This window comes from Bos indicus x Bos taurus, chromosome 5, assembly GCF_003369695.1.
Source record: "Bos indicus x Bos taurus breed Angus x Brahman F1 hybrid chromosome 5, Bos_hybrid_MaternalHap_v2.0, whole genome shotgun sequence".
NCBI classification, from domain to species: Eukaryota; Metazoa; Chordata; class Mammalia; order Artiodactyla; family Bovidae; genus Bos; species Bos indicus x Bos taurus.
The window spans coordinates 44,274,240-44,343,563 of NC_040080.1; the positions used below are offsets into that span (position 1 = coordinate 44,274,240).

The window sequence follows — 69,324 nt, forward strand, 5'->3', positions numbered from 1 at the left end:
GAGGGGCTTCCCAGGTGGCGCTAGTGGTAAAGAACCTGCCTGCCATTGCAGGAGACCTAAGAAACACGAGTTCGATCCCTCGGTGGGGAAGATCCTCTGGAGGACGACATAGCAACCCGTTTCAGTATTCTTGCCTGGAGAATCCCATGGACAGAGGGGCCTGGTGGGCTACAGTCCATAGGCTCGCACAGTCAGACAACGACCGAAGCCATTTAACACACACGGGGGCACGAGTCTCAGAGAGGGGTGTGACTTGTCCTTTGGCAGAGGACTAGGAAAGTCACGCAAACTGAACCAGAACAGACTGTTTTGCTGCCTTGTATTCCTTGGAATCATTGCTGAGGTTCTTGGGCCGGAGCAGAGTTGGTTGACCTCCTCCAGCGCCCGCCTCTGGCAGGCCTCTGCACCGCAGAGCCTCAGCCATAGGGGTAGATTGGGGAGCTTTCTGCTGTTGCTCCCTAGATCCACCAGAGGGCGCAGAGGCTGTTGTGCGTCCGCCTGAGGTGGGCGGTGCGGTGCGCGAGTCGTACCTTCTAGCAAGGACTCTCGGCTGGGACCCTGCTTCTCGCCCAGCCCTGTGCAGGGCCATATGGTCCATATGGTCCCTGACCTCTAGGAGACCTCAGTTTAGAGGGCAGAGACAACGTAATGGCTTGTTTGGGTCTGCAGCAAGGGGCCTTGAAGGGTGGATAGGAGTGTGCCAGCCAGCTTGGAGTGCAGTTGTGGAGGGCAGAAGTGGGACACCCAACAGTTTTGCTCCTACTCAAAGAAACCGTGACCTCGGTGGCCTAATTCTCAGAGCTTGTCTGCCCTCCATGCCTGGACCTGCTTTTCGGTTCTCAGTTGACCAAATAGAGGAATTTCTGAACAGATTCTTTATGCTCTAGTAACACCTAAACTCCGAGGAGTTCCTCGCACACACCAGGTGGTCTCATGCCTCTGTGCCCTTACACATGATGTTCCCGCAGTCTGGGACATCCTCCTCCACCTTCTTCAGTTGACCAGCTCCTACTCATCCGTTGATTCAGCTCAGGCAATGGCTTTTTCCAGAGAGTCTCTTCCATTCCTGGCCCGGATGAGATGCTTCTTCTGGGAGTTCCTGCAGCCCATTTTGCTGTGCACGACTTGAGGGCTGGCATTAGCGCATGCGGCCCCATAAAAGTGATTGAGACGCCTAAGGCCTGTCCCTAGCCGGGCTTCAGCCAGTAGGTTTGCGGGCCCCAGGGGCCAAGGAGGGGGCTGTTTCTTTCTGCACGGGAGGGACATAAGCCAAATCTTCTCACTGGGTGCTTGTGTGCCCAAGTGTGTGTGTGTGTGTGTATGTGTGTAGGGTGGGGGGTTATAGGCCCCTCATGCCAGAGATTCCTCCTGCATCTCCTCCCTCTGTGTTTATGTGGGGGACGGTGGGTGGCTAGGGAGAGGCTAGGGCTCCAAAGCCTTAGGAAGCATCTCTGGGCTGCAGCAGAGCACAATGAACATACTTCGCGAGGGCTGGGGAAAGGTAGTGAGCACCGCTCAGAGTCTTGGTTCAAGGACAGACAGACCTGGAGTCTAGTAGTACTGTCTCTGCTACCAAGCTGGCTTCTAACCTTGGGGGACTCCCTGCACTCCTCAAGCCTCAGTTGTCTTGCCTGTAAAATGGGAACACAGCAGCCACACTCCTCCAGTTGCCAGGGGTTGACCACAGGACTAGCGATCGGGGAGCGGGCTGCTGGGGATGGGGTGTGGGGGCGGTGGGTCCACTGCTGGGGAGGGGGAAGTCCAGGGGCTGCAGGTGTCTTCGGGCGGGCGCTGGGGGGCGCCGCGCACCTAGGGCGGCTCGCCCCGCCGTAAGTTTGCCTCCAGCTGTTGAATGCGCCGGGGGCCGGCGGTGGGACCGGGTCCCCGCAGGGTCAGCGGGGCCGGGGGCCAGGGCGTGATCGGGACTTGGTCGTCTGCGGGGCCTCGGCTGGCAGCGGCGGAGCCCGGCGCGGCCCCGGCCCAGCGGGCGTGTGTCTGTGAGCGTGCGTGTGTCCGCGGCGGCATCGAGCCTGGAGAGGGGGCGGGAGGGGTCTCGCTGCGGCGAGGCCTGCGGAGGGCGCGGGCGCGGGCGGCGAGGGCGGCGGACAGCCCGCGGCCGCGGCCCCTGACGCACGCTGCGCTCCAACCCCCTCCCGGGCGCGGGCCCCGGCGGGGCAGAGGCGCGAGGCGGGCGGCGGGGTCTGCGCGCACCCGGCGGCGGCTCGCAGACACACCGGCCGCGCCACAGACACACGCCACGCACCAAGCCCGCCGGGCGCCGAGCGCATCGCCCCGCTCTCGCACTCACTCTCGTGCGCAGGCCCCGCAGCCGCCGCGATCGGAGGCGGTGCTCGGCCAGGAGCCCGGCAGGGGCCGGAGGTGAGTGAATTCCTTCGGATCTGAGAGCCCACGGCCGACCCAGACGGTGGGAGTGGGCGCTGGGACCGGAGGACACCCGCTCCGCCATGGGGGTGGGGCTTGGAGGAGAACTCAGCCGGGGGAGGTTTAGACGGGGAAAGCCACCCCCGGCACCTCCTGGGTCGCGGGATCCCCTTGAGACGCCCCCCTCCCTCCTCGGGGAGGACCACCCTGTGCAGGGCTGGGGATGGTGGACGGAGGCGGGGTGGGAGGACAAGGACGGTCGGTGAGGTGAGCAGTTTCGGGGGGTGGTGCAGAGGTTTGATGGTGGACGGTCGTGCCAGCCAGTACAACAGCGCGCCTCTCTGCCCGCATCTTTGCCATTCGGGGGCCCTCACACCCCTCTTTCAGGGAGTGGTGCGGGGGTCAAGGAATTCATCTTCTAGCTGGTAAGGGGGAGTTGATTTGTGCGGGATGACAGCTGAGGTGGGGGGGTGGGAGCTAGGGTGGGGCTTTACTCCCCTTCCCCGCAGGAGGGCGATGGTTTGGTAAGAGGACCAGAATTGGGGAGTGGGGGCTCCCAAGGGGTGGGGACCTTTGCGAAGGCTTTGCCCCTTCCTCTGATGGCGCTGGTGTGGGGCAAGCAGGGAGGCAGCAGAAATCGGCAGACTGCAGCTCTGGCAGGGCCAAGGCCAATGCTGGTTTGGTGTGTGTGTGTGTGTGTGTGTGTGTTCCAACAACTGGCAGAAGAGGGGGGCAACAAGGGGTGGGTGTGTTGGTTGGTAAGATGATGTGTACACGTGGGAAAGGATGTGTGTTCTGTGTGCGCACACAAGGCTGTGTGCAGGGATGGACTCTGCTCTGTCTGTACACACACACACACACACGCACACACACACACACACACTCTCTGTCCGTGGTCCAGCAGAATATTTGGAGGGGAGAAGGCTGTGTGTTTGTCTATGTGTGCACTGGGGGAGCTTGTGTCCAGGACAGAGGTGGCCAGATTGTGGTGTGTCAGGCGTGCCCAAGAAGCGAGATGACTGGGATGGTGGTGCTGACCCTTGCTGGGTTCGGCTCCGGAGAAACGTGGTACGTGGTACTTGAAGGCACTTTCTGCAGCTCTGGGCTCCCTGCTGTGTCCCTTCCACCTGGACCCCTCCCACCCCAGTGCCTGCCTTTGGAGGGCGCTTGGATCCCCTTGCCGAGACACAGGTGTTGGACTGGAGAGTGTGTGTGTGTGTGAGTGTGTGTCTGGGCTGCGGCTGTTGCTGTCAGCAGGCCAGGCTGTCGGAGGAGAGAAGGGGGGAGGAGGGGGTGCTGGCAGCACCTGGAGGGATGTGGTGGAAGCTGCAGGCCCCAGGCTATCAGATTTAGTTACGGAGGAGGGACATTTTCATCTGGAGAGCGGCCTGGGGGGAGAGTATTTGCATGTGTCTATGTGTGTGTGCCTGGCTCACACACCTGTTCTCAGAGCCTGTGGGCACCTGTGGGACGTGTCATGTCTAGGCCATCAGCAGGGCATGTGCGTCCACATATATGTGTAAACATGTGTCCGGGGAGAGTAAGGTCTGTGCCTGCACACACACACACACACAGGTGCTGTCTGTAAATGCCTGTTCTGAGTGAGCTGTGTACACCAGCGGGAACTCTGGGCCATTGAACCCAGGGCAGGAAAGAAGCAGAGTAACTGAAGGGGGGTCTCAGGGAGAAGTGTGTTTGTGTGACGTCAGTGAGGATCTCTGGGTGTGACGTCAGCTCCAGGTTGCCAGTGACGTCACTGGGACAGCGGTGTGAGAGGTCACCCCCAAGGACCGGGATGATGTCAGTGGGCAGGTGAGGGAGGTGTCACCGTAAGGGTATGTGGTTCAACGGGGTCACATCCCTGTGTTTTGAGAGGTGAGAAGGGGAGAGGGGTGGAGCTTTGGAGTGAGCAGTCCTTCCCAAGAAGCCCCATTTCCTGAGTGGATGTGGACCCATTTCCATAAGGCCTGCCCCTCCCCCCCAAGTGGCACATCTCTGCTGCCTCCGCCTACCCATGTCCCCTCTCGCCCCTCTGCCTGGGACCCTGCCAGTCCCTTTTCTCCACCCCATCCTAGTCAGGCCTCACAGACCCTCAGATGAGTGTGTTCTGGTGGGTGAACATGTGTGTGTGTGTGTGTGTGTGTGTGTGTTAGTGCAGATGACAACAGAAAACAGCCACAGTGAGGGAGCCGGAGACCTTTGGCTCTCACTCCATGTTGCCACTCTGTGTTTTGTGATATCGACATTCTTGTCATCTCTCTGGGCCTCCAGTTCTCATCTGTCACCTGGGAGATGGTTAGGGACTTGAGGGGGGAATTACAGGAGGCAGTGGGCTTCTGGGGGGCCAGATGTCCAGCCCATGGTAGAAGTGAGCCCCATCCCTTGGCCTTCTGTGCCCCCCTGCCCCACCTAGAGCAGGTGTTCCCCTGTTTTGCTTTAAGTCGAACTTTGTCAAGAGCTTTCTTTTCTCTCCTTGGATCCTATGGCAGTCCTGTGAGGCTGGCAGGCCGGCTATTATGTGGCCATTTGACAGATGAGCAAACTGAGGTCCAGAGGGCAAAGTAAGCTATTGTTTCATTCCTTAGTAAGAACTCCCCTGCTGGTGGGTGTGGGGAGACCCCCATTTGATTGGCAGGGCACCTGCATTTAACAGAGGGACAGAGAGCTCTCTGCAGTGGGGCGAGGATTGGGAAGTGTCAGGGTGAGGAGCCCAAGGCCAAGGAGCTCAGTGGCGGCAGTAGACGCCTCCTGACTCCAGTCCAGTGCCTGCTTGTTCTGGGGCCCCAGGAGATTCCGAGGTGGCCCGACTGATAGGAACGGCTGCATCCAGCGCCAAGCCTTTTGTAGTGGGGTCGGCCTGGGGTGCTCATCGGGGGCTCTGAGACTGCTCCCCAGGCTGGTTCCCTGTCCCCTGAGGTCTGGCAAGGTGCCTGCTGTGGACACAGTCCTCGTTCCAGTGACACCTCTGCTCTGTCCTGGCTGTGTGTGACGCAGGGATCAGCCTCCCCGTCTGTCTCCGAGGTGGTGGCTGCTTGCCTCCGAGGCTTACTGCTGAGCAGGAGAGAGTGGCACCTCCCTGGGCAGTCGGGATGGTACCCATCATAGCTACTCTCACCACTTCAGCTCCAGTGCCCCCAAGCCAGGTCCTCCATCCTGCCACCCCACCCCCATGTCCCCCGCTCCAAAACTGCTGTGACAGCGTGCTGTGCAGACCCAACAGCCAGGAAGCAGATTGCCTTGAACCCCAAGTCTCCTTAACAAGTCAGGCCTCTTTAGGGAAAGCTTTAATAGTCCAGGTTAACTCAATCCTCTGCCTCCTGCTGTCTCAGCCCAATCCCCTATTAAATTTACCTTCTCCTGGCTCAATGAGCACCTGGGGCAGAGGCGCTGTCACTAGTACTGGGGATGGTGTCTGGGAGGGTTGGAATAATAGAATCCCCTCCTCCCCGCCACCTCCAGCTCTGCAGACAGCCCCCAGAGAGGCCCTAGAGAGCCCCTGAGGACTGGGGAACCACCTGGGAAAGCTTACACCCGGGGTGCCAGGGAAAGGGCGCTGGCTGCACGGTGCTGCTGACAGCAATAATTATAGTGATAATAATAATGATATTAGCTGATATTCATCGAGCCTGTACTGAGAGCCAGCCCTGGTGGGAAGCTCTTTATAGGCGTACTCGTTTAATCCCACCAAGCCTTCTGCAGTACAGTTGTTATTATTCCTTATTTCCCAGACAAGAAACAGAGAGGTTACTGACCAGCTCTGACCACACAGCAGCAGAACCAGGACTGGAAGACCCATGAGTGTACTCTTTGCATTGTTAACCATTAACTGATGAAGCCTTTTGCTAGGGGACCTGGGGCATCTCGGGGTTCCCCTCTCTCTGAGGGACCTCTCAGGGCCTCACTTTGCTTGTCTGGAAATGGGGGCAGTGACCCTACTGTAGGGAAGCAGTGGGTGTGGCTGCAGGGACAGAAGGGCAGTAAGGCTCCTGGGTCTCAGCCCCTGCGCCCCCTCCCTTTGTATTGACCTGTGACATTCTGGAAGGCAGGCCTTGCTCCCAGATTCTCCCACAGTGCCTAGCACAGTGCTGGCTGCACAGTGGGTGCTCCGTAGGGGCTCCCCTAGGTAATGTAGGGGATGACGCTCTAGGATTATCATCTTCCTCAGGCCTGAGGCTGTCAAAGCCTCAGCTGGGGCCCCCCAGACCACTCCTCCTCCCTCTCCCTGTCTGACTTGTCGAAGAGCAGGAACTCAGGGCCCCCATTCTGCCTCTTTGTCTCCTTGATGTGTGTCCCAGGAAAGAGAATTCACTTCCAGAAGGTTCTGTCTCTCAATGTAAAGTGGGGGTAGTGGTACTGAATTCCTAACTCGGGTTGGTTACATAAGGGAATGACAAGCATGTAGCATTGTGTCTGGCACATAGTAGGTGTCAATTAGATGATTTCCCTCCCCCTTCCCATCTGTCTCCTTTATTCATTCCTGGTTCCCTGGAATGGGGCTTGGGCTATGTGTGTGTGTGTGTGTGTCCATCCTTCTCTCTTTTCAGCCTGTAGTTTCATTCCCTGAAATGCATAGAAATTGTTTTCTAGAGCCAGGCTGGGATAGCCCGAGGAAGCATGAGAAGAACCCGGGAGCAGCATACCTCCCAGTGGAGTGTATAGAGGGGCTGGGAGGGGAGCAGGGCATGTTTTTGTGGGTGTGTCTCTGTGTGTGTGCGCGCACACTGGTCAGCACCTCTCTTGGGCAAGCAGGGAGCCATTCCCAAGGGCCCTGCCTCAAGGCTGACTCAGTTTCCCTTCTTGGCCTGTCTCTATCACCTCTCTTCCCCTACAGTTCTCCTTGGATGTGGGGGGAGACACAGGCTGTGGGGTCAGCCTGCCTGCCGCCCTCCCTTCCCCGCCCTTGTCATTACCTGGAGTGGGTTGGGGGGAGGTCTCCTGTTCCCACAGTGTGTCAGCACCAAACAGGCAGAGACTAGCAGGCCCTCAAAAGGTACTTGTTGAACAACTTTCTTTCATCTACCAGCTACTGAGAATGGGCTGATGTATTTTGTATTCAGTTCACACACACACACACACACACACACACACACACACACACATATATTACAAGGATGTCTCGCTCAAGTATAACTGCTGTGTGCCTGGGACTCAGACAGGAACTCCCAGAGATGAGTTCCTGTCCTGAGGAGACACGAGACACCCGGATTGTCTGCCAGGCGCCTGGCATGGGGCCTGCACACAGTAGGGCTTGCTTGACGGGCGGTCCCTGTTAGTCTGTGACCCGGCAGACCGTGGACTGGTGCTGAGCCAGCCTTGGAAGCAGAGCTGGAGAGGTGGTGATGGCTTCCGCTTTGGGCACTGCAGAGTCCCCAGGATTGCATACCCACTACGAGCCAGGCTCAGGGCAAAATACTGTCTATTATCTTGTTTAATTTTGGCTGGAGGATTGTGGAAGAGGTCCAGCTGGCCTCTGGGGTGGGGGCATGCCAGGTGGAGACCATGTGAGCTGAGGCCTGGAGGTAGGAAAGCCCGGAGTGGAATTTGGGACAATGAGTCTGGACATGAAGTTTGGAGATCAACCACACAACAACCTAAATAACCCTAAAATCAGAGCTAAGAAATCCAGCATTATCCTTTCTGTCAGAGAGGATCAGAGTCTGTGGGTACTTATTTAGATGCAGATCCTCAGGCCCTGCTGGCAGAGATTTGAATTCAGTAGGGTTGATGGGGAGCCCAGGAACCTGCATTTTTTAGTGCATTTCCAGAAGATGAATTCACCCTGTTTGTGGGGTGGATGGCAGCTGAGGGGGCTGCTGCCTCTTCCAGGGAATCTTCCGGACTCCTCCCACGACAACCTGGTAGGCATCAAAGCCATATCCGATATCCAAAGGGGGCCTGAACACAGAGAAGCTAGGCGCCCTCCCTTGAGTGACACGACATTAAGACCCAGGCCGATACTGACTAACACTGATTAGTAACCTTCGTGTTCACTGACTGCTGTTCTAAGCCTGCTCAAGGAATCCTTCGTCAAACCCTCAGAACGACCCTCTGCATCCTCGCTGTTGCACAGAGGAGAGATGGAGGCAGAGTGTGGGTCACGGTTCAAGGCCTCACTGCTGGTAAAGAACTGAAGTGCGGTGGGGTGGGGAGGAAGTGAGGCTGGAGAGGGCCTGCCCCAGCATCTTGGAAGGAGCGATGCCCTCCCGTCTCCCTGCCTTTGGTGCGAGGACGCGGGTGGAGCTGAGCCTGCGGCTGTGCCTGTGAGCAGAGGCCAGAGGCGGGGGTGGAGTGCGGAACTGAGCAGCCGGGAGGAGGAGGATGGAGAGCCAGGAAGGCGTCCAGGAGGAGGCGGCGACGCAGAGTCGCGTAGCGGCGGCCGGAGGCTGTTCATCCGGTGGGCACGCTGGCCGAGGCAGATCCGGGGCCTGGCGGGCGGCGGGGTGTCTCCGCCCAGGGGGCGAGTCCCAGGCTGGCCCACGCGGTGTACCCGGGCCTCCTACTGGGCACGTGCGCGGCGGCGGGGCCGGAGCCAGAGCCGGAGGGGCGGGGGAGGAGGACGGAGGAGGCAGGAGAGCCCATACGGCCTCCGCCGCCCCGCCGCCAGCGCGGCAGCCGGGACTCCGCGGGGCCCCATCCCGGCCGCCTGCCGCTCTGCGGAGCCCCAGCCCCGCGCTGCCGGCCCGGCCGCGTTGGCCGGGTTTCCACCTTACTTCCCTGTGCTTAGAATTTGCAGCCGCATCTCCCGGCGCTCGAAGCCAATTTCACGGCCTCTGGGCTCGGCGCGGTGTGCGCGATCATAAACCGGCCCGCGCCCACGGAAACAGCGCCGAGGGGGCGGCCGAAATGAGGACCCGCCGATGCCCCGTGTTTTCGATGGGGTGTGTGGGTCAAGTGGGTGTGGGCCGGATGGGGGGCGCCTCTGTGAACTGCCCTGGGAGAGATGGGCGCGGATGCAGGCGTGGCTATGCGTGTGCAGAGTGGCCCCCCAGAGTGAGCCAGCTTGGGGATGCACGTATGTGTTGGCCTGTGTGTGCCTACAGGGGCCCCTGTGGGCTTGTTTGTTTGGGTGTGCATGGGGTATGGTCCGCAGTGAGCAGGGGCCGATGTGTTTCTGTGAGTGTGTTGACCTGTGTCTGTGCAGTGTCTCAGGTATGTTGACACATGTGCCAGTCGCCAAGTTAGGGCAGACGCCCCAGTGTCTGGTTCTGTGGGCAGCTGGGTCCAGTACCTCAGGGTCTGTGTGTACACGTGTCTGAGGGAGAGTGAAATTCTGGGGGGTTGGTTGCTGTCTGGGTGTGCCCCATGGGTGCCAGTGTGTGTGTGAGGTTATAGTGTGTAGCCCATCCCTGCAGGGTGCGTCCCATCCCTGCTGGCCACTGGGTGCAGGGTCAAGTGTGAGCCCGGTAGCTAGAGGGAAGAGCGTCCCTCCGGACCTGGAGCTGGAGCTAGCTGGCTGCTTCCTTAGCTGCTCTGGCTGGGGGTGGTGGATTTGAGGCATCACGGGGAGGGCGAATGGGAGAGGGGTGGCGGAGTGTGTGTTTCTGTTTCATTGCTGCCGCTGGCTGTCAGCATGCGGTGGGTCTACAATATGTTTGTGAATGGCCGTGTCGAGGGGGCCGAGGTGTGAGCCCCTGCCTGCGGGGGAGGGCCAGGAGGACCATCTGGGCTGATGAGGTGTGGGGCCAGGCAGAGAGGGGCCTCCGCGGGACGGGATGAGTGTATGCATGTGCACGTGTGCGCACAGATGGAGGGCAGATTCGGCATGTCTGTCGGGGGTTTGTGAGTCTCTGCAGGTGGAGGTCAGACAGGTACGTTGCTCTAAGGGTGTGTGAGCAGCGGGGCAGAGACACTACACCTGGCAGAGCACAGGTGGGGGGCCACAGGGGTGGGTGCCAGTCCTCGCAAAGTTCTGAACAAGAGATGTGCTGGGGTAGGGGAGGGGTGCTTGTTCCCTGCAGCAGAGAGGAAGAGGCCCAGCTGTAGAAGGGGGTGGGCCCAGTCAGTGTTGGGGTGACTAAGAAGAGGGCGGTGTGGTTGGAGGGGTGTGCGTGGGTACTGGGCATCAGGTCAGTGCGGGGTGCGTGTGGCCATCCCCACTTGGGTGTGTCTGTGATGGAAGTGAGGTGTGGGGCTGGGACCATGACTTGGGAGGACCCTCCAGGCTGTGGGCCCAGCTAGGAGTGAAGGACATGGGAAGGGATGAGGTGGGTGGGAATGGGGGCCCTTCAGCTCCCAGAAAATCTCTCCATCTGTTGTTTGCACCTCCTGCCCAGGGGCCATGGAGAGATTGGAAGAAGCCTTGTGGCCCCCACCCCTCCCCTCTTCTCACCCCTGCAACTTGTGGGGTAGGGTTGGGAGTCCCCTTCCTCCGTCTGGGTCTCGAGCCCCTTCCCCTCCCTGTCTCTTGCCCCATCATCTTTCTGTCTCCATCTCTCTGCTCTCATCACCCCATCTCTCTGCCTCCATCTCTCTCCATCTCTGCCTCCATCTCCTTCCACTCCTTCCCTCCCTCTTCTCACACTGATATTCATTTGTGGTATATTCGGTTGCCATGGGAAACCTAAGAAAGAAGTGAGTGTACCCTTCAAGACTTCAGCATTTTTCCCTCCTCCCTCCCTCCTGCTGTCCCCCACTCCTCTCCTCTCCCTCCCTCCCCTTTCTCCCCTTGCCTCCTCCTCCTCCTCCTCACAGAAGGAGAGGACTTGGGTGAAGAGCTGCCGCAGCACCTGAGACTCCGCTGCTGCCACCGCCGCTGCTGTTACCGTGGGGACCTGCCTGAGACCAGGCCAGGGACAGAGCTTCACTGGTCAGAGGGGCTCCTTCCACCTGCAGAGATCTGGTAAGAACAGGGTCCTTCTCACGGTGTGTGAGTGTGTAGCTGTGTGTGATCACGGCTCACATGACCTGGCCTTGAAAACCCGTGATGTAGCCCGGCCTCTGCCTCCTGTTCCCTCGCCCCTGCCCCCAGCTGCAGGCACCCCCACTCTGCTCCTCCCCAGCTTCCCTTCCACAGGGCCTGTGAGGCAGCTGGCAGAACGGTGGGTCTTTGAGGGGCTGGGCCAGTCCACTGGGGAGGGTGGGGAGGAAGCCCCTGCTGGCTCAGAGATCCCACTCCTGCCCTGTAGCCCAGCTGAGAGCCTGAGCTGGGCCTGGCTGAGCCCCAGCAGGGCCGGGGACATCTGTACCCCAGCTGGGGGTGGAAGGACTGGCTTCCAGGGGATGGCCTGGGAGATCATGGCCTCTTCTGCCTCGGGTGGGGGCCTTTCCATGTAGACAGGGGAAGACTGAGGGGCTGGGAGTGAGCTGGGAGCAGAGAAGTGCCGGCAGCATCAGAACCAGGCCAGATCCAGTGTCATTGAACTTGTAAGGAGGCAGGAGAGCAGTCTCACACTAGGAGGCCACAGGCAGGGAAGCTGGCAAGAGCTGTCCCAGCTGGGGCTGGTGGCGGCCCTTGAGAGGAGAGAGGCCAAGACTGTCACTGTCACTGTGGCTGTGTTGGTGGTGGCCACGTGGAGGGAGTTGTTGTCCAGGTCGGGTGCTGTGGCAAGGGAGCTGCCTTTGTGGCATTGTGGTCTCCATGGAGAGAGGAGGAGACAGAGGGAGGAGGCTGGCTGTCTGGGCTTGGTGTTGGTGGTTGCTAAGGAGAGGGAGATGTTGTCTCTAAGATGCGGTGGTCCTCATGTGGAGGGGCTGTGGCTGGGCCAGGAGTTGGGGTTCCCCAGGGGAGGGCTGGTGTTGGGTGCTCTGGAAGAGGCTTGTGCAGGGAGGGAGTGGGGGTGGCTGCTCCATGGAGGACCAGAGGAGGGGACGATGTGGGAAGGGCTGCTGCTCTGGTCTTGGTGTTGCTGGCACAGGCTGAAGGAGGGTTCTTTGGGGGCGGGAGTGAGGCACCCTGGGCAGGCCTGAGCTGTGCTCCCCGCTCCCATTGCTCGTCCTGTCTTGTCCAGACCAGACTGCGGCCCCTGCTACACCCCTGGCCTCCCTTCTCCCATGGCCTCCTCTTGCCAGGCCTCCTGCCCACCTCGTGGCCCAGTGCTCCTGCCTCTGCTCCTTGAGCCCTCTCCCTCTTCAGGGCCTCACTCATCCCTCATCTGGACACGTCCTCCCTGTGTGTCCCCAGATGACTTTGCCCCTGTCCTTCGTGTTTGCTGAGCTCTGGGAAGCCCAGCACTGATGCTTGCCTTTGAGGTATCAGAGAGGGGAAGAGACTCGCCCAAGGTCACACAGAACAGATGCCCTGGAACTGGGGTTCATCCTGGGTGCCTGCCTCCCCAAAGGCCCAACTTTTCAGGCCTAACTCCTTCCTCCAGAGCCTCTCCACCCCATTCAGAGTTGTCTCTCTTCCCTCAGTCCCCAGATATTCTCCAGAAGCACACATTCCATTTAAATGTCACTAAGAGGCAACAAGAAAGAGCACAGAGTTTAAATCCTGACTCTGTTGCTTATAGCTGTTTGAGTCTGTGGCTCAGTTTCCCCTTCTGTAAGATGGAGATGAGGCATGTGCCTCTCAGGGTTGCTGTCACTTGAGATAACTTCTGGGATGCCCTGGTTCCTGGCATGCAGTAGACTCTGAGAAAGTAGTTGCTACCACCATTATCGTAATGCCTTTAAAGAGTGACTTTTGAATGGTTTTCTTACTTGCCTGGGGTGGACAGGGTGACTTCTCACCAGAGATCTGGCTCATTTTGTCCTTCTCTGTGCTCCTTGAGCAGCGGAGGTGCTGACCTGACATCAAGGAAGCAGGAGGCGGGGCCTGGTTGTCAAGTCAGGATGGAAGCTGACTCCCTGTCCGGTGCTCCAGGCTGACTCCCTGTCTGGTGCTCCCTGTCAGGTACTCCCTGCCTGCTCGCTCCAGGGGCCTGGGCGTGCACTTTAGTCATGTGGGCCTTGTACCCCTAGCTGTGCCGGGGTACCGCAGCCCCTTGGCTTCCTCCTCAGGGCCCGGGGTTCTGAGCCAGCTCAGCCACCCCTGGCTGGTGGTACCCTGGAAGTATCAGGGGAAAGCTGTCCTGTTAACCTTCTTGGCACCACCAGAGGACAAGCCAGGCAAGGGACTGAAAAAGATATACAAAGAGGGACATCTGAGGGGTCTGGGAAGTGACCAGCAGGATGTCTTTCCAGTGACAGAGATCTGAGTTCAGATCCTGCCTCTGCCACTGTCTAGGTGGGTGGGCCTGGCAACTTTTCTCTGCCTTTCTGGACCTCAATTTCTTCATCTGTGTAATGGGCATAGTGAGAGTCGTTAGATCACCTTGACTATGTGAGGCAGGGGAATGAAGTTAAAACATACAGGGAAGTGTTTCCTGGAGTGGCAGCTGCTCTTTCTAGAACCTGTCAACCTTCTTCACTTTTCAGGCTGAGTTGGGTAAGAGGGGAGAGAGTGGTCCTGGATGGCCCCAAATAACAGAAGTGGGCCCAACCAGGTACAGACCTCTGTTAGTCACAGGAGACTTTGTAACAGTCAGACCTGTCTTCGGATGGGGTGGAGGAGGAACCGAGTGCTCTAAGTGCAGTGGGACCACAGAAGACCGGCAGGGGCAAGAGCTGAGGGTTACAAGACCCAGGTTCATATCCTAATGTTGCCCTTTATGGGCTGTGGGATCTCAGGAGCCTCAGTTTCCCCACCTGCAAGATGGGAGGAATAATAATGGAACAAGGGTTCTGTTAAATGAGTTCGGATACATGGAAGAGATCTAGAAGTCCCTTGAATCCGCATGGCATCTCATTTTCCAGAAGCAGAAAGAAAGCAAGGTTCAAGAAGCTTAAAGGGTTCATAGCAGTAATACTGACATCTGCTCTCTACCGATTTTCTGCTGTGTGCCAGGCATTTTCCCACATGCTCCAGGTCTCATTGAATTCCCCAGCCTTTGCACTTGCTGTTCCTTCTACAGGAGTGACTGTTCCTTCTCTGCCCATTGCTGCTCCTCAGGCTTCTGGTGTGGCCATCTCCTGTTCTGGCTCATTGTCTACTCCTCAGGGAGCTCCCCCCACCCCCTACTGCTCTGTTCATTGTTCTGGTTCTTTCTCTCTGTTTCCTTATAACCCCTAATGCAGCTTATGCTATTTTGTTTATTTGCTTGTTTATTATCCTTGGGGCTCCTCCAATGGCTCAGCGATAAAGAATCCTCCTGCAGTGCAGGAGACGCAGGAGATGTGAGTTCAATCCCTGGGTCTGGAAGACCCCCTGAAGGAAGGCATGGCAACCCACTCCAGTATTCTTGCTTGAAAAATCCCATGGATAGAGGAGCCTGGCAGGCTACCGTCCAAAGGGTCACAGAGTCTGATATGACTGAGCTACTGAGCACTTACTATCCACCCTCCTACTGTGGCAGAGTATCAGCTCCATGAAGGTGGGAGCTTTTTCTGTCTTGTTCCCTGCTCTGTCCTTAGGGCCTTGAATGGGGCCTGGCACACAGTAGATGTTCAATCAATACATGGTGACAGCATGAATGCGTAACCTGCCGGCTACCCTGGAGGGTCCATCTCATCATCCCCATTTTACACATGAGGAAAGTGGCTCTAGGGAAGGTTGGTAGTTGCCCATGGACACACAACCGAAAGTAGGTGGACGACCTGGCACTTGACCCCAGATTGGGCTGATTCCAGGTCAAGTCCTTTTCCTGCTATACCACACCTCCTTGCTGTGGGGAGCTTTGCATTTTTTAGGCTATAGAGTTTAGACTTTACTCCGAACACAGAGGCAGAATCACAGAAAGGCCTTTAAGTAGGGACGTCTCCTGCCGGAAGGAAAATATTTTAGTAGCATCCAGAATTGTCAAAAGAAATCAGTTCAGCTGCCTGCTAGCTGTGTGGCCTTAGGCAAATTAATCACTCTGTGTTTCAGTTTACTTGTCCATAAAATGGGGATACTATCTTGGCTGATCTCAGCTGGCTTCTGGGAGGCAGTGGGCTTTGAGCTTTGGTTTGCAGACTTGCCTCCACGGTCCCCTCCCTAGGGTGGGAAAACAGCATCTGCTGAATCACTCCAGTCCCCAGAGGCCCTGTTGCCAGCCCTGAGGGGTATGAGGTTTTGAGTTCCGAACAGAGGACTTTTTCTGTGTTGGGACAGGCCATTTTCTGCCCTAGCAGCCTGGTCTCTCTGGTCCCACTCCACCCCTACTGCCCTCAGAAAATGAGAGAGAAGATCAGAGAGGAGAGAGGTTTTAATTGAGCACCTACTATGCGCCGGGCCATTCCTGTATGTATCCCCTTTCACAGTCGCAGCAGCCTCTGCAGAGCAGGTTTGTTATACGCATTTTCCGAATGCCCAGACTCAGGCTTGGGGAAGTCTTCCAGAGGGCAAGAGCAGGGATTTGAACCTAGGCTCGGAGGCTTCTGTCTCCTCTGTGTTGGAGGAGGGGAGAGAGTGATGAAAGTGTCTGGGGTGGGTCTGCTCTGGGGTTCCCTGGGGAGGGCTGTTGGTATCAGCCCTCCAGGATGGGAGCTTAGAGTGGCCCTGATTCCAGAGGCTGGACCTCAAGGGGTTGTGGATGGGCAGACCGCTCCCACCAACCCAACTCCCCCCCACGGAGTGCTGGCAGCCTCACTCACCCCGAGAATAGATCTAGCCTTGTGTGTGGTTATCCCAGTGTCTCACTCAAGACCCCATTTGTTTGGGGAGGAGAAAGGGGGGTCTGTGGTACCCAACAGAGGTGGGATTCATGGACAAGACAGGGGAGGGGGTAGCCTGCCTGGTACGGGCCAGGCCTGAACGAGTGCCAGGAGGGAGTGAGAGGAGGGGGCGTGGGCATGGTCTGAGGTCCTGCTTGGGGCAGAGCCTTGGGCCGGGGGCTCTGTGGATGGAAGTGCAGAAGGAGGGGTTGGGAGTCTCACTCTCATGACTCCTGGTCTGAAGGAAGGAGAGTGTGGTGGCCCTGTCCTCTGGGAGCCTCAGGTCTTAGGGGAGGTGGGGAGAGGCCAAGCCACCAGGATCCTTGTCTGAGGGAGACACAGCCCCAGTCTGAGGGTGGAAGCACTGTGGGTGTTTCTGGAACCATCTGCTTTCTGAGTGCAGGAAGAGAGGACGGTCCAAATGAGTAGAGTCTCCCTGAATTCTGGGAAGACTTCCTGGAAGAGGCGGTCCCTGAGGACTGAGAAGGGGTTGGATTCAAGGCGGGGCCTACAAGAGGGCCTGTTTTGTGGTTGGAAGCAAGGCCTGGTGGGTTAGGTCCTGATTCTGAGTGGTCATGTGTGCCTGAGTCTCAGTTTGCTTGTCTGTGAAATGGGGACATTGCCGGGCTCCTGGAGGGGATGGAATGAAATGGGGCTGGAGGGAGAAGCACAGAGTAGGCCCACAGGGCTGTTGGGAGTTGAGTGAAGAGTTCCAGAAGCTGCCAAAAGCCCATTCCCCCACCTTCTGCCTCCACCCGTGGTCACAGCTCTGCTAACCCAGCTTCGATCTTTGCAGGCATAAGAGGGAGGGCAGAGTCTAGGCTGAGCTCTTAGGTGGAGACAGGGCTCCTTCTTGCCTCTGACTTGCTGTGTGACTCTGCCTGGTCCTTCACTCTTTCTGGACCTCGAGGGTAGAGTTGGGGCCAGCCGAGGACCCTAAGCATCCTAGCAGGAGACAGACCACAGAAAAGGGTTGGCAGAACAGAGCAGGTACCCCAGGCCTTGGTGGCTCAGGGCCCCTGGAGCTCAGCAGAGCCTGGGGGAGCAAGGCCTTTCTTGCATTTGCCAGACACTCTGGGGTTCTGGCCTAGGGACAGCAGATCAGAACAGAGAAACTCCTGGGGCTGTAAAGAGGGGTGACACAGTGGTCCTGCATGTGGGTTCAGGTTTTGGGTCTCCCCCGATTCTCCCCATAAGTGCCTCAGTATTCTCACCTATAGAATGGAAATAAATATAGTAACCACCTCATAAGGTTGATGCTATAAAGTGCTTAGCCCTGTGCCTGGCATACAGTGAGTAGTCAATAAATGCTAGCTCTGCTTCTTGGGTTTCCTGGGAGCAGGCAGGCAAGGGCTTCACGGCCGTTCCAGCCACAACCTTTCAGGCTGTTGAGGACAGGCGGTGGCTTGTGGAATCCCAAAGCCTGGGATGCCAGGGCAGGAAATGTGGGGGTGTCTGCCACTGTAGCTCCTCCCACTCTCCCCAGTGCCTGCGGAGCAAGATGCTGTGGAAAGAGATAATGAGTTTTGGAGTAGGCAGCATGGGTTCCATCCTGGCTCATTCATCCGCTTGCTGGCTGCCTGGCTCTGGGTGGATCATTTTCTGAACCTTAGTGTCTCCATCTGTAAAATGGGATCAAAGGCTTTTATGAGGATTAAAAGGCAGCACCCATCCAGTCCTGTGCCGATGCTGTTGATACCTACTGCCTCCCATCCTCCTCCTCCTCCTCTTCTGCTTACTGATTTGGTGCTGAAGTTGCTGGCAGGTGAGGGGCTTTGGAGATGGAACTTCCATCTTGGTTGAGATGGCATCTGACCCAGAAATTCTGTCCTGGACTCGGGAGGGAGCTTAAGGGAGACCATCTGGGTCTCTAAGGCAGCTGCAGATGCTGAGGGCCCTGGGGACAATGGGGAGGTGGGATTTGATGGGAAATCAGGACCCTAGAACTCTGGAGGTTTCCAACTAGAGGATCTGCACGAACACCTGCATCCATGGGCAGGCTGATGACCACAGAGGTACTGGGCCAGGGTCACCCTGCCCTGAGTGGCCGGGCTTGAAGGTAGAACGTGGTCTGGCAACTTCTAGCTTGGGCACTTTCATTTTCCACGGCACCTCTGGGTCAGGCTGAAATGGCTGCAGGTGGAACAGGGTCACCCAGGGCCTGGGCTGAGCTTTCTTAGCTCGGCCTCTGTCTCCTCTGTCAGCATCTGCCCACCGTCTGGCCTGCACCAACCCCCAACAGCCTGACCTTCCCTGTCTGTTTGGGGCAGCCCTCGTATCCTTCCCTCAGCCACCTGAGAGAGATGGATGCACTAGAGCCGGGCGTGCGTGGGTGTGAGCACATGCACCCAGAGTGTTTTCGTGTGTTTGCAATGTGTTGGAGTGTGTGCATGTAAAAGGGCACGTGAGTGTGTGCACCCTCTTTCTAACTAGGGGCCTGACACGTGCTCTGGGACAGCTGCTGCCCCCACATCACTGGGGACCTTGCCCATATTTCTGGGTACCTATAGATACTTGAACACCAGCGTTTTACCCATGGGGTTCGACTTGCTGTCTCTACTCAGGAGGCCGTGACTGCGCGCTCCAGGCATCTCCCCTCGGGCACAGTGGGACCCATCCTGATCCACCTTGGCCTGGGGTCCCCTCACACGGCTGTCCATGTTATGGGTGACTGGGTCAATTACAGTTTTTCCACTTTCAGTAATAGTGCATGACTTCAAATCCTCACCTCTCTCACCCAGCCGGCTGCCCTGTGACAGCCGGCTTCCCTATGCCCTCGTTTGTGAGGGTCTGCTGCCAGCGCTGAATGTGACTGGCTGTGCTCCACTGTGGGCTGAGGGTTTTAGGCAGGACCCCCATTCTGAATGGGTTTCCTTCCTGCAGGGCCCACCAGAGCCTGGGGAGCAGTGGGGTGTAGGGGTCCCAAGCCAGGAAGTCCCTGGCTGTCCCTAGAGCAGGATGCCCAGATCAAGATGGCTGTAGCCATGCTGGGGACCAAGCCACCCCTTGCCATCCCCACCTGCTGGGTCCCAGGACCAAGGGAAGCTGCTTTATGACCTGGCTGCCCAGGTCCCCTGAGTAGTCACAAGAGTGCCCGAAGCCTTCTGGAGCTGGGGGAAGGGCAGGTGGGTGAGTCCCAGCCCCCAGGAGGAGATTCAGGAGGTGCGTACAGGGTCTAGAGGCTTGACCCCCAGGCTGCACTCTCACCCCCAGGGACCTGAGTCTGGTCAGTCCCAGAACTTCTTTGTTCTCTTGACTGAGCTGGAGACACCTCAGTGCTGTCAGGAGACAGCTGGGCCCAGGGTTTGAGTGTTGGCTGTACCCCGACCCTCAGTGGGAACCAATTCTCAGGCTGCCCGTGGAATCAAAGCGAGTCATTTATGCCTTTTATTTAACAATATCCATATAACATTTGGAGCTTCCCAGGTAGCATTAGTGGTAAATAACTCGTTTGCAGGTTCTTATGCAGGAGACAGAAGAGAAGCAGGTTTGATCCCTGGGTTGGGAAAATCCCCTGGAGGAGGATATGGCAACCCACCCCAGTATTCTTGCCTCAGAAATCTCCTTGACAGAGGGGCTTGGTGGGCTACAGTCCATGGGACTGCAAAGAGTCGGACAGGACTGAGTGAGCACACAGACACACGTATAACATTTACCTTGTGCAGGCACTGTTTGAAGAACTTTATAAAAATTAAAATCTCACAACAATCCAGCAAAATACCATTATCCCCATTTTACAAATGGGGAAATCAAGGCCCCAAGAGGTTAAGGATTCTGCCTATGGTCACACAGGGAGTCAGTGGTGCGACTGGGATTTGAGCCTGGGCCATCCGGCTTCCGGGGCTGTCCCAACCGCTTTGCTGTGTTGCATGCCCTCGGTAGTCTGTAGAGGGCAGTGCTTGAACTGGCTCCTAGGCCAGCCTGGTCCCCTGGTCTGAGCATTGACAGTGGTCCAGGAAGGTGGTCTTGGCACCCAGTAGTTGTGGCAGCTTGGGATCAGGCCAGATTTGAGTGTCTAGTATATCATTTACTGAGTAAGGCACTTGCCCTAGCCGAGCCTCAGTTGCCCCATATGTAAAACAGGGTAACAGTATCTACTTGGCAGGGCTGTTAGAATTTGGTGCAATGCGGTGTGGGGGGTACTCAGCACGTGGTGGCAGCTGTGATGGCGCCTTGACAGGCTGAGAGGGAGGTAGCTTCAGGGGTGCCCTGTGCCAGGAGAGGGGAGTGTGTGCCCTTGGGAGCCTGGGATTAGGAGAGGATGGGTCTGAGGGGATGGACCGCCAGTCCCTGTCATCACTGGGGGCACCTCCCACCTGGTGCAGCCGGCCCTCGGGGGCTGGGACACACACAGACACACCCACCGTGGAGACACAATGGAGCGTCCTCTCCTGTGAGGGCTGGGGTGAACCCTGGACACCCTCTGGTCCTGCTCCCTCGTTGTTGCAAGTGGGAAACTGAGGCCCAGAACAGAGAAGGGATTTGTACTGGGACCCACAGACAGTTCAGATTATCTGAAGTCATTGCTGAGCAGGGCCTTTTCTAAGGAATGCAGCAGCAACCCTTCCTACAGTAGCCCTGTCTTGGCCACACTGGTTCACCTTCTGCAGGGTCTATGCTCTGTAGGGGATTTTTCTCCAGCCTGCACTCTGTGGCTCTTCCCTGCTCGTCCACCACAACGGGAGCCCTGAGCACAGGGACCTTGTAGGTCTGTTCACAGCTGAGCCTGTATCCCTAGCACAGTGGTGCATACGCAGTAGATGCTCAGTAAGCAATGGTTGAGGAATAAGCGACCTTAGGAGTGATCCCTCCAGCACTGTCTCCTGGGAGAGTCTGAATTTCAGCGGGCGGCGGAGAGTTGCCCAGGGCCAAGCTGGTAACTGCAGCCAGGCCTCCTGGCTCCCATCCTGAGCCCTCTGTGCATTCGTAAACAGATGCAACACACACACACACACACACACACACACACACACTCCAAAATGCACACATACTCTATGCCATGATTCAAAAGCTTCACGCTGATCATTGCTCAATTTTCTAGCTTTTCAGCTTTAAAGTGTCCATCTGTCCATCTCTCTGCCAAGGCCGTGGGCTGGACACCTACTGAGGCATCTGCTCTGGGGCCTCCCCCACAGCCTGAGGCTGTCCCAGGAAGGGGCAGGGGTCCTGGAAGGGGGCCCTGGGAGGGTGTGATCTGTCCAAGTCACACCCCCCGCCCAAGGTACATTCCCTGCTGTGAACCCAGTGAATTCTCTGGGTCCCCTTCTTCCAACCCCACCTTGAAGGCCCACCTGCCCAAGTCTTCTTGTCCCTGCACCCCAACACTGAGCTGTCTTAGGCTTTGGGGGAAGGGGTGTCATTCCTGGGGACCAGACTCCCCCTCTGCCTCCCCCAGGAAGTCTGCCCTAATGCCCGGGAGGATGGTAATTAGTATGAGGCAGGCTGATTAGCTCAGAAATTAAGTCTTTGTTTTCTTCACTCCCCAGTTTCCCTAATTGAGCAGATGCAGAGCGGGGGAGGGGGAGGGACTGCGGGGTTGGTCACGGGGCTGGGTGGGAGCACGCGTGGCTATGTGCTTGCTGCAGGGGTGGCAGGGGTGGAGGTGGGTGTGGCTGGCGGGCACGGTGGACTGGGGTGGCCTGGTGGAGGAATGCCAGGGCGGGTGTGCCTGTGGGTGGGTGCCCAGGCTGCAACCCCCTGGTGGTTGCATGGCCCTGGGAGGGCATCACACCTGGGACCCCCTCTGTCAGAGTTCGTCTATATTCATTCCTTCCTTCAGGTCTTCACATCCAAAAATTAATCATAACTGCTGCTTTTATTGAGCACCTACTGAGTACATTCCCTCGGCTAGATGCCTTTTGTGTATTTCCTTGCTCTATCCTCAGATGACTGTGCAGGTAGGGGACCCTCATTTCTTCAGGCTCAGAATCTAAGGCTCAGGGAGGTGAGGTGACTAATCTAAGGTCACACAGCTCGGAGCAGCCAGGGCAGGGTTCATACCCAGGCGGTCTCATGTGGCCCTGCCCTGGGCTGGGGGAGAGAGGATCCTCTGACCAGTTGGTGGCTGGTCCAGGTCCTGGACACTATGGTGGGTGAGGCCTTTGTCCTTCTCAGTTAGATGGGGGCCAGTCCATCTACCTTCTTGGGTTGTGGGGAAGAGCAGTAACAGCAGCTGTATTGATGACAACTAAGCTAAGTCGCTTCAGTCGTGTCCGACTCTGTGTGATCCCATAGACGGCAACCCACCAGGCTCCCCCATCCCTGGGATTCTCCAGGCAAGAACACTGGAGTGGGTTGCCATTTCCTTCTCCAATGCAGGAAAGTGAAAAAGTGAAAGTGAAGTCGCTCAGTCCTGTCCAACTCTTCGCGACCCCATGGACTGCAGCCTACCAGGCTCCTCCGTCCATGGGAGTTTCCAGGCAAGAGTACTGGAATAGGGAGCAATTGCCTTCTCCGATTGATGACAACTAAGTGATGATTTATGTAGTGCTTTCTGGGTGCCAGGCAGGTGACAAATGCTTTACATGTTTTCACATTCCATGCTCACAGTGATCCCAGGAACCATGGCAGACAACCTAATTACCCTATTTCACAGTCTCAAAAGCCAAAGTCCAGGGAGGCGAGGGGCCTCTCCTGGTCCCAGTTAGTAAGTAGGGGACCCAGGATTTAGCCAGGTGCCATCTGACTCCAGGCCCTTCCTCCTTGATTGTGGCTGTGTGTGATCTAAAACCCCTGTTAGGTGCCCTGTGCCTGGCAGGTGCTCAGCAAAGGTCAGTGGTCTCTACCCTCCCTGAAAGGGCTGGTTCCTAGAGAGCCTGTGTCTCTGGGGCTCAGCCTAAGGGTCCAGGGCGATGGCCCTCCTCATAATATCCTATGGGGTAGGTATTACTTTTATTTCCATTTTACAGATGGGGAAGTTGAGGCTCAGAGAGGTGAAATGACTTGCCCAGGCTCTCACAGATGGTGAGGGGAAGGGTCTGGGATTTGAACCTGGTTAGTCTGGGTCCTGGTGCAGCCGTGTGGCAGGCTCCCAAGCATGAGTGTCAGCTCCCACCTGTGTCCATCCCTGAGGGCTGATCCTGCCTGCCTGGTCTCTGGGCGATCCCTCTGCTTCCCTGGTGCCTCTTAACAGCCGTGTACAGGGGATGCCCAGGTCTCATCCTTCTCTGTGCCCTGCCTCTGGCTGTTGGGCAATGGATGTGGCTACCTGCTGACTGGACATGTCTTTTGGGGTGTCCCTCTGGCCCCCAAAGCTCAGCTTGTCCGATGCAGGCTCTTCCTCTCTCCTCCTGCCTTCTGGCCCGTTAGCTCCTTCTCTGAAGTTCCCTATTCCAGTGTGGGCATTGCCAGCATTCAGCCAGCCACTTCAGCTAGCCACCTGGACCTGGAAGTCGTCTCTGAACTTCACCCCTGGCCTCCCAGCCTGTCGGTCACCAAGTCCTGCACTCCGATTATCCCATTGCCTGTCCTCCCTGCTACCTTTATCTGCATTGAGTCACCATCATGAGTCTAGACTATCACAGCAGCCTCCTCAAAGGCCAACTCTCATTTTCCCCAATTCATCCTGCACTCTTCTGTTGGCCTGGGCTCTCTAGCATGTCACTGGTTTCCTGTTGTCCTGGGCTTAAGTCTAGGTTCCTTAGCCTAGCTTTTGAGACCTGCTGGACTTGGCGCAGCCACAGGGCTCCTGCCTCTGGGCTCCCTCTCCCTCTCCTATCTTGTCTCCTGGCTTCATTCCAGTTTCTCAGAAGTGCTACTGGGTAGCACTTCCTACAAACTGGGTAAGCAATTTGATGGCCAGGATCACCCTCAGAAGAACATTCTCTCCCCTGCACTGGGGACATCCTTCTAATTCTAAGAGCCCTTTGCAGGGAGCAGTGTTGCCCATTTTGCAGATGGGGAAGCTGAGACTCAGAAAGCTAAGCTGGCATCTGAACCCACGTCTCTTGCTGTGGAGCCTGTGTTCTCCCCAATCTGTGTCCGTGTGTGTGTGCACACACACGTGTGTCCGTGCACGTGTGTGCATACAGCAGGCACTGCTGTCTGCCCTATGAGCCAGCTGTGTTTGGGCTAGGATGAGCGCTACCTCCCTGGGAGGAGGTCTGAGATTGTCTCTGGAGGCCGGAACCTGTCTCTTCCTGTTGGGGTTGGAGATGCTATATGTGAGCGTTGTGGGGGTGTCAGCCCCTACTAGCCCCCGAGACCACAGCCTCCCAGCTCCTCCCACTTCTCTCCCCTTCCTTCAAAATAAACACCCGCGAGCCCAAACCACCCATCCAGCCAAGGCACAGATGGAACCAGAGTTGGAATTAATTAGTTCTGTTGCCAAGGTAACTGGGATCCAGTCTTCTCTCTCCGGCCTGCCCCTACCTCCTAGGCCCCGCCCCTGGCTCTCTCGGCCCCGCCCCTCAAGGCCCTGGCCCCACCCTCTTCCCCAGCAGCAGCTGGTGGCCTTGTGCCCTTGGAGACTCGAGGAGGGAGAGGATAGGTGTATCGAAGAGCTGGGTTCACGTCCCCACTCGGTCACTCTTGGCTTGGTGGGAGCTTGGGCAAGGTCCTGAATCACTGGGAACCACGCTATGACTCGACCTACCTGGGGAAGGGTACCCTGGAATGGATTTGAGAGACTGGTAAGAAAGGAAGAATGAAAGTGGTCTGAACTGGTGATACCATTGAGACTAGCAGTGGGCATGTGGACTGCAGCAGCAGGTGTCCAGGGTCGGGAGCTGTTAGAGCTACAGCTGGCAGCAGCTATGGGGCCCCCTACCCTGGCCACAGGTTCTGACTCAGCTCTGCCTCCTCCATCCCAACCTTCCTGGCATCCTCTAAGCCTGCATCTTGCTGACCGGACACCAACAGCCAGGGGTGTGTTCTCCATCTTTTCTCTGTTGGTCTGTCCACCAGTCTACTCTGCACTGTCTCTTCCTGGGTGACCCTGAGCAAGTTATTTAGCTTCTCTGTGCTTCCACTTGTCTGGAAAATGGGCATAACAGCATCCACCTAGTGAGTATGAAAAGCCCCCAGCATGGTATTAATACCACGCTGTGCTAACCACTTGTTGCTTCTGTGCCTCTGCTGGCTGCGGGCCAGGGGGTGCCCTGTGAGAGGGGTTGTGAGGAACACAGGGGACAGTGGTCCCACCTTCTTCTTGGGGAAGTTGAGGATGGTGATCACGGCCACACTGTTGAGTTATTGAGGCTCCCAGCCTTACCTCTCTGCTCTCTAGGACGGGCTCACTGTGTCCCGTCACACTGCAGATGGGAAAATCAAGGCCAGCAGGGGTAGGGGACCGGGGAGGCAGTTGTAGCTGGTGCCTCAGGGGCTGTCCCTTTCAGTGTTGGCCCTGCTTCCTGGATCTTGCTAGTTGATGCTGGCTGGAGGGTGGGACAAGCCAGGTCTTCAAAAGCCAGGGCTTGAGTCTCCCTCATTGTGACCATAGGGAATGTTCTTCTCCTGCCTGGGTCTCAGTTTTCTCTTCTGCGAAATGGGAGCTTATGGGGCTGTAGCTGGTGGTAACTGATTGGAGCTGGCTGGGGCCATGGCTATTTAGGCTTTGTGCCAGCAGAAGGGGGCCAGTGTGGGCAAAAGAGGTGCACTGTCTGGCTAGGGCCGTTCCTGGAAGTGCCCAGGAACTTAGATGTTATAGAGGGGACCTGGGAAGAAAGGGCAGCTTTGGCACCCAGGCCCCATCTTTTGGAGGCCCCTGTGCTGGGTTCTGCTAGGCTTGCCATCGTCTGGCTAATAGGCCATTTGCTCTTCCAGGGAAGCCACCAGGGAGGTGGCTCTTAAACTGGCATGGTGAGGCAGTGGCTCTGGAAAGAAAACAGGCCAGGACTGGAGAGGGAACTCTCCTTGGTTCCACAGCCCCTCCCTCAGGGACTGTGGGTAAGTCCCTGCCCATCCGTGAGCCTGTTTCCTCATCTGTGAGTTGGGCCTAATGATGCAATCAATGACCCACTGGAAAAGCTTTTGAGAGGCATAAACTAGGGGTAGCTAACTCAGATGCCCACGGGGGCTTCGTCACAAAATGTGAGCATCCGGGCCGAGGAAGGCAGTAGGGTGTGGTGGGGCCTATGGTAAAGGCTCTGCCTCATAGCATCAAACCCAGATTTGCATCAGCTCTGAGTCCACCAACAAAACCTATCCATGGGCAGCCAGCTGGCCCAGAAGGCAAACTCTACAGATGGATTAACTGGAAGGGAGCTATTTAACTCTTCTTTACATAATAACAAGGTCTGACATTTATTGAGGGCTTGTTCTGCGCCTGGAGCAGACTCAGCACTTCACTAGGATTACCATGTTTGATCCTCACACTGACCCAGAGGCCAGCTGAGGGCAAGCGTGCTTCCTACTTGGTAACTGAGCCAGTTAAACCAGAGAGGTTGAGTCAGAGCCCAAGATCACACAGCTGTGGTGGAGAGAGCAGGGCCCATTCCCGGGACTTTGGTTTCCTATCTGGGGGGCAGAATGGGGGAGGGGGAAGGACAGACCCACTTGGCAGGGAAAGCCCCAAAGATGTGGTTTTTCGTTTCTGTTGGAGAGGAGGCTGGGAGAAGGAAGAAAAACAAAATTAAACAAACGCAGGGTGTTGTGGAGCTGAGGAAGAATAACTTATTTTTTATGAGCTTGTTAGCATTTGTGAAGTTAAGTAAGTAGAAATTTATGCCATTCATTTGCATGCATTCAAGGAAGGGCTCCCTGGGCCCAGTGTGGTACCTGGACCCTCACCAGCCCCGAGGGCAGCTGCCCCTCAGCTCACAGGAAGCAGCTGTTTTCTGGGATTTCTTCAGATCCGTTTCCTGATGGCCCCTGTGTGTCTGGCACCAACAGCTGTGGCTGGAAGCAGCTGACCTGGATGCCATCAGAGTGGCGTGTCCCTTGGTTCAGAGGTTGAATGTTCTAAACATGGTTTCCAGTCTCTCCAGGGGCCTCAGAAGGTGCAGGAGGCCCAGAGACCACCAGCTTGGCTGCCCAAGAGCTGGGGGACCTGAGACATGTGGTTTCAGTTCTCTGGGCCTCAATTTTTCTCACCTGTAAAATGGGGACAGTAGTAGTAGTACATGTTCATCTGAGATGATATTGGCTTGAGGGGCTGGCCTGCCTGTATTCCTAGTTAACCTGGCTGTTTGGGTCCCTTTCTTTCTGGTGGAGCAGGATGATCTGAGAACTGGCAGACCCCTTTTCTAGGAGGCCTTCCTGGAACCCCTACTGGGCCTCAGCCACTTCGTCTTGAAGCCCCATGGCTCTCTGACCTTCTCCCTGAGATGCCTGGTCTCCTGCACTCCTGCCTTTGAGCTGTGAATGTCCGCAGGGCAGAACCACTGTGTCCAGAGCACTGGGAGGCCCTGCTCCTGGCCCAGGGCTTGAGAAATGGTACTAAATGAATGAGTCTGTGAAGTACCTAACCTCAGCCTCGTTTTCACTGCTTTGGAATGAATAGTCCCTCCCAGGTGTGTAGTGACGTGTGGTTTTACAACACTTTCAGGTGCTGCTGTCATTTGATCTCCACCTTTGATCCCCACATCCCTTGTGCTCCCCTCACCCCCCAGCCTTGGAGAAGGGAGGTCAAGGACTGCAATGAGGAAACAGGCCCAGGCAGCAGCGTCAGGATTTGAGTCCAGCACTCATTCATTTGTTTTTGTTGCTGGGAAAGATTGAGGGCAGGAGGAGAAGGGGATGACAGAAGATGAGATGGTTGGATGGCATCACTGACTCAATGGACATGAGTTTGAGCAAGCTTCGGGAGTTGGTGATGGATAGGGAAGCCTGGAGTGCTGCAGTCCTTGGGGTCGCAGAGAGTCAGACACGACTGAGCGATTAAACAACCAGAGTTTGTTTATTTGGCTGAGTCAGGTCTTAGTTGCAAAACGTGGGATCTTCGTTGTGATGCACAGACTCTCTAGTTGTGGCGTGTGGGCTCCAGGGTGCATGGGCTTCAGGCTTTAGTAGTTGCTGTGCATGGATGTAGTTGCTTGTGGATATGTGGATCTTGTTCCCTGACCAGGGATCGAAACCCAGGCCCCTGAATCACAAGGCAAATTCTTAACCACTGGACCACCAGGGAAGTCCCTCATTTATTTGTTCATGGAAACTTTTGAACTCCTGCTCTGTGCTGGGTATTGGGGATCTTGGGAAGAGTAAGCCATGTCCTGCCCTTCAGAGGCTTAGAGGCTGCACTCAAAAAACAGGCGCAATGAGGGTCGAGGGTTAGGAAGCTGCAAACTCTCATTATTTCATTCACCCAGAGGAGCAAGGCGGCCTTCCCTGGGGCTGGAGCACACGAGTGAGGAGAGAGGTGAAGACAGGAAGTCAGGGAGGGCTGTGGAGGTTCTTCAGGCCTGATGGGAGTCAGTAGGTAGGTGGGGGTGGCTGTAGGGAGGAAGGTGAGGGCCACAGGAGTAGTTCACGTGAGCCATTGGAGGCTGGTGGAGGTGGGGAGAAGTGGGTGGATTTACATTGGTCATGGTTGGCTAATGGAACTTGTTCCCTCTGCCTCCGGGAGCTCAAGGGGGAAGCAGCATGTTTATTCGGCAGACAGTTCTCCAGCGTCTGGTGTGGGCTGAGCATCATACAGGGTTCTGGGGAATTGGGGGGTGAATGAGAACAGTCCCTGCCATTAGGAATCCCACAGCCAAGTGGAAGGCAGATGAGGCTGACTGATGCCTGGGTGGGCTGGAGGACTTCCTGTGGGAGGTGGCTTTGAGTCTGAGGAGTAGCAGGCAGGAGGTGGGAGTGGGACATGCCAGGTTGTGGCCATTTCAAGGGGAAAGGCCAAAAGGTGTTGGGTGAGAAGGGTAAGAAGCTCCCACGTGAGGACTTTGGAGTGGGAAAGGAGGGTGCGGGAGTCTCGGCAGGCCCTGTGAGCCCCAGGCAGGCCAGAGGAGTCCAGAATGTGTAGTCTTCCCCAAGAGGGAGCCCGCCACTGGCTTTGAGAAACAGTATTGCGGATGATGCAGATCAGGATGGAAGGAGTGGGAAGAGCTGAGGAGTTGGGGAGGGGAGTTCCAAGGTGCTCTTCTGGGGTCAGGCTGAGGAGTGGGAGGCTGGTGTGGTAGAGGGGGGCTCAAGGGAGAGTCCCAAGTAGGAGTCAGGCAGGTTGTGGTGGAGGCACGTGTGCACAGGCATGTGTGTGTACAGGCATGTTTGTGCACAGGCATGTGTGTGCACAGGCATGTGTGTGTAGGTGTGTGTATGTGCAGGCATGTGTGTGTGCAGGCGTGGGTGTGGGAGGCACGTGTGCATAGGTATGTGTGTGCGCAAGCATGTGTGTGGGAGGCACGTGTGCATAGGCATGTGTGTGCACAGGCATGTGTGTGTGGAGGCATTTGTGTGCAGAGTGGGGTGCCGTTTCTCTGGACAGTAGCCTCATTGCAGGAGGGGTGCTGGAGGGCAGAGTTGCAGAGATGGGACCAAGCCCGATCTTAACTGTGGCGATAAGGGCCTGGGAGGCCCCAGAGGCGTCCGAGCAGAGAGGTGCTCCATGAACCTGCCTATGCTTCAAGAAGTTTCTTCAGGCAGCTGTGCAGGGACTGGGCAGAGGCAGGGTCTTCGAGGTGTCTGTTTGCCATCCAGGGAACTTTAGCAGGTGGCGATGGAGAGGACAGGGGGTGGTGGAGCTCAGGAAAGGCTCAGGGGAGAAGTGGTGTTTGATCCAGGCCACTGAGGGCGAGAGGGTTCGCTCTGTGAAGGTGGAAGGAGGACCCAGCAGGTGGTTCCAGTGGAGATGGGAGAGGCCAGCTTATTCTGGATGTCTTTGAAGGATTAAAGGGAAGGTCTGAGCTGGAAAGGAATATCATTAGTGAGGACCCAACCCATGCTGATCATTCTCTGCCCAGCGCTGCATGCCCAGCTCCACACTTATAGCTGCAAGGCTTTGGAAAGATCCTTTGTGCCTTCATTTTGTTGTCTGTAAAATGGGGATATTGTAAGAATTTGCCTCTTGTGGGGCCACTTGAGGGAGTTAACCTACCTGTAGCCCAGCCTGGGAGATTCTCTGTAGTTATTGGCTGTGGTCATTTCTGTCTCCTTTAGCACTCAGGGCAGGCCTGCAGGGCAGCCTCCCATCCTCAGGGACAGATGAGGAATCGGCTCAGAGAAGCTGTTCAGGCTCCCTGAGACCACACAGCTGGCAGGGGTATGTCTGAATTCAGCAAGTGTCTGAATTGAGGGTGTGCAGGACCCCAGTCTTAGCGCTCTGTCCTCAGTGCCTGTGGCCTCCTGGAATGCCTGGACTCGGGGTGAACAAGTCCCCTCCTTTGATTTTGAAAGCTACCGGATCTAGTGCAAGGAGAGTGGGCAGGAGTCTGGTGGGCAGGTTCGAATCCCTGGCTTGGCCCTCACTGGCCATGAGGCTCCAGATTAGCTGCTTGCCCTTGGTCAGAGCCTCAGTCTCCTCATCTGTAAACAGAAGCCCTGCGTGCCCAGATAAGAGCTGCTGGGTCTTCTTCAAGGTCAGCTACGTCAGCCCCCTGGCCCAGGTGAGGCTCCCAGCAGGGGCTCTGTCCACCTTCTCCCCATTCCTCTGTTCCTCTGCCCCTGCCTGACCATGCTGCCCCAAGCAGGCTGGGACCATGGTGTACACAGGAGCCGCAGCACTGGTTGAGGCCTGAGTGGTCATAATAATAATGATAAGGAGCTGAGAGGCCATGTTGTCATCAATAGTAAAAGCAGGTCCACTCAGCGAGTGGGGAGGTGGGCAGGTGGATAGAGACAGAGGCCAGCTGGGAAGGACATGCCTGGGGGCCATGTAGTTCTTGTGCTTTTTCAGTCCCCGTGCCCCACTTCCTCCGTGCCAGGCCCCTTGATGGCACTGAAGGGACACGCTGTGTTGCCTTGGCTCTCAGGAAGGGAAATGGTGACTGTCCGGGGGGTTACCACTTGTAGCTTGTGAGCCCAGGGATGCTGTGGAATGGTGAGGCCAGGCTTAGGGTTCAGGGCAGGCTTCCTGGAGGAGGTGGTGCCTGAGCTGAAGCTGGTAGGGGTTCACAGTACTGGGGGCAAGTGGCAGGGACAGGAAAGGGCCTTTGTCAGTCAGGGAGCTGGGCCAGGAAAGTGAGTAGGGGCTGGGGCAGGAGGTGAGGAAGGTATGGATTCCCCTCATGGAAGCTTCACATGCCAGGAAGGAACTTGGCCCCTGTCCTCGGGGCTGCAGGGAACTCCCAGAAAGATTCTGAGGAAGAGAGACAGTGTCAGGGCTGCCCTGTGCAAGACTCCCCCTGGCTGCCATGAGGGAGGGGCTGGAGAAAAACGGGGCCATGATGGGCAAGGGGGCGAGTGATGATGGCGGTAGGCCCTGGTGAGGTGGGGAGCAGAGGACACATGGGGGAGATGTTTCGAGGATGAAGCTGGTGGCTGGTCTCACTATTCTTTTCCGGCAGGGGCAGGAGGAGTTTGTGATGGTGGGATCTGTGGTCTGAGCAGGCAGGCAGGGTGGTGGTGACCTTGACCAAGAGGAAACGTGCGCAGAAGTGGCTTGGGTGAAAAGATGACCTGGGCTGAGCCTGGGGCCTTTCAGGGCACCTGGGGAGACATCCGACAAGCTAAAGTCTAGGATCTGGGGAACCAAAGGCATGCCTGAGGTCACCCTAGAGTGGGGGGCACACATAGGTGGGTGGAGACAGAGCCTGGAGGGGCAGCAGCCTTTGGGAAGCTGAGGCAGGAAGCAGGGGCCTGAAGGAGAAAGGATGTGGCTGCCAGTCTTGGGCAAGACTCTCACCCACTCTGGACTCAGTTCCCTCACCTGTTACATGTCAGGAGCCCAGATGTGCTGAGGGGGCTGCCAGCTCTGACCTTCTCTCAAGTACCCCAGAGGGTCTGAAAGTGGATGAGGGAGGTGACCGGGGTCAGGGGGGTTCCCCACACACAGTAGTTTTGATACAGGGCCCTGGAAATGATGCACTAACAGTTTGGCCAGAATTACTGAGCATCTTTTGTGTGCCAAACCCCCAAGTTGCGGCCTGGGGCAGAAAGGGACCTGTCTATGGTCCCTACCCTCAGCACTCACAGTGGGAGTACAGTGAGGAAGTACCCAGAAATCTACTGATGTTACCCCACTTTTAGCAACCCCAATCTGTGAAAATTCAGATTCTCTCTTAAGAGAAATTAGAGGCTGGTTTGCTTCCTGGAGGTTCAGATGGTAAAGCATCTGACTACAATGCAGAAGACCCGGGTTTGATCCCTGGGTTGGGAAGATCCCCTGGAGAAAGGAATGGCAAACCCACTCCAGTATCCTTGCCTGCAGAATAACATAGAGGAGCCTGGTGGGCTACAGTCCGTGGGGTCACAGAGTTGGACATGACTGAGCGACTAACACTTTCTCTATTCTACAGATAGAAATAGAAAACCATAATGGAAAACCCTGAATGAACATTTTGGCCAACCCAATAACCCGCAGGAGGGTTTTCTTAAATAGCCAAGATCCCAGGGCCTGAGTGCTGGTTCTCCTCTTGCCCGAATTCCCTCCTGGCCAGAGATTTCCTTGCCCATCTTTGTTTCCTCTGCCCTAGTCCAGCCCCGCAGCAGGGGCTCATTAGCTGTGGACTGTCTAGTTGGCAGGGTGCAGTCCCTTCTGGGGATGCCTGGCCCCCTTGGGTCCTGGGCGGCAGGTCTTCAGAGGTGCCAAGCCCCCCAGTTAACCATCATCTTCTCTTCTGTCCTCCTGTTGGCTTCATGTTGCTCTTGATGACAGCAGGCAGGCACCTTAACCCTGTTGCCCCCAAACCCTGAATGAGACCCCTGCCCCTTCCCACCCAGGGTCCCTCACCCCCTGGTGATCCCCTGTGGACCAGAGACTTGTTTTGCCAGTCTGGGGCCTAGTGTGTTGTAGGCTTTAGGTGTGGGGATCATATGCTGCTGGTGAAGGGCTCCTGGTCGGCCTGTTACCCTCTTCCAGATGATGGATCCGGGGGCTCGAAAGGAAGGACATGGCTCCAGTCCTTGCTGCCATGGAGCTGGGGCTGGTGAGGGAGCCACAGTGGAGATGCTTCTCACCCAGGGCAGCCCTGGCAGCAGAGGCCTGGGGAGACTTGAGCAGAGCTGGGAGGACAGACTAGCTCCACGGCTACAGCTCGGTGTATTGTCCCAGACTATTTCACCTCTTCACTGTGTGCCCTTGGATGAGTGGCTTCACTGCTCTGGGCCTGTTTCTTTATCTCTCAAATGGGTGGAATAATTGTGCCCATCTCCCAGGGCTATGGAGAGGCTTGAATGAGTTAATGTAAAACCTCACTGAGGTCTGGCATGTAGTTAGTGCTCGGTGCCTGGAGCCCAGGCAGTAAGGCTTGGTCCCAGCCCCACCACTGACTAGTGGCGACCTGGGAGCCCACTTTATCTTTCTGAACCTCTCACTTGAGAAATAGGTCCGATGACCTTTACCTTGTTACCCTGTTGACAAAGTAACAGGGGGACTGTGTAACTGGGGGCTGTGTCTGCATGCAGATGAAGAATGGCAAGGCCTTCACAGGGTCTGCTGGGTTCCTTGTTGGCACAATGCAGCCCTGTGGGTTTGCTCTCTGGACTTGACAGAGGCATTGGTTCAGGCCACAGCACTGCCAGGCTGACTGTGCCAGGGACTGGAGCTGCAGTGGAGAACACCCTGTGCTCGATGGCTGGGCGATGTGGGAGGGACAGATGCCATCAGGGGGTCAGACAAGAGCCAGGAGCGTCTCCATGGGAGAGGAGAGAGCTGCCTTAAGGGAGGATGCAGGAGAGGGGTCTGGAGTGGGTGGTTGGGCCAGGCCTCATAGGGCCTTGACCTTCAGAAGGACTTCTAGCTTCAGCCTGGAGCCACAGAAGATTCTAGAAGGGCTTTAAGAGAGGAGTCCTCAGCGGGTACACAGTAAACAGGCTATTTTGAGAGGCTCTCTGGCATCTGAGCCAAGGGTTTAGGGGAGGCACCCAGGGGACACCTGGAGTTGCTAGGAGCCAGTGCTCCCTTCCAGACAAGGGCCATCAGTGACTTGAACACTCAGGTATGTGGCCTGGGCAGGTGACAGGATGGATTGGAGATGAGGGATGAGGCAGGCGGTGGAGTCAGGTGTGATTCAGATAAAGCGGCCGAGGCACAGAGAGGTTTGGTAATGGGCCCATAGTCACACAGCCAGAGAATGAAGCCTCGGGCCCAGCACTGGTATGAGGCGGCAGCCTGGCCCTTCTGCTGTTGGCAGCCCAGCAGCCCTGTGAGCAGCCCCACACAGAGCTGCTCGAGGAGCGGAGCGGGAGGGCAGCAGAGCCAGCAGGGGTGACATAGGGAGCAGCATCCTCACGCTTTGTTCATGGGCTCTGCTCTGTGCCAGACATAAGGGGATCGATCAGGGAGTGGGGGCCCATTCTGTGTTGCCTGAAACCCCCCATTAGGTAGGGTCGGTGTACAGAGGACCCAGTCAGGAAAGGATGGAGCCAGGGCAGGGTGCTGACCGAGGGTCCCACCTCCAACCGAAGTGTGTGATGGTGATGAGCTGGGGATCCCAAGTGAGATGGGGAAATGGCCTTGACCTCACTGGGCTTGGTTTCCCCATCTGTAAAGTGGACGTGGTTCTGAGAAGGCTGAGACAGTGCAGGACTTTGCCCAAGGCCTGGGGCCTGGTATGTGCTCAGGAAATGCTGGGCGCACTTGTGATTATTATTGTTGTCGTCATCGTTGTTGTTGTGTGGCAGACGGAGTCCACCCTTGCTGGCCACGGGAGGCAGTTGGCCTCTGTGATCTGGGATATGTTCTGGTCTGCCAAGCCAGCTTAGCTCAGGATACATGATGCTGGCTGCAAAGCCCAGGCTCAGGCCCAGATGTGGATGGAGGCCACTGGTGGGAGAGGATCAGGAAAACAGCAGGGACAACTGGCTCCTGTTTTATGGAGAACAAAGGGTCGTGTGAGCCCAGGAAAGCCTTGTAAGTGCAGGGAAGGGTTGAAGGAGCCTGCGGAAGGATGGGACAGGGCCAGTCTCGACAAGCCCAGGCAGTGTTTAGAGACTGTCCTTTGCCTCATTTTATCAGGTAAACATTCGGGAGGCCCAGAGAAGGTGAGGGCCTGGCTCAAGGTCACACAGCAGCTGGTGCAGACCTACTAGCTTGGGGGCCTGGGCGCTGCCCCACTCTGTGAAGGACGGATGTGATCATTTATCAGAGGAGTTTAATAATGAATGAAGTCGAAGTATCTTTAATGCAGGCAGCAGGCCCGAAGTAATAAGGGGCCCTGTATTAATTCGTAAGTTAATGAATATGCAGGTGTGTCTGAATGATTAATGGGGCTCCCGAAGGCCTCAGAGAAGGGTGCGTGAGCTGCTGCTGATGGAAATATGAATATTGCATACATCTGGGAAGTTGGATAAACCAGGGAACAGGTGGGCATTAATGAACTGGAGGACTCTAGTGGCCCCAAAGGGCTGAATATACAGATACTTGAAAGCAGATGTACAGGGTCATGGCTAAGTGCTCTCATTTCTTGCTGTGTGATCTTGAGAAAGTCACATCACTTCTCTGAACCTCCATGTCCTCATCTGCAGAATGGGCATAAAAATAGTAAATGATCCCTACGATCCTTGGGATGAAATTCATGACAACCCCTTAGCACCAGAGGTAGGCGTAGTGCGGGCATCTGATAGAAACTGTCATAGCCTTGTTAGAAAGAAGGGCAGAGAAGTGGTTGAGGAAGGAAAGTGTAACAGTAGTGATTAAATTCCCTTCAATATCACTAGCACTTTACAGTTTGTAAGGGGGTTGATCTTTCCTCTGTGGCTTCCCAGGTGGCACTAGTGGTAAAGAACCTGCTTTCTAATGCAGGAAATACAAGAGATGAGGGTTCGATCCCTGGGTCGGGAAGATCCCCTGGAGGAGGGCATGGCAATTCACTCCAGTATTCTTGCCTGGAGAATCCCATGGACAGAGGAGCCTGGCAGGTACAGTTCACAGGATCGCAAAGAGTCGGAGACGACTGAAGTGACTGATCGTCCATGCATGCTCTTTCCTCTGCTCCTTGAAGCAGCTGCGTGGGGCAGAGGAGATGGCTCTTGGGAAAGCTGAGGCTCAAAGAGGGCTGGTCCCTGCCCGAGTCACCCAGTCGGCAGAGGCAGATTCAGGCCCGGGCCCAGGTCTGCACCCCGTGCTGGTGAATTTCAGAGGGGATGGAGGTGGAACCGCCAGTCAGCAGGAGAGTCCCACTGAGGTACTGACCAAGAAGGGCCTGGGGTTGGGGAATCCTACACCCTCTCCCAGAGCCCCGGTTTTTCTGTCTGTGGTATGAGGGTCTATCTGCCACCCAGAGCTGTTTTGAGGCTTTGGAGAGAAGATGGGATACTGCACCCTCACCTGTACTCAGCGTTTTGAGGAGTCTCAGACCTGCAAACATTACCCCTCTGATGCTTGAAGCAGCTGTACCTGGAATTTATATGTACCAGCCTATCTTGTATCTGGGGAGCTGCGGGTCCTGCGCCATTCTTGTAGCTTTGAGGTCCTTGGGCACATCCCCTAGCCTCTTTCAGTCTCAGTTTCTCCATCCTTCAAGTGGGCAAATTGTGTATTAATTGTGTGGGCTCCTTCCTGCTCCCCCACCCCACCCCTGCCATGCCATGGCCTTGTGTATGGGCGCCCTTTCTTTTAAGCTCCAAGACATTTTTTCATTCTTCGGTCCTTTTGTGAATATTAATGGAGTGCTTCCTGGTGCCGGGTTGGGCTCTGGGTCTACAACAGGAGCGAGATTGCCCTCCCCGTCCTTGGCCTTGACAAGGTACTGGTCCAGACACACGCAGGTGTGAATCTAGTGTCAGGTGATGCAGTCTGGGATGGGGCACGGAGCCTGAGGTCGGCCTCTGCACTGCCGTGCTTGTTTGTCTTGCTGTCTTCCTCACTGGAGCATCTACCTGAGGCTGTGCCTTTTGGCAATGAATCCTCGGCTCCCCCAGCAGGAGATCCTCAGAGAATGGCTGTTGGAATGAATGAGAAAGTGAAGGAGTGAATGGCTGGCATCCTAGGCCCCTTTCCCTGCCTCTCCCGGGCTCCAGGCCAGGGAGCAGAGGCCCAGCCAAGCCCTCCCTTGGTTGTCCCAGGTAGACCAGGGCAGCCTCTCTTGCATCCTTTTTAATTCCTCCTGGGACTCTAGCCTGGGCCCTGAGGTCCCCCTGCCAGCCTGACTGGGTCAGGGAACTCGAGGTTGTTGGATAAAGAACCTGTCATGATCGTGTTGTAGCCTGCTCTTGACAGATAGGGAACGGAGGCCCAAGGAGGAGGGGGCCAGGGTTCGAGCCCCTGCTGGGCTGCTCCATGGGCTTGGCCCTGCAATACCTGGCCTGGCCAAGTATTTATAGTCTCTGCTGATCTATATTAACATCAGGGCCTGCCCAGGCCTTTGCAGCCTCTGGATCTGAAAGGCTTTAAACCTTCACAGCCGTGGGGCTCATGCTGGGCCCTGTGCCTGGAGTTCTTTCTTCAGCCCAGGCCTGGGCTCCAGCCACCTTTTGGTGGGTTCAGCGTCTTTGGGGTTTTTTTTTTTTTTTTTTTTTTTTTATGCCTTGCTTTCCTCCCTTCTCTGCAGGGAGACTGTGTGTACAGCATGGGATCAAGCACGCGGGCTGTGCGGCCTCAGGGGAGAAGCCTCCCCGCCTCCCTGAGCCTCAGTCTCCTCGTCTGTAGAATGGGCCATCATTTCCACCTGACTTGATATTTCAGGCACTGAGGGCTCAGTGTGAGCGGGAGTCACTGTTTACCCTCCTCACATCTCTTCTGGTCCTCATCACAAGCCGTCCTCACAGCCCCTAGGGACTGGAGTGTCCTCTCCAATGGCCAGAGGAGGCCACTGAGGCCCCAGGGGCGGTATGACTTGTCAGGGCTGTGCTGCCTGTTGGAGCAGAATTTCAGACTCCTCTAAGTCTGAATGTTCCAGCTTCCCAGACCCTCTCCTTTCCAGGGCCCTCGGGGTCCTTGGGGCAGGCTGCCCTCCCACCCCACCAGCTTGGTTCCCACCCCCGTCGCCATGGGAACGGCTCCACTAACTCTATGCTTCTCTTACAGAGCAGAGACGACTGGCCGCCCTGAGCGCAATTCAATTCAACAGACATTTACTGAGTGCCTACTATGCGCCAGGCCTTAGGCTAGGCACTGGGGTGGGGGCGCAGAGAGGAAGATGGAGTCCCATCCTCAGGTAGCTCTGAGCTGGGGGGTGAGGAGAAGACAAGCAAGGTCTGAACAAGGACATCTCAGCTCCAGGAGAGAAGCTGCCTGTAGGCTTGGTAGCAGCAGATACCTGGGTACAAGCACATCCCTGGAGAGCTGCTGTCCCTTGCCTGTGCCTCAGTTTCCCCATCTGTAAAACAAATGGTGGGGTGGGGTGGGGTAAGACAATCTCTAGGATCCTTCCAGGAGTCCATGAAGGTGGAATCAGGGCATGGGGGAAGGCACGATAGGGAGGCCCACACCCTTCCTGTGGAGAAGAAATCTCTGAAGGCTTCCTGGAGGAGGAGGCACAAGGCCTGGGCTGCAAGGGGGTAGGGAAGGTGGAAATGGTACCCCAGGGTCAGGAAGAACATGAGCTAAGGCCCAGGGGACACGCAGATGGGAATCCCTGTAACTGTAGGTTGAGAAGGGATGTGGTGGGGTATGAAGTTAGAGAGGGAGGGGGGGACCCAAGGCTTCATGTTGGGGTTTGAGCTCTGTTCTGTGGGCTGTTGAGGACGGAGGTCAGGAACAGTGGCCCTGCCTTATGCTGCCCCCTTCACCTGCCCTCTCTCCTGGGTACACTTGACCATCATGTTCCTGTAGAACCTGTGACCACGGTGGTGCCTGCATGTGCTGGACACATTACACATCAGTTCCCATGGCAACCCCATAAAGTGGGCATTACTGGGCCCCATTCACAGACAAAGACACTGAGGCTGAGAGAGGGAAGTTTTTGCCCAAGGTCATGATCTGACCCTCAGTTTTCCCATGCTTCTTCCACTAGCTCTCACTTTTTTTGGTGGGGGGGTGCATCTCTGTCCTGTGTGACACCAGCCATCCTAGGAACCCCCAAGCTCATAGAAGTACCTGTCAAGGGCAGTGCAGTTGGGTTTGGAGGTTGGAGATGGGCGAACCCTCAGATGTTAGCAGGGCTGGCTCTCTCCAAGACCTGAGCTTCTGTCCCCACAGACATCCTCTGAGATGGGAGTGAGGCAGGGCTCCTTCCCACTTTACAGATGAGCAGACTGAGGCCCTGGGAGTCCAAGGTCCATGCAGTGACAGCATGGGCAGGGAGTCCCATCTTATCACCCAGCTGAGGCTGGAGGGAGGTTCAAATCCCCTGAGATCTGTGCAGAAGCTGACCCCCACAGCTCTCCCTCCACCCCCAGGGAGTGGGAAAGACTGGCATTAGAATCACAGACCTGGGTTCAAATCCTGGTTTTGTCTTGCACAAACAGTGTGATCTTGAGCAAGTTATTACTCTGAGCCTCAGTTTTCATATCTATAAAGGGAGATAGCAGGCTTCTTTCATTCAGTCATCAATACATGTTTATTCAGAACCTACTGGGTGTCCGGTGTTGGCCTTTAGTGGAGAATCAGACCCTTCCTTGGAGAACTCAGCTCAGGAGTCACAGCAGCGGTTTTCATTCTGGTTGTGATGGAAGAAGCCCAGAGTGCTGTGGGAACCCACAGGAGGGACCCCAGCCAGACAATTTTGATTGGTGGAGGGAAGCAGGAGGGCACGAGAGGAAGGCAGGAAACCAGCTCCGCAAGACCCCAGAGGCTGAGCTTCAGATGATCCTTGTTGGAAATTTCCCAGATTAGTAAGGGAGCCGGTGAAGGCTTTTGAGCAAGGGAGCACCATGCTCCGATGTACGTTTTAGAATGCTCCTCCTCTACTGGGTGGAGGGGGTGCTAATAGTGGAGTCAGGGAGACCCTTGAGCATGCAGATTGAGAAATTCACCTTGGGTGAGGAAGGAGACTGCAGCAGGACAGGAGCAGTGGGAGGGCATACGCCAAGACCACCCAGGTGTGGGCACATGGGGATGCTCCTGCCTGGCTCAGGGGCAGGGGAGAGAAGCAGTGGAGGGGGAGTGGGCGGGCAGTGGGAGGCAAGTCCAGTCATGGATGAGGACAGGTGGAGTGTCACGTGCCAGAGAGGGGTCCAGAAGGCAGTGGGAGGGGGATGGTGGTTGGAACCAAGCTGCCAACAGAAGCCTTGGGAGGGGCAGAGATGCTGGGCAGTAGGAGTGGGAAAGTAGGTTTGGGAAGATCAGAGAGTGGGGACCAGGATTTCAGGGAAGGTCCCTGCAAAGTAGCCCAAGGAAGGAGTGGCCTGGCAGGTAGGACGAATCCCCCAGTGTAGGGACTTAGGTCTGCCCGGGAGATGACAGAAGTCACATGTGTCAGGCAATCTGCCCAGCGCCAGGAGCATGGAGGGGCCCTGGAGGGTCAGTTCCCACCTGGCTGTCACCAGAAAGCAGAACTGTAGTCTGTCCCCCACTGCCATCCCGAGGAGGAGGGGGCCACCAAGGAGGAGGAGGTGTTTGGGAAGGAGGGAAAGGGGAAGAAACATTTGCATGCGTAACAAGGCTGAAGCGAGGGAGAGAGAAAGAGGGAGCAGGGGATGAAAAGAAATTACCATACGCCGGGATCTTGTTATTCAACCCAATTTTCAAAGGACCACAGCTGTCGCACTGAGATAATCCGTTAATTATAACAGCCATTGTGCTTTGGCAACGGGAGAGAAACCGAGGCTGAGGAGCAGGCTAAAGGCAGGGGTGGGAGCAGGTCTCTGAAGGGGCAGGAACAGGAAGGAAGGCAGACACTGTCCAGGGCCAGGCCTCATCCCTTCCTCGCTGCCACTGCTGCAGCGATGGGTGACAGGGACCCTGTTTGTGCCAGGCACCATGCCACACCTGTGAGCCAGGCCATCATACCCATTCTAGAGGTAGCTGTGAGCACTTACTATGTGCCAGACCTGCTCTGAAGCTTTGTTCTCCCACCCTCTGAGGTCGTGCCCTTCTAGTCCCATTTTACAGAAGAGGAGACTGAGACTCAGAGGAAAGAAATAGCTTGCCTGGGCCACGCTCTTCGTTCAGTGGCAGGGCCAGGATTTGAGTTGAAGACGGCCTGTCCTTCTAGGAGAACACTAAGGAGGGCCGGTCTCCATGGGTTGGCCACGCAGACTTGGTGGACACGTGTCCTGGGCTGTGGTTTCTGTGCAGCCGGCAGTCCATGGGGTGGCCCTCCCCTGGGCACTTCCGGGGCTCCTCCTGCCCAAACAGAGCTTCCTTGTTCTCTGATGCCACAGCTGCAGGCCCCTGCAAGCTGTACCCCCCCACCCCTGCAGAGAAGCCAGTCTCAGGGCTAGGAGAGGTACCCCATGCGACCACCTGGTTCAGGATTGTGATAGACTGTCACCCTGGAACGGGCCTGGCCCTGGCTGGCTATGGGCCCATGTGGTGGCCTGGGAGAGGCCATGGGGAGGGTGGGCAGGAGTCCCAGGTAAGCAGAGCAAGGGGAACCTAAGCTCTGGGGGAGGGGCAGGAGCAAGGGGCCATTCTAGAAGCCCCAGAGCCCTTTGCAGCGGTACCCACTCTGGGCTGTGGCTTGGGCAGCCAAGGCTTTATGCCTCCTGGTGTTCACAGCAGCCTTGGTGGGAGCCTCAGCCCATCCTGGCTGGCAACGTTTTATGGACTAGGAATCGTATTTGGGAGCCCGTTACTCCCAAACCCCAGCAGAAGCCCCCAACTGGACCTAGCAAACCGAGCAGCGTTGTTGAAGAGCCAGGGACCCCGTGGGGAGACAGGCAGGTCAGGGGGCTGTGTGGGGGTGCTCTCCTGGTTTGGGGTCCCCACTCTGGTGGGCCTGCTTGGAGGCGAGCAAGGGTTGTGGATGGGTCAGGGCAGTCCTGTACCATCAGTGACACAGAGGCCAAGTAGACTTTTGGGATCAAGGAACTACATAACTCTTGAGCCCCAGATTCATAATCAGAGACCTGCCATCCCCACAAAAAGATCTATGCCTTCAGAATGTCCCAGAGCTACAGAACCAGGGAGGCTCGTGCCATCTGCCCTGTCTCCGCAGAGATGTAGAAGGTGGGCAGCCAGTTCTTCCAGGTTTTCCAGTCATTCCAGAAGTGGGGATTTTAAAAATAAAATCTCCCAAGTTATCAACATTGGCAAGTAATTAAAAATTTTTTTAAAAAGCCATTGTCCAGATGAAACAGGAACTCATAGTATGGCTTGACCCAGAGCCTGGTGCCATGGAGGGTCAAAGCCATTCTGTAGCAGTTGTGAAACCTCAGTTTCCTCCTCTGTAAAGTGGGAATAATAACAGCATGACTCATGAGGTTGTGCAGAGGTTTAAGTGAGTTCACATGAGAAGTGCTAGGCCTACCCATGTCAGCCCAGGACTCTGTTTTCATTTTCCCCCCGGGGCTGCGCTGTCTGCCACCCGGAGCCTCCGCTTCTCCCCGTGGGCTCCAGCCGTGCCAGTCTGCCCTGGGGCAGCCCTGAGGGTGTTGGAAAGCAGGGAAATATTCACCCCTTGGGGCCCTGGAGAGGGAGCAGAGCCGGGAGGGTGGGCCTAGCCGGCGCCTGGTACATAGTAGGTGCTCCATAAATGTTTATTGAATGAATGAATGGAGGCCATGCAGGCAGAGGCAGCCGTGCGTGCGCAGGCACTGGTGAAAGAGCGGGTCCAGTGGAGACTGGTGAGTAGTGCCCGGGGCTGCAGCTGAGCGGGGCCTGGGGTGTGCCGGAGCCAAGGCCAAGGGGCCAGCAGGGAGCAGATGGGGGAGGCAGAGGACAGGTGTGGGGGGAGGCAGGGGCCAGATGAGCGGCAGAGACCACGTGGGAAGGCAGGGCCAGGTGGGGGAGGGCAGGGGCCAGGTGCGGGTGAGGGGCAAGGTGGGGAGGCAAGGGTCAGGTGGGGGAAAGCAGGGGTCAGTTGGGGAGTCACAGGTCAGATGGAGGAGGCAGTCCCTTGAATGGCCTGGGGGATTCTGGGAAAGCCAGAGATGACTCCTGCAGTGGGACTAGGAGACAGACTTTTAATACAGGTCATTCTTGGCTGTGAGCAGGAGGGTCACATGCTCTACACAGTCGTCCTGGGGGTGGCTGGGGTGGCTGGTGTGTTGCTTAGGGTCGGCGGGTGGGTACCAGGGAGTGGGCCATGTGAAGAGTTGCCCACAGAACCAGTGTCAGGGCCTCTCCTACCAGGCTGCTGGGTGGTTTCCCAAAAGCCCTTCCATCCTCCTGCCTACCTCCTTTCACAGAGGTCTGGACCCAGCACTGGTGCCAACAACAGATCCGACACCCCTGGGAGCAGGGGAAGCCCAGGCCCCAGTGGGGTTCTTGGGAGATGACCCAGTGAGCAGTCACAGAGGGCTGGGGGTGGCCCCAACAAACCAGAGAGACACAAGCACTCAGCTGTTATCCCTATAAACAGATGAGGAAACTGAGGCCCAGAGGGGGCAAGGCGCCGACCTGCCCAAGGTGACACAGAGAGCCTGCCCTCTGAGTGTCACAACAGCGCGTGGCACAGCAAACTAGCCCAGCCCCCTTCTCTGGCCGAGGTTACTCCTCTTGGAGATGCGTGCACGTGCATCAAGGCCTTGCCAACCCAATTAACCCCGTAACTGTTGCTGTTGATATGGCCGTGTTCTTACTAAGCTCTTTTGGGTAAGTTGGAAACCTGGTGAAGGTAGAGCAAGTCTGTCTGCAGTAACACACATCACAGGCACACAGTGGGTGTGCAGTGACACTGTGTGGGTGTGGAAGAGCGTGGCCGAGCGTGTGGCTGGTTGGACAGCGTGCCCTCCCGACCCCAGGGCTGAGCTGCGGGCCTGTTCTCTGATTCCCTGTGACGTGGATGCAGCCGGCACACCCTGTTCACCTGGCGCACAAGGGCACGGAGCCGGGAGCGGGTGCCACGGTGTCAGGGGCAGGAGCCAGCTCCCCCGAGATGTGGAGCAGCTGGCACGGAGGCCTGAGACTAACAAGACATGATTGAATGGGAGTGGACGGAAACCCGGCACCTCGGGTGAAACCAAAACAGATACTTCCCGGAGCTGCCTGACAGCGTTCTGAGGGCATGGGGGCAAACTTGCAGGACGTGCGAGGGGGCCTGAGGGTTTGGTTGGCATCTCGGACAAGGTGGGGACACACTGCTGTGCGTGTTCACGCTGCTCTAACAAGCATGGAGCCGAAGCGAGTGAGGCAGAGGGTCCCTTGGTGCCTGTCACCACTCCAACCATGTTGGTGCTGTGGCTCAGCTCTAGGTGACACCTTTTAGGAGGGACCTTGACAGCAAGCATGACCCAGCACGGCTGGACCCGAGGGTATGGGACTTGACACCATGGAGTAGGAAGAGCAGTAGAGGACTTGAGGCCGTTTAGGCTGGATATGTGGATGGCAGAAGCATGAGATAATAGTTGAACAAATACCAGAAGGACCTCTGAGGAGGGCTCTTGGCCACAGTGGCTACAGATGGGCTGTGCCTGGCCAGTGGCAGGCTGGGACCAATGAGCAGACAGAGGTACAGCAGCTAGGTCTGGCTTTGTAATATAAAGAAACCTCTAACAGTCAGAGCTGTTCAAGAAGGGAGTCAGTAGCCTCAGATGGGTGCTGAGATCCCTGTCCCTGGAGGTGTTTAAGTCAGGGGAAGTCATATCTGTAGGGTTCCTGGGAAGTCTGGTAATTCTAAGAGCTCAGGCCAGTTCAAGTTCCTGGCTATGTGGTCTAGGGCAGATGATGGCACCTCTCTGAGCCTGTTTCCTCATCTGAGAGATAGGAGGCATCAGCAGGGCCATGAGGCTAAAGAGAAGGCTCAGCACATTTCCTGCACACCATGAACACCTCATCAGTAGTGGAACCCCTCCCCCTGATGGTTCAAGTCCTGACTCAGTGGTGTCAGGGACTCCAGGATCTCCTTCTGTCCCTCGTCCCTGTCCCTAGCCCTGATCTGTCACTCCACACATCATGTTCTGGCACCTACTAAATGTCTGACCCTGTTCCAGGCATGGAGGTTACAGTTTCGAACAAGGTAAAGCCTCCTTTGATTTTATGATGGGGGCGGGGAGGGAATGATTAGGAGCTAAATGGTGTCTGGTATTGTTGAGGGCTCTGAAGGGACCAGAGCAAGTGAATCATCTCAGATTTGGTATCAGGGAGGGCAAGGTTGAGGGGAGCAGTTGAGCAGAGACCTGAATGAAGTGAGGTAGTGGGTTGTGTGGATATTGGGGGAAGGGCATGCCAAGCAGAGAGAGTAGCATGTGCAAAGGCCCTGAGGTGGGCATGTGCCTGGGAATACTGGAGGAGCATAGGCCTGGAGGCCTGGACTAAGTACTTCCTGATGAATGGATATGTAGAATTCTCTCTTGGTTTATGGATGGTCCACTCTTACATGCTTTCCTGGTAGGGAGGGAGGTGTCTACTCAAGGGGCAGGAAACCCACAAGATGGCCTACATGTCCAGTCCCTGTGATGGACCCAGCTCTTTGGAGGAAGCTGGGGAAGGAGGGGGCCTTGGTGTTTCATCTGTTAGATGAAGCCAACAGCATCAACCATGCAGGGCTAATACGAGATTCAAGGAATGTGAAATATCAGATGCAGATGAGTCTGTTTAGCTGTGTCGCTCTTATGGGAAAGGGACTAAAGCCCGGAGAGGTTAATTAACGTACCCTTTGTCACACAGCACAGCATTCACTCTCAGGACCCTTTGCCTCCCACATCCATGCTTTTTATTTTCCTCTCTGTCCTGCAGCTGGGGCTCTTTGTACCTGAAATCCTGATGGTTCATTTACCAGACAGTAGTTCAGGGGCGAAGGTATAATTATCCCATTTCACAGGTGAGGAAGCAAGGCCCAGAGCAGCCTGCCCAAGGAGCCCTGGTGAGGTGGAGGCAGTGACAAGACTCAGTATCTAGTTCCCAGGGGGTGGCAGGCTTTGTCCTTGAGGGCAGAGCGGTGGCAGCCGACCTCTGGGACCCCTAGTTTGGTGCTATGCTTCCAGCAGAGGTGAGGTGGCCACCTGCCCCTCAAGTTCTGGCTGGACCCCAGGGGTCCTCGGTTCTCCTAATCCTGGGTAATGGCATTGACACGGACAGTGTCAGTGGCACCTCAGGGAGCCTTGGCCAGCCAGCTCAGGGAGAAGCCCGTGCCAGGGCTGATCAGCTGCTGCAAATGAGATTTCCCTGGCTAAGCCTCACGTCCCGCTCCTGGGAGGTCGAACACGCACGGCATCTCCCCCATCCACTCCCGGGACCCTACCAACATCCATGAGGGTGTGACGTTATGGGCAGGAGCTATGCATTCGCCAGGAGAGAGTGTGTCTGTCTCCACTGAGTCCTAGGGTTTTGTTGGGAGCCCTGGGGACTGGGAGACACTCACCTTGCCACACAGGTGGAAAAACTGTGGTCTGGAGAGGACCCAAGGTCTCGGAGTCAGCGGCCCCACCTCTTGCCTTCTGGCCTCTGCCCACCCCCATTCCCCACCCAAGCCGCCCTGAGCCTGGGGACACACAGGCCTTTACCCTGTTCATCCTCTCGCCCAGCCCAAGCAGGAGGAGTGGCCCAATGACTCCCTGACCCTCCCAGCCCCACAGCCTGGGGTGGAGAGGTCAAGGCTCCCCTCTGACTGGGGAGCTTGGTGGTCGGCCTGAAGTGAAAGGGTCTGGGGAGATGTGACCAAGGGCTTCAGGGAGCCTGAGTCCAGGGGAACCCTGATGGGCTTGTGAGGAAATAAGAAGAGCCTCATGAAGGATGGTAGCTAACATTCTCTGAGGCCACCTGCTCTGCACCAGGCAGCGTGCTTGCCCTGCAGCCCTGCAGGGAGGGATCGTTCAAACCCACTTCCCAGGCAGAGAAACTCTCCCGTGCCCGGTGTCCTGGGGCAGCTGGGGGGCGGGGCCCATGTCTGGGGAGTAAGCTCCCAGAGAGGATTTGAGGTTGGCGTATCAGGGTCTGTTACTGCAGCCCTGGGTCTTGAGCGGATCTGCTACCAGCCAGATGTGCCCTCCCCAGTCCTGGCCTCAGCTTCCCCTCTGACAGTGACTGGGGTTGAGCAGAGCCAGGATGCCTCTTCCCGGCTGCTCAGAGGCTCTAGGATCCTGAGTCCATGGAGGGGTCTTGAATCCTGGCCACTGGAGGAGGAGGGCACAAGATCCAATAGGGACGACCGACGGCTTGAGGGTGGGTGCTGAGCCCTGGAGAGAGGGGAGGGCCCTGCCCAGAGTGACTTGGATGTTCTGAGGCCGTGCCCAGCTCTGAACAAAGACCCCTGGCCCCTCTTCAATTCCTCTCAGACCCTCATGGGCTTGCCGACTCTTCGTTCTGTGCAGGGGTGTCCACGTGGGAGTGGACATCATGCAGTGTGTAGCCTGCTAGACTGGGGTCCCCAGGATCCCTCGATGGCATGCTGCCCCCCAATTTTGCCATGTTCCATCTCTGTGGTGGCAGGAGAGAGAGACCCTCGAAGAGATGCTGGTCTGCCCCCCTCTCTGGCCAGAGTTCACTCAATACCCCACACCTATGGGAGTGGGGTGAGGGTGGGACATTAGGGGAGGGGTCCAGGTCAGCTGGGAGCACTACTCTTTGCTGCACAAGCCCTGGCGCCCGGCCACTGGCCCACAGTTGGCTTCCCATGGTGGCCATACCCTCACAGGTTTTGCACCGGTTGCGTCCTGGGCAGTAAACACCTCTGCTTCCAACAGCCGCTTCCGGCCGCTCCCCACCCCCCTCCCAGGCTGGTCACAGACAGCATCTTGGTGGCTTCAGTGCTCATCTGTCTCCCTGGCCCCTGGGTGGGTGGGCGGAGTGGGCAGCTGGACTGTGTGCCCTCCCTCGAACCCCCCACATTTGTCATCACGCCGTGCTTCTCTGCCGATCGATTCCTCCGTCTCCCATGGTCCCTCTCCATTTATCTCTATTCCTCTGTCTCTCCCTGCTCAGCTGGCTCCAGATTCTGGCTTCTCCCTCCTCCTCAGCTCTCGCCTCTGGGCTGCAGCTCCTCACTTCCTCTCTCTCTCACCAGCCCCTGGCGTGTGGGGCAGGGTCGGGGGAGGCGGATAGGGCCCTGGTTCCTCCCACTAGTGTCTGGGCTGGGGCATCACTCCTGTGGGAGCAGGGGGAGGCCCGGCCCCCAGAACCGTCAGCCCGAGGCCTGACAGCACAGCAGCCGGCACACCCCTCCCCACACCTCGAGTGGATGTGCAGCCGGGCGGGGGGCCAAGTGCTGCTGTCAGCGCCTTAGCGGCCTTGCCGTCCCCCCTCCCTGGCTGCGTCAGGCCTCGACGGGTGGTGGGCAGGCAGCCCGGGGACAGGGACAGGCAGTTGACGCACATGGGACGATGGGACAGGGTAATGGGGAGCCTCCTCCCCACTCTGAGTCATGGGGGAGGGAGGGGGGAGCTGGACACCAGGAGGAGCAGGAGAGAGGGCGGGGTCACCTTGAGGGCCAAGGTGGGCAGAACTCAGAGGGGCTAGGCTAGGGGCACAGGTGCCACTGTACACCTTGGACTGTTTGGGAAGGGAGGAGGCAGGGCAGGGCTAGTGAGCCCCCAATCCCGCTCTGGCCCTCCCTCAAGCCTGGGCCCCTTTGCCTACTCCACTCCCCTCCCCTTTGCCTCTTCCCACACCCTCAGCTTGGCCTGGGATTTCCAAGAGTCTGGCCAGCTTTGCCTGCCTGCTAGCTGCTAGGTCTGCCTGAGTGGGTTCCGCTTTGAGCAACTCAGATCTGAGGGTGGGAGGTGGGGCCTGATGCGGCTAAAGTCGCGCATGTGCATACATACACATTCATGTGGGACACACATGCTTATTAACATGTCAGCATACAGGCAGGCGCCTGCCTGCGTTTCCATGAGATGCCCCACGTGCATCCCTTCCCACCCCTCCACTCACAGATAGCCCCTTCTTACTCTGCCGTTCACTCCTGTAGCTGGCCAGGCGGGCACATGACCCGTGCACACAGGCATGCGTGTGCACACGCTGGCCTGCACACACGTCTACTCATACACGCCAGCACAGCTGGTGCGCTGAGCCAGCGCACACCTGCACATCACCTGCATACAAATGCGGTCCCCAGACGTTCCCAGCCGGCAGAGGCACAGACGGAGGGTCCTCTGACAGGACAGACCTGGCAAGTCAGCCTCCTCCGGTTCAACCTCCCTGCCTGGCGGGGAGGGGCACTGAGGCCCCAGCGGGTAGGACTGGCCTGAGGCCCCCTGGGAGCCAGCTGCCACGTCAGAAGGGAGCCTAGGTCTCCTGACTCCAGCCCTGAGAATGTGCTTGGCAGAGCCAAGGACAAAAATGCTCTCTGCTGCCTGGGGACCCCATCTTGACCCGCAGCCTCGTGGTTACCTCCTCCCCTGCCCCCATCCGGCCTCAGCCTGAGCTGGCCCAGGGACCGGTAGGTGTGGGGGCAGGGAGGGGTGGGCGGTGCAGGGGGGGGCGTCGAGGAGGTGTGAGGCTGACCCCCTGTGGCAACCGTGATAATCACAGCCTCTGATGCTGCATCAGCCTTCCATCTGAGGGGACATCTGGATGCCCTGTTCACTTGCCACCTCAATGAAAACTGCCTGCCTGTGCTGCTCTGGGGACTTCTCTCCCTCTCCACTTCCCTTTCCTCAGTTCCAGCCCTCTGGGGCTCAGGGCTGTAAATTGGTTTTGCTTTTAACTGCAAAGGTTTCACACTTTTTCTTAAAGCGCTCTCTTGCCTGGAGTTTTTCGGGAGGAGGAGCGGGAGGCAGAGGTGGCCCTTGTGAACAGTCTTTGGCTTCCTTGATCCAAACATGGGTTTCTCTGGCTTAATCTTCATATCCCTGGCCAGTGCCCAGGACGGAGGGAGGGAGGGCCGAGTTGTTCCCGCAGCCAGGAAAGCACTGGGTGTGAGAGACTGATCTGGGTGACAGGCCGTGTCTGGCTTGCTAGGAGACCAGGACAAGTCCCCCCTAGATTGAAATTCACGAAATTGAGGGTCTGCAGGCCGAGAGCCCTGCACAGCCTCCCCTGACCCCCTGCAAGTCAAGCATGAGCAACATGGCTCACTTTACTTCTCCCCCTATCAGAGGCCCGGCAGGGGCCTGGTCCGCACTTTACAGATGTGGAGACTAGACTCAGAGACGGTGCAGTCCATCTAACTAATGGGGCAGGGTGGATGGGGCTCCAGGCCCGAATGCTGCTGGCTCAGGAGCCTTGATCCTGGCCGTGACCCAGGCTGCAGTATGTGACTCTGGGCAGGTCACTGCCCCTCTCTGAGCCTCTAACTCTCCAGCCACTGAGGAGATGCCTGGGCATTCCCGATGACTCTGACTTCTGCCTGAGGCACCCCTGTGGGATCAGGGTTGGGGGTGCCCCCTACTGGAAAGCACTTTGAGGAGGGGCTATTGGGAGTGTGTCTGGGTTCCCAGACTCACCCTCTCTTTCCTTCGGCTCTGCTTTTGCAGTAAGAAGAGCTCATCTCCTGCCCTCCCACTGCGGGAGACCCCAGCCGCTGTGCACCTCCTGCCTGGGGGGCTCACAACCATGTTGCTCTGCTCCCCCTCCCCCATGGAAGCTGAGACAAGGGAATTATTTTTGGAACAAGAGCAGTTACACAACAAATGAATTATTTATCTTTGGGCATGGAGGAGAGGAGGCATTTTGCTGGGCTCCTTAATTCTTTTCTGGATTGGAGGGTGGCTGCCTGGGTATGTGGCCATGTGTGTACAGGCCTGTTGTCGTACACAAGACTGTAGGTGTGCTTGTGAGTGTGTGTGTGTGGTTGTGCGCACCTGTCTATGTGAGCTTGCTATGCAGTTCTGATTCACATGGGGGCATGTGGGTCTTTGTGCCGGCAGGTGGACGAGTGTGGACGTGAGGATGCTGACGCGTGTATGTGTATCTGCCCCTGCCCTGTTAAGTCTCCAGTCTCCTTTCTTTGTCTACTGGCTTCAGACACTGTCCCCTCCCCCCTCCCTCTTGTTTCTTTGATCTCCTTCCTCCCAGGTCCTCTGGCCCCCTCCTCCCCCTCTTGCCCCCCTGCCACCTCCCTTCTTTTATGTAACAGGGACCCAGAGTGCTGCTGGCACAGGACGCCCTGGGAGGGGGTGGGAGTGGGGCTGGGGGCCTGTGCTGGAGCTTAGAGGGCTGCCCTGAGCCTTCACACTGATCTGTCACCCCCTCTCGGTGCTGCCTTTCAGGAACCAGGTGACAGACGCGCCTCTTCCTTCCTGTCCCCATCTTTCGTGCTCCCCTCTCAGAGTCCCAGTCTCCAGCCTCCTGTGGGAGTCGTCTGAAATTCTGAGCCCCGAGCCCCAGGAGGAAGAGGAAGAGGCAGAGGAAGTCAAGCCCCAAGAACCTGGGCATCTTCCTGGCAGGAAAGGAACACCTCGGGGAAGCAGGCTGTGGGGCCTGCAGCCCCCCTGGCCTTGGTCTGGCTCTGGTGCCCGGCGACTGTGGGTAGCACCCCAGAAGGCCCCCTGACAGTTGGCACTGGCCGTGCCCACCTCACCTGGGGCCCCCGAGCTGGGGGTCCCCCAAAAGATGGTGGCAGCCCCAGGGAGGACTGTGCTGCTGGCCCCAACCTCTGGCCACTAGGCCCCCTGGCGCCCCGGCCCCCCCACCCTGAGCCAGGCCTGAGAGGGGGCCGTGGCCGGAGCCATGCTGCGCCTGGGGCTGTGCGCGGCCGCGCTGCTGTGTGTGTGCCGGCCGGGAACCGTGCGCGCGGACTGCTGGCTCATCGAGGGCGACAAGGGGTACGTGTGGCTGGCCATCTGCAGCCAGAACCAGCCGCCCTACGAGACCATCCCACAGCACATCAACAGCACTGTGCATGACCTGCGGCTCAACGAGAACAAACTCAAGGCCGTGCTCTACTCCTCGCTTAACCGCTTCGGGAACCTCACCGACCTCAACCTCACCAAGAACGAGATCTCCTACATCGAGGACGGCGCATTCCTGGGCCAGTCGAGCCTGCAGGTGCTGCAGCTGGGCTACAACAAGCTCAGCAACCTGACCGAGGGCATGCTGCGGGGCATGGGCCGCCTGCAGTTCCTCTTCGTGCAGCACAACCTCATCGAGGTGGTGACGCCCGCCGCCTTCTCCGAGTGCCCGAGCCTCATCAGCATTGACCTGTCCTCCAACCGCCTCAGCCGTCTCGACGGCGCCACCTTCGCCAGCCTGGCCAGCCTCATGGTGTGCGAGCTGGCCGGCAACCCCTTCAACTGCGAGTGCGACCTCTTCGGCTTCCTGGCCTGGCTCGTGGTCTTCAACAATGTAACCAAGAACTATGACCGCCTGCAGTGCGAGTCGCCACGTGAGTTCGCTGGCTACCCGCTGCTGGTGCCCCGGCCCTACCACAGCCTCAACGCCATCACCGTGCTCCAGGCCAAGTGCCGAAATGGCTCGCTGCCCGCCCGGCCTGCAAGCCACCCCACGCCCTACTCCACCGACACCCAGAGGGAGCCTGACGAGAACTCAGGCTTCAGCCCCGACGAGATCCTGTCAGTGGAGCCGCCAGCCTCGTCCACCACGGACGCGTCAGCGGGGCCGGCCATCAAGCTGCACCAGGTCACCTTCACCTCGGCCACCCTGGTGGTCATCATCCCGCACCCGTACAGCAAGATGTACGTGCTGGTCCAGTACAACAACAGCTACTTCTCCGACGTCATGACCCTCAAGAACAAGAAGGAGATCGTGACACTGGACAAGCTGCGGGCGCACACCGAGTACACCTTCTGCGTGACCTCACTGCGAAACAGCCGCCGCTTCAATCACACCTGCCTGACCTTCACCACCAGGGACCCAGTGCCCGGCGACCTGGCACCCAGCACCTCCACCACCACCCACTACATCATGACCATCCTGGGCTGTCTCTTCGGCATGGTCATCGTGCTGGGAGCCGTCTACTACTGCCTGCGCAAGCGACGCATGCAGGAGGAGAAGCAGAAGTCGGTCAAGGTCAAGAAAACCATCCTGGAGATGCGCTATGGGGCGGACGTGGACGCCGGCTCCGTTGTCCACGCCACCCAGAAGCTGGGCGAGCCCCCTGTGCTGCCCGTGTCCCGAATGTCTTCCATCCCCTCCATGATCGGGGAGAAGCTGCCCACCACCTCCAAGGGGCTGGAGGCTGGGTTGGACACGCCAAAGGTGGCCACCAAGGGCAACTATATCGAGGTACGCACGGGCACGGGCAGCGAGGGCCTGGCGCGGCCGGAGGATGACCTCCCTGAGCTGGAGAACGGCCAGGGCTCGGCTGCTGAGATCTCCACCATCGCCAAGGAGGTGGACAAGGTCAACCAGATCATTAACAATTGCATCGATGCCCTCAAGCTGGACTCGGCCTCTTTCCTGGGGAGTGGCAGTGGTGGCGGGGACCCTGAGATGGCCTTCGAGTGCCAGTCCCTCCCTGCGGCCTCCACCACCTCCTCCACCGCTACCCCTGTTCCTGGCGTGCTGGAGCGGCCCAGCTTCCTCTCTCCCCCCTATAAGGAGGGCTCTCATCACCCGCTGCAGCGCCAGCTGAGCGCCGATGCCGCCGTGGCTCGTAAGACCTGCAGCGTCTCCTCCAGCGGCTCCATCAAGAGCGCCAAGGTCTTCAGCCTGGATGTGCCGGATCATCCGGCCACTCCGGGGCTGGCCAAGGGCGACTCCAAGTACATCGAGAAGGGCAGCCCCCTCAACAGCCCGCTGGACCGGCTCCCATTGGTGCCGGCCAGCAGCAGCGGGAGTAGCGGTGGTGGTGGCGGCGCCGTCCACCACCTGGAGGTGAAGCCCGCCTACCACTGCAGCGAGCACCGGCACAGCTTCCCGGCCCTGTACTACGAGGAGGGCACCGACAGCCTGAGCCAGCGCGTGTCCTTCCTCAAGCCGCTGACCCGCACCAAGCGGGACTCCACCTACTCGCAGCTCTCCCCCAGACACTACTACTCAGGTTACTCCTCCAGCCCTGAGTACTCCTCCGAGAGCACGCACAAGATCTGGGAACGCTTCCGGCCCTACAAGAAGCACCACCGGGAGGAGGTGTACATGGCCGCCGGCCACGCCCTGCGTAAGAAGGTCCAGTTCGCCAAGGACGAGGACCTGCATGACATCCTCGATTACTGGAAGGGGGTCTCGGCCCAGCAGAAGCTGTGACCCTCTCCCCACCCCCGACCCTGGTGAGGTTGGAGGGGGAGGGCCAGGGGCACGCGGGGAAGGGCCGGGGCGGCCGGGCGGGGCGCGCTGGGGGCCGAGGAGTGGACGCACACGCACACCCGCACGCACGCACCCACGCACACACGTGACCACCACCTGACTGTGAACAACCACCACCCGACAATAACGGACAGGAAAACAAAGACATGTTCTCCTTAAAGTTTACACACTGATACCGAAACCAGTCGTCTTTACTGTGCTGCCCAGGGACTCTGCTGGGGTGTGCGGGCTCGGTTGGGGGCGGAGGGGAGGGGGGAGGGGCAGACGAGGAAGCCAGAGGAGGGTGTGGGGTCTGGGGCTCTGGGACTAGGGACAGGTTTTGGGGTAAAGGAGCCTGGGGTGGAGATGGACCCAAGCTCCCCTGGGGCAGGGAGTGGGTCCCCCAAATGGGGGACAGGTTACTGGGAGACTTAGTAGCATATGGACATTGGGCATCGTTTTCTCCCTTTATGGATGGGGAGACCGAGGCCCAGAGGAAGGGCGTCACGTGGCAGGTGAGAGGCAGTCTCCCAGTTTCCCAGCCCAGTGTTGTCCCCCACTCCCCCAGTGGCTCTTCTGGGGCCCTCACCCTCTGTCCATTCGCTACCTGTTCCAGAGCTGTGGTCTCCTGGAGCTGAGGGTCAGGCAGGTGCTTTTCCTTTCTAGAAAGGCTCATGGCCACGCCCCCAGAGTATGGAACTCCTCATGGGCGGCTGTGGGGGGGTCTCTGCCCACTGATGCCAGCACCCAGGAGAAGTGGGAGGTCCTGGTCGTAGGGGAGGTGCAGGCATGGGACGGTCCACCAGCCCCCTTCAAGTGTCTTCCAAGTAGCCTGGGAGCTGTCGACGGGGTCTGAGGAGAGCGGCTGGGCCAGCGGCCTCCGCATCTCAGGTGCAGGCCTCTACACCCCGGCCCCCAGCCTCTCTGGGCCTCCAAGACCCCTACTCATCCCAGAAGGGCAGGGGTGAACTGTGATACCTGAGAGCAGCCGGGGGGGGGGGGGGGGGGGGGGGGTGGAGTCCACTGGGGGCCTTCCTGACTCTGCCCCTACGTCCTGGCGTCCCACCTGCCAGACCCCTGCTGTGGGCTCTCCAGGCAGCATCTCAGCCTGCCCAGAGGAAGGAGGGCCTTCTGGGGTTTTTTCACTCACACCCTCTTGGCTACCTATCCCCACCTTACCCACTGGTCTGAGAGGCCCCCATGTTTTCATGGAAATGGCCGCTCCTCCCATGCTGACACCCACCCAACGTCGAACAAAGCACAAATGGTGAGCACCCCCCCACACCCCTACTGGGAAGGAGCAGGCTGGGTTCCTGGGGCCCCTCCCCCTCCCTGGCCTGCCTCTGTCACCATGGCAACCCAGAGCCTGGCAGTTGGGACCGTTTGGGCTTCTGGGGGTTCTCTCTCAGTCAGTGTGGGTGGCAGAGGGCGGTGAGGGAAGGCAGGGCCAGATGGGGTGGCTGCCTTTCTCAAGAGCTGGGGGCTTCCTGGGGTCAGCTCTAAGGGACGGATCTGGGGTCCTGAGACTGTCTTGGAGACTGTCTTGAACACTGACAGGGTGCTGAGGGGTGGGAGTCAGCGCCCCTGCACCTGTGGAAGGGAGGTTGGCCAGTGGGGAGTGAGATGACTCTAGCTTTGCCCACCTGCCCATGTGCCCCTTGGCGCCCCACCCACCTCAGGAGTGGAAGGAGCCCACTGGGCTCTCCTCACACTCCTGGTTGTGGCCTGTCACTCAGTTGGGTTCTTGAGTTTTGGGGGTGTGACTGTGGGGTGAGGGTGGATGCTGGATGGGACCTATACTGTGGAGGGGATTCTGACCAGGAAAGCTAGTGCCATTCCCTGGGTGGTAGGCTCCAGCGACCTTCCTGGGGGAGGACAGTGGAGGGGAAAGGGGCCTTAGGGCTCAACTGAGCCCCACTTGGGGGACAGACCAAGCCTGGGGCTCACTTTTGGGGTGACATTTGCAAAGAAAGGACTGTTCTCCTGGGGAAGTGGAGGGGAGAGGGCCAGCATGGACATGCAGAGCAGACCTCTCCCAACTCCCCAAAACCTGCCCCCAACCTCTCCTCACACTGGATTGATGAAACAGAAAAGCAAGCAGAGAAGCCAGTGATGTGAGAAAGCAGATTCCCTGTTATATTTGCATGACGATTTTACTGTATTTTTCTGAGCAAACATCTGTCGTGTATGTGCCAGTTTGTCCAGACTCCCTGGCCCTCCCTCCCTCCCCGCCGCGCTCCCATTCCCACATTCCCTCTGTTGTGATCTGACAAGCAGCTCTTGAAACCCAGGGAGGGGCCCGCTGTGCAAAAGACCCAAAACAGGTGCCACCAAAAACACCCACCACCCTCCGACCCACCTCCTGTTTTTCTGGACATCAGGGCCAGCCCACAAGTGCCGCCTCCCCTACTCCCATCAGCCTCTTCCTGGCCAGGGAAGGGCAGCCCCAGGGAAGGGCACCTGGGGGGACTGCTCCTCTGTCCCACTTGCTCCCATTTTGCAGATGAAGAAGTGGGAGCTCCCCAAAAGGAAGGGGTCTGGTGATTTGCCTGCCGGGAGAGTCAGTCACATTGCTGAGTACAGGAGGCTGAGCTTGGGGTGGCTCTACAAGGGGGGAGCTTGAGGCCCTGAGGGAAGAACCCATAGGGGGAGCCCCTCCCTTGAGGTTGGCCTAGGGACAGCACTGCCCATGGGGAGGAATCCTGCAGCAGGAGCCAGAGCTCCCCTCAATTCCCCTTCATTCTTGGCTGAAGATGACCTATAAAAACCTCAGATAGGCTGACTTTGGGGGACTTCAGAGGATAGGTCCCCATCTTAACCGCAAGGGTCTTCCACTCCAGGAGCTGAACCCACATTCACAGCCCAGGGCATACAGGTCTATGAAGCAGAATAAGATGACCTCCTGGGTGCCCAGGCCAGGCCAAAGCTCTGGGGAGTGGGGCACACACTGTTGCTCACCCCAGAGGCTTTCCTGCATCTATGTCCTGTGTCCTGTTCAGGACAAAATATTCACAAAAGACTGGTGAACATTTATGTCCAGGAATCTGGCTGGCCGGGGTCCTGTGTTTGTAATGGTGATGAGCACGGTGGACCCCGGTGCCATGGCCTGGGCAGGCCAGGAGGGCATGAAACCAAGAGAGAAGGGAAGGGGGTGGGGGTCTCCTGGGGAGGAAGGGGACAGGGGGGCCTAGTGGAGTGGGGTTGCTGCACCCTGGACCTTCTGGAGGCTGGCTGGCCTCTTTGAATAAACCTTCACAGGAGCTTCCTTCCTTGGCACCTGTTCCCGGGAAGGGACACCCATGGTCTCCTGGAGAATGCAGTAGGGACCGTGACCCTTCTGTTGGAGCTAATGGCCTTCCAGAAGTGAAAAGTCGGGGTCTGGCAGGAAGAAAGCTTAGTCTGGGGTGGCCACCTCCTCGGGGGTCCCAGGCTTGTCTCCTCTCCATAGGAGGGGCCTGTGTTGGCCCCCCAGAGGCTCCTCACCCCTGACCCCTCCTAGGGGACAGAGCAGGAGGACGGTGGTGGCCTGTGTCCAGGCTGGGAAGGGACTGTCTGCGGCGGGGGTGGGGGCGGGGGGTGGGGGTTGGAGTAGAAAGACCCACCTGGGGAGAGGAGGTCTGCAGAATCCCAGAGAGGCAGGGAGAAGAGTCTGAGCCTGGTCGAAGGGCTCTGAGGTTCCTAGCGAGGAGTCGCCCACCTGCACCCCTCCTGTCCTGGACATGTTAACAGATGGGGAAGCAGAAGCACAGGGAGGGGGAAGGAAAGAAATCTTCAAGGGTCTCAAAACATACTAAGGCCAGGAAAGGGGCCAGACATGGGGGACAAGAGTGACAGGTCCCGGCTTATAAGGGGCTTACATGCAGTGAAGGGACAGCCACAAAATGCACAGAGAAGCAAAAATCGGGAGAATAGAGTGGGGAGGGGCCAGGGGAACCCTCAGGGCAGGGGAGCCAAGCTCTGAACGACAGAGCCAGAGGACTAGCCCGCTAGCCAGGGGAGGATGACATGGGAGGGGGGAGAAGTAAGGTTGTTAGGAGGGGCTGGACTCCCCCACGTACCTCCTCCGGTGACCTCCACTACTCTGGCCCTTCCCTGCAAAGACCCCAGGGTTCAGCAGCATCCCACCACATTCCTGAGGAGGGAGTTGGGGCCTTCTTTCTGAGGTGTTGGGATGGGTGGTCAGGCATGAGGAAGCCTGGGGGTGTGAGAGCCCCACAGGGCTTAAGGGGCTCCCCGAAGCTTGCCCTCCAGGCCAGAGTGAAGGTTGGGGCTTACCTGAGGGCAGTGCTGGTCTCCTCTCTGCCGAGACCGCTGCTTCACAGCCACCTCGGTCCTAGGAGCTGCCGTGCTCCTCGTCTGTCCTCCCACCCTTAGGACAGAACCGGTGTTAGACTCCTTGTTCTCATGCCTGCCACCGAGTCCCCCATTAAGATCCATCACTGCTGCTGAGAAGTAGGGAGAGAAAGGGGGTGGAATGGGGTGGTCTTGAGAGGGTCTGGTCAGCCTCTCCTTCCTTTACCTGCCCCTTGCCAAACAAGCACAGGGCTGGGCAGGGCCGAGGGGGGTCCACTCTTGTCCCCTGGCTTCCTCCACCCCCACCCCTCAACCCTGGCCCTGGAGCCACCAGCCCATCCATCCTGTCCCACGGCTTGGCACCTGGTTTGGGTCGTGCAGAGCTGGGCTCCTGGCCCCGGGCTACGAACCTGTGAACCCCAGCTGTGTGTGGACCTTTCTTCCCGTGGCGGGGCCTGAACTCTCCTTTTCTTCTTTTTGGGGTGGGGGGAGGGGTAACTTCATTTATTTTCTCTTCCCTATATCTGCCTCTCCCTCTTCCCTATTTCCTGTTTTAAACTGAATGGCACGAAATTGTTTTCCTCAACTCGGAGATTCCTGTATGGAGAGAATCAATTTCTATATTTGCAATAAATTTCTTATTTAAAACAACAGGACCAAGGTCTTTGTTGAATGTCGACCCCTCCCTCTGCAAGTTGGGATCCCAGCGCCTCCAGTTTCTGGTAGCCAGTTCCCATCTCCCTTTCTCACCAGAGCCTCACACGCAGGGTTAAGGAAGGGGGCCTATCAAATGGGCAAGTCTTCGCCCATGGTCAAGGGAAAAAGAAGTGTGTCCCCCAGACAGCACATGGGCCAGCTGGGAACTAAGGGTCACTTTCCCTGCCCCAATCCTAGCCAGCTGGGGGCCGCATGGTGTCATCCCGCTAGAAACGTGGGAGCCCACTGCCATGTGCCCCCACTCCCCTGCCTGGTGTCCTGGCCTCCGTTATCACTGGATCTAGACTGCAGAGGTGGAGGAGCATTGGGCATCACTTCAGTCTCAGCTGATTGCCGGGGGTTACGCACTGTAGTGAGTGGCCAAGGACCCCACTTTCTCATAGGCCTGCCTCTAATAGCTCTCTGTCCTTAGAAGGTTGGGATGGTGGGAGTACCCTTTCTCCTGGCCAAGGTTGCCGAGGTCAACTTCCAGGCTGCCTGCCTCTTCCAGCCGTCTGCTACCCTTTTCTCCACAGCTCTGAACCACCCCTGCTCCTTCTCAGGAATCAAGAGATACACCTTGTCTCTCTGGACAGGCATGGAGCTCAGGATTCATCCAGTGACGTCAGGCTGAGCTGCCAAAGCTTGGATTGGGAAGGGCGAGTTGGGGAGCCTGGACCCCAGCTCCAAGCCCCAGCCTCCCTGTCTCCCCAGTAGACAGAGCCCCTCCACCTCTCTTCCCAGACCTCTGCTCTCCAACTGCTGCTACGCCCTGCCTCTGGGCAGCCCCTGGATTCAGCCTGGATTGCTGTAAGGGAGTTTGGTCTCCCTGACTGAGCTCTTCCCCATGAGTGAGGCCACACTCAGACATTCGGCAGCCCCACCTGGGGTCCGTGTTCTCTGTGGCCCCCCTGGCTCCTGGCCCATGGGCCTTTCCTGAAGCCTTTTGCCTCCCTGGGAGTTGGTATGGATTGGGGGGAGGGGCTCCCCGGAAAGACCCAGGCTGGAGTCCCAGCTTGTATCCTGTCCCCTCCAAGCTGCCCTCAAGCACCCTCTGTGCTGCTGTCCCAAGGTGGTCACAGCCCAGGCCGTGGTCTCCCTCTGCTCGTCAGCTCTTCTCAAGCAGCTGTGTCCTGCTTCCCTGGTAACTTGCCCCCTGGGTGGAGGGGGAGGGAGACAGGTATGTGGGGAAGGGTTCAGAAGAGCAGGTGCTGGAATCTCACAGGCTCTGTCATTTCAGGCCTGCAGGTGGGACTGGCCTAGGGTCCCCCAGCCCAGCCCAGCTACCTTCTTTTGACACTCTGTCTTGGTTTCTCTTCATCAGCATGGGCCTTTTCTCTTGGAAAATTCTTATTATTCCTGAAAAAACAAAGATGTGACTAAGTGTGGACATGTGTGTAGGGGGAGCAGGGTCCAGGTCAGGTCAGATCCTCCCCCTTGTGGCTGCCCCAGCTCCCCCACCCCCCTGAGTGCTACCACACCATGAGGGTTAGGGAGTTTACAGTTAGTGGGCGTTTGGAACGTGTCCTCAAAGAGTTTTGCCTTTGGGTACAGAAAGGCTCGCTCCTTTGTTACTTGGATTCCAAAATGAACTATTTACAAAGTTAGATTCAAAGACTCATGGTCTTTCATTTCAATGCAAAAGTTACTCTATGAATAAATCTAGTCAATTTGAACATTCATTTTTAAGGGGACTTTGGGTTAATTTAGGTCCTGCGTACACATGTAATTAAGTAAATGTCCTTAACTCTCCCAAAACTATATCAGGAAATTTAATATATCTGATTTCCTTTTTCAATACTTCATTTATGTGAAGAATCTTGTATCCTGCTAAGTTTCCGCTTACTCCTAGCTTGACTCTGGGTTCTTGTCACGTCCCAAGCTTCTTATCACACTAGTGGTATTTCCAGGAAAATCACAATTCTGAACTAATTCCTTATTTTCAAATCATTGATTTGAATGTCAAGGACACTGGTGCTTTAACATTTAACAGAGCAGACAAACATCAAAAATACCCGGAACACTAAATATCCCAGATCACTCAACACAAATGTTTATTAATTAGGCAAATGTGACATGTTTATTTGGTACCTACTTCTAATTCCTTCTGGGGTGAGGCGGTATTCATCCAGTAAGGAAATAAATGCCTTGTGGGCAATTTTGAGTAAAACCTTGCTGGCTGGGGCTCCCGAGGACTTGAGGCTTCGGGTGGGGTTGGGGTGCTATAGAAAGAGCCCAAGGCCAGGAGGCACCCCACTTTTACACTTTCTGTGTCATTCCCTCCAAATTGGGGTTCTTCCAAACCAGTGCCCGTGGGCCTAGCTGCAGGTGACATGGCTCTTCTGTCTTCTCCAGAAAGTCTGTCAACCCCCCCATGTCCTCTCAACCTTGACCCTGTCTAGCTCAGGACCGCTTCCTCCTTCTCCACATTCACAAACACACCCCCTATATACAAGAGCCCCCACTACCCGAGCTCTGCCGGGGCTTGGTTTGAAGGTGTTCACAGTTCCAAGTTTATTCTGTGACCCCTCACAGCTGCCAGCCAGGGAACTTCTGTTTAGTCACTTAGTTCAATTCCCCTCCCCCGGGCTCCCACTTTGCCTTCACAACAACAAAAAGCTCTTTCTCCCGAAATACCCTCAAATTGAGCCCTATGGGGCTTCCCTGGTTCTCAGAGGCAGCCCCAGGTTTGTGACTCCCAGACCCCTGCTTCTCCCAGGTTGCTGCCTCCTGCCTCTGCCTTGGGGGGTTGAGGTTTCTGTAGGACCCAAGGGCCACCTCCTTTAGGCCTGGCAGGACCCCTGACCTAGGCGCCCTAGCTTACCTTGTCTCCCTACTCGCTGCCAATGGTCTGCGGCCCCTTTTCTCCACAGCTCTGAACCAACTCTGCTCCTTCTCAGGGGTCAAGAGATGCACCTTGTCTCTCTGGACAGGCACAGAACTTGGGCTTCATCCAGTGACCTCAGGCTCAGCTGCCAAAGCTTGGATTGGGAAGGGTTAGTCGGGGAGCCTGAAGCCCAGCTCCAAGCCCCAGCCTCCCTGTCTCCCCAGTAGACAGAGCCGCTCCCCCTCTCTTCCCAGACCTCTGCTCTCCAACTGCTGCAACCCCCTGCCTCTGGGCAGCCCCTGGATTCAGCCTGGGTGGCTATAAGGGAACTTGGCCTCGCTGACTCTGAGCTCTTGCTCAGGAGTGAGGCCACGCACAGGTATATTCAGTAGCCCCACCGAGGTCAGTGTTTCCTGTGGCCCTCCTGGCTCCTGGCCCGTGGACCTTTCCTGTGGACTTTTGCCTCCCTGGGAGTTGGTGTGGATTGGGGAGGCGAGGTTAGGAAGGACTCCCCAGAAAGACCCAGGCTGGAGGTGTGGATTGGGGAGGCGAGGTTAGGAAGGACTCCCCAGAAAGACCCAGGCTGGAGTCCCAGCTTGTATCCTGTCTCCTCCAAGCTGCCCTCAAGCACCCTCTGTGCTGCTGTCCCAAGGTGGCCACAGCCTGGTCCCAGTCACCCTGTTTACTGACTTCCCAAGCAGCTGTGAAAAGTGATAAAGGGAAACCTCACTAAAATGGACATGGGAGACCAGAAGGGAGAATGCTCAGGCATGTACCATTAGCTATCAATACTGATCCCAACAGAAAGAGATAGACCCTGCTTTTCCGGCAGGAGGTGACACTACCTTAGCACTGCCAGCAGGAGGAAGATTTTCTGCTGGCTTGAAAGTGAAAGTGAAAGTGAAGTCGCTTAGTCGTGCCTGACTCTTTGCGACCCCATGGACAGTAGCCTGTACCAAGCTCCTCTGTCCATGGGATTTTCTAGGCAAGAGTACTGGAGTGGATTGCCGTTTCCTTCTCCAGGGAATCTTCTTAACCCAGGTATTGAAGCCAGATCTTCTTCATCATAGACAGACGCTTTGCCATCTGAGCCACCAAGGAAGTCCCTGGCTTGGCAACAGCTAAGTGTCACATCTCAGCCAGAGTAAAGCAGTTTTCCTCCAGTGGACTTTTTGTTTATAACCGCCCCTCCTAGGTCCCCTTCTCTATAAGAGTTTCCTCTCCTTCACTTTCTTGGGATTTACAAGTATTTCACCAGAGTCCCCAAGTTGCAATTCTTGGCTGCTCCCACATAAATCCATTTTGCTGGTAGAATAACTGGCTGTTTTATTATTTTAGGTTAATATAGCCCATGTCTTGTTTCCTAAGGGAAGGTTCGCTATGAACTTGCACCATGGGAGGAGGAGGAGAAGGAGCAGGCTTGTGGGGCTGGGGGTGGTCTGAGGAGCAGGTGTTAGAATCTCACAAGCTCTATCTGCTCAGGCCTGCAGCTGGGGTTGCTCAGAGGTCCCCAAGCCTGGGTCAGTTTCAGGGTGCCCTGCCCAGCTGCCTTCCCCCTTGCCCTCCCCTGCTGTCATTGTGAGGATGGGGGAGGGGGTGTGTGTGTCTACAAACCTATCCTCCAGGAAGGACTTGGAATAAAGTCCTCAGGAAAAGAGGCTCTTAGAAGGATCATGTACACATAGTAAGGCCAGCAGCTAGGACCTGGATCTGTGCTTCTCTTAGGCCCCAACACTTCCAGGACTTTCTTTCAACCTGAGAATTACCTTTCCAGGTCACATGAAGTCTTCCTTTTGAGGGAAGGTAGAGGGGGTGGGACATGGGAGGTGGGCTGCCTTCCAGGCCTAAACTGCAGCCCATGCTTATGCCTTGCTCGTCTCTTTGGGCCTGCACTCCCCCAACTGGTCCCTCTACTCCTCACAGCCTCTTCCTCCCAACTGGGTGCCTCAGGGAGCTGCAGGGACCCACACACTCTACTCCTAGGTGAGTTGAGCCAAGTGCATGTCCCAAAGCCAGATCTCCCCAAACTGCAGTAAGGAGGGCCTGGCAGTGGACCCAAGGCACCCACTGTTGAGGAAGGAGAAGGGACTGCATAGAAAATATCCTTCTCATCCTGGGGGACCCCAAAGGTCCTCATCCAGGGACCTCAGGCTCCTTTGCACTACTGTTTGCTGCTGGGCCACCAGCCCTTCTTCCAGACCCTTGCCATCCTGTTGGGACTAGAAACGCCTTCTTTCAGGAAGGTGTCTAGATTTTGCCCATCAGCAGTAATAGTGACAATTGGAGGGTACAGCCAGCTTTCAGCTTATTCCCAGGAGCGAGGCACCAGTGTCCTGTGACAGGTTCCAGGCATCTCCTTCTATCTCTGCCTTGAGTGCTTGGAGTATCTGGGGGACCCATAGGCTTCTTCCTTCAGGCCAAGGCAAGGTCAGCCTCCAGGCTTCACTGGACCTCTGCTTGCACATGACCCCTCTTACTTGCACTGTCTCCTGTTGCCCGACCACAACAGTCTGTGGGCCCTTTCTCCATGGTTCTGAACCACCCCTGCTCATTCTCAGGGATCAAGAGATGGAACTTGTCTCTCTGGACAGGCATGGAGCTCAGGCTTCATCCAGTGACCTCAGGCTAAGTTACCAAACTTGGATAGGGAAGGGGAAGTGGAGGAGCCTGAAGCCCAGCTCCAAGCCCCAGTCTCTCTGTCTCCCCTGTAGGCAGAGCTGTAACAGGAGGGAAAGGGGCAAGGCACAACTTTTGAAAGAATAACGTAGCCCAAGGACACAACATAAACTGATTAGAATCAAATGGGACCAAGATGGCAGACAAGACTAGACCCTGATCCTGAATCAGCAAGAGAAATGACACACCCAGAGGTGCCATGACAGCTCCAAGGCACTATTAAAAGATCAAGGACTGGGAGGCGGCCCAAATCCAGGAAATCTCTGCCCCTTCCCCAGAATAGTTGGAATAGTCCTCCAACTCATTAGCATATGAAAATACCTAGCCTATAAAAACTAACCATGCCACAGTTCACAGCCACTGCATTCGCCCTCTGTGATGGCCCACACTCTGTATGTGGAGTGTGCTTCTCTCTGTTTCTGAATAAATCCACTTCTTACCTATCACTTTGTCTCTCACTGAATTCTTTCTGTGATGAGATATCAAGAACCCGAGCTTCATTAGGTCCTCAGGTATTGTGGGTTCTGGCTGGGTTTGAGTCCCAGCTACCTGGGCTCAAGTCCCAAGCAGGGTTTTGGCTGGGTTTGAGTCCCAGTCATGTGGTTCAAGTCCCAAGCAGGGTTTTGACTGGGTTCGAGTCTCAATCTGTGGTAAATGGATTCAGAGCCCCTCCCCCTCTCTTCCCAGACCTCTGCTCTCCAACTGCTGCTACGCCCTGCCTCTGGGCAGCTCCTGGATTCAGCCTGGATTGCTGTAAGGGGATTTGGCCTCCCTGACTCTGAGCTCTTCCCCATGAGTGAGGCCACACTCAGACATTCGGCAGCCCCACCTGGGGTCCGTGTTCTCTGTGGCCCCCCTGGCTCCTGGCCCATGGGCCTTTCCTGAAGCCTTTTGCCTCCCTGGGAGTTGGTATGGATTGGGGGGAGGGGCTCCCCGGAAAGACCCAGGCTGGAGTCCCAGCTTGTATCCTGTCCCCTCCAAGCTGCCCTCAAGCACCCTCTGTGCTGCTGTCCCAAGGTGGTCACAGCCCAGGCCGTGGTCTCCCTCTGCTCGTCAGCTCTTCTCAAGCAGCTGTGTCCTGCTTCCCTGGTAACTTGCCCCCTGGGTGGAGGGGGAGGGAGACAGGTGTGTGGGAGAGGGTTCAGAAGAACAGGTGGAATCTCACAGGCTCTGTCATTTCAGGCCTGCAGGTGGGACTGGCCTAGGGTCCCCCAGCCCGGCTCTGGCTCAGGGCCACCTGTTCCAGTTGCCTTTCCCTTGCCATTCATGAGGTCTCTTTATGCCATAGCTGTGAGGATGGGGGTCTGCTAACCCCTTCTTCCAGGAAAGCCCTCAAATTCTGCTCCCTAACAGTAGGCTATTTAAGATGGTCTCACAGCAGCTGAGGTATTTTCCTCATTATTTTCTAGACTGTGAGGTTGGAGAATCCAGTTCTGGGTCTGGACTCTCTTGGCCCCAACTCATCCCGCTTCCCTGACTCAGTTCAGTTCAGTCACTCAGTCGTGTCTTACTCTTTGCAACCTCATGGACTGCAGCATGCCAGGGTTCCCTGTCCATCACCAACTCCTGGAGCTTGCTCAAACTCATATCCATCGAGTTGGTGATGCCATCCAACCATCTCATCCTCTGACATCCCCTTCTCCTCCCGCCTTCAATCTTTCCCAGCCATCAGAGTCTTTTCCAATGAGTCAAGTCTTTGCATCAGGTAACCAAAGTATTGGTGCTTCAACTTCAGTATCAGTCCTTCCAGTGAATATTCAGGACTCATTTCCTTTAGAATTGACTAGTTTGATCTTGCAAGAGACTGAGCCAGACTTGCCTGTGAGTGTCCAGGAGTCTCCAGTGGAGGTGTGGGTCGACAGTGGCCTGCCACAGGGTCAGGGACACTGAATACAACAGTCCTGGGAGCCCTGGCATGCTGGCATAAATCCTTTTGAAGGAAGTAGCCATTATCACCATTACCCCTATGGGAGGGAACACTATCCCACCCAACAACAGAAAATTGGATTAAAGATTAACTGAGCCCCACCCATCAGAGCAAGACCCAGATACCTGAACAGCCAGTCCCTCCCATCAGGAAGCTTCCACAAGCCTCTTATCCTTATCCTTCAGAGGGCAGACAGAATGAAAACCACAATCACAGAAAACTAGCCAAACTGATCACATGAACCACAGCCTTGTCTGACTCAATGAAACTATGAGCCATGCTGTGCAGGACCACCCAAGACGATTGGGTAATGGTGGAGAGTTCTGACAAAATATGGTCCACTGGAGAAGGGAATGGCAAATCACTTCACCATTCTTGCCTTGAGAACCCCATGAACTGTATGAAAGGCTTGCCTGATTACAGGTCCCAATTTGTCACTTCTCAGCCTCTGCATTTGTAGTCTCGCTCAGGGTGAGGACTCAGCCCCCAGGAGCCACCTTCTCAGGGCTCTTTACCTGCAAGAAAGATACAGGTCAGATGTGACAGTTCTGGGCACACTCATTGTTCGTCCTTCCCCCTCCTATGGGTCACCCACTCTCTGTTCCTAGCCCTGCTCTCATTTTTGCCATCTTGGGAACTCAGCTACTGTCTCCTTCCATGGGTCCTTAGCTCTCAGAGTGTCTTCCCCCTTCACACTTGTCTTTGGCCCCGAGACATCCTGATGTGTGAGCCAAGGTGGCAGGGTCTCTGATGCTGCCACCCTCATCAGCAGTTAACTCAGGGCTTACTCCCTCCCCACTCTCTCACTGGTGCCCGAAGGGGTTTGTGACTGGGTCTCCACTGTCCACCCTCCACATGAGGCCCAAGGCTGCCTCTCTGCCTGGCCTAGGTCCCCATTTTCCTCCCGTAGGCCTGGGTTGCCAGGCCTATCTGTCCTCTCTCCACAATGCCAAGTCTATCACATCCATTCCTGCCCAGCTCCCATGGGAATTGGAAGCACCACCCCAAATCTCCTTTCTTGGACTGAAATACCTCCCCCCATGACATCCCTGACAGCCTGTCTTGGGTCGTCATGGTTCTTGCCAAACTAAGCAAGATCACATGTGAGGGAGTCACAGTGACAGAGGTGAAGACCTGGAAGTTGTAGCCTCTGAAAGTCCTTGTCCTCAGTATTCTTGCCTGCCTTTTTCCTGACCTCCTCCTCCAGCAACCACCCCTCCGCATCAGAATCTATAATGGCCCAGGAGGTAAAACCCACTCATCCATTCTTCTAGTCAATACAAAAACCATTTCTGGTCCCTGTCCGTATTAGCAAGACACAACAGCTATGAATTTGGCCTGGACTCTGTTGAAGACAACAGAATTTTCTATAACCAGTTGAAACGGAGAAGAGTTAATGAGAGGGGGACCAAGAGCTGTAGAGAATTATCGGGCGAGCTGAAGACCCAGACTCGAGCTTGTGCTTTCTGGATTGACTTTGTAAGTAACAGTGCAGACCTGGGTCACCTAGGAGGCAGCTGCCCCTTGGTCCATTAGCAGGATCCAGGCTGCTGGTGCCAGGACAACAGTGGCCCAGTGGATACTGGGCCATGGAAGCTGACGATGGGCTGAAGGTTCCTCTGCTAAGGCAGGGGATGGTCACCGAAGTATACCCTCTGGTTCATTGCCTCCTTCCACATCTCTGCAAAGAGCCCCTGATCTGCAGAACCGAATCTGCCCGACACTCAGCTTCAAGAGCGTCTTACTTGGGCCAGTTTTTAGCTTTCTGGCCTCTATAGTGCCTGGAGGTATGCTGTAGGGCAATGGGCCAATCCCGCCTGTCCACTGTACAAACCAAGTTAAATCGAATTCCCATAGCAATTCTGGGAAGTAGATGCTTTAGCTCCGCTTTACATTTGGGAAATGGAACAGGGTCAGAAATAGAAATTCCCCTGAGCTGGCACGGCTTATCAGGGGCAGCCTGGGAGGGAACCCCACCCCACTTGACTCCTAAGCTTCGCTCGTTCCTTTAGATAGCTTCATCCAGACATTCCCTCAGGACAGCGCTCAAAGGCCCGAGGCCCAGTTAGGACACTGCAGGACATCTCAATCTGTAGGCCAACAGAGAGCAGAGGAAGGCCAGCTTCAGGCCTAGGACCTGTGGCCATCCTGAGCCTCGGACTGAGGTAAGATGTCCTAAGCACTATCAGACCCTGCATTCTGATTCTTTCTATTAGAATTCTGGTTACTTCTAATATATCTATGCAAATTCCTCATTTCAAGATGAGATGAATGAAGTCCAGAAAATAGGGGATGGGGGAGAAAAACTTCCCAGTCATAAGGAGTATGGTATGACCTGGGAGGATGGAGGTCAGGCCTCACACTATTTCAACTAGGCCCCAGACAAGGGAAGGGAAGGAGGCAGATGTGACTAGCATCAATAGGGGACCTGCCTTGGGCCACACACATCAGAGGGCCTGCTTTGACCTGCCTCCAGCACCCTGTTCCTCCCTGCAGGGCAGTGAGTCTACAGGGCCAACATGTGCATGCCCAAGGTCTCCCTATTCTAGATCCTGCTTGAAATAACCTGGGATGCCGGGATCATCTGTCCAGTTGGTCTTAGGCCTGCTTCCACAGTCTGTCTGCTCAGGGTGAGCACGTCTCCACGTGGGCACAAGAGATGGCCAAGGGGTAGCTGTGAGTGGGAAGTGTGGACACAGTCTAGATGTATGGGTTGGGGGGTTGCTATTTGCATGCATGTGAGACCCCTTAAGTTGTAAGAAAGCACTGGGAAGAGAAGAGAAGGGGTTGTGGTGGGCCAGAAAATGGGGGCTTGGTTTCCCAGAGCCACCACAC

The 69,324-nt window shown here is 56.9% G+C and overlaps 1 protein-coding gene across 5 annotated transcripts; it reads left to right on the forward strand.

The window, feature by feature from the left end:
- Positions 1 to 2,177: 2,177 nt before the first annotated feature.
- Positions 2,178 to 54,272, forward strand: ELFN2 (extracellular leucine rich repeat and fibronectin type III domain containing 2). Of its 5 annotated transcripts, XM_027541719.1 has the most exons (5): positions 2,178 to 2,379; positions 11,074 to 11,221; positions 13,095 to 13,213; positions 37,991 to 42,633; positions 51,097 to 54,272. In XM_027541719.1, the coding sequence occupies exon 5, from the start codon at positions 51,557 to 51,559 to the stop codon at positions 54,029 to 54,031; it is 2,475 nt and encodes an 824-aa protein (XP_027397520.1). In that variant the 5' UTR covers positions 2,178 to 2,379; positions 11,074 to 11,221; positions 13,095 to 13,213; positions 37,991 to 42,633; positions 51,097 to 51,556; the 3' UTR covers positions 54,032 to 54,272. The 5 variants fall into 5 exon arrangements, with proteins under 5 accessions (XP_027397520.1, XP_027397517.1, XP_027397521.1 ...); XM_027541716.1 differs by lacking the exon at positions 13,095 to 13,213; XM_027541717.1 differs by lacking the exons at positions 2,178 to 2,379; positions 13,095 to 13,213 and adding an exon at positions 2,511 to 2,807.
- Positions 54,273 to 69,324: the final 15,052 nt, after the last annotated feature.

Excerpts from the sequence above, each read along its gene's own strand:
- ELFN2 (XM_027541719.1), top strand. The coding sequence starts at position 51,557 with ATGCTGCGCCTGGGGCTGTGCGCGGCCGCGCTGCTGTGTGTGTGCCGG.